Here is a 71752-nt window from a genome sequence, read left to right on the forward strand (position 1 = left end):
AAAGAAGCCAGAGTGGCTGCTGGTGAAAGATGATTACAGCTCATTTCAAGGCCACTTCCTGCATGCCAGTGATAGGACAGTAAACAAACGCCTCTTCGGAAGCACAGAAACGGGCAGGGACTAATGTGTGGAAGAGAAGGGTCACGGCAAGGTCTAACTCTGCCTGGCAAGAGGAAGCCCTTGTCATGTGACCCTGGGAATCTGGAGCCTTGTGTGCATGTGAGAGAGTGTGTGGAGGAGCTTGCTGTTCCAAGGATGTGCCTCGCATCCTTCCCACTATCCACCCCATAGATCAGCAAACTCTTTTTCTTTTCTCTCACCCCTCCCCTGGATTATTGTGCAATGGGATTGGACAGTTTCTTTGTCCCCCCTGAATCCCACCCCATAATGCTTTGGCATTCCTAAGGTCTTTGTAACGGTGGGACTCCAACCAAGGCTTGACATCCTGCCCTCCCCATGGCCAATTTATGTTGTGTGAAAGTTGACCACAAGGCCATCAAAAGCTGCCAGGCCTCTGTCATGCTGCCTTTCAGGCTTCTCCGTGTAATTTAAGAGGATGGGTTTCTCTCCCTTCTCACTTTGCAGATTGGTGGTGTTCTTTTCCCCCTACCCCACCCCTCAGGGAGATGGGGCCCAAGGCTTGTTTCAGTACCTGGCTTCATGCTCAGAATATGTGATATAGTCCTCAAGAATCGTGCATAAATGGTAGGCTCAGCACTAAAGCTCAGTTGGAAATGCAGTACTTTCACACAATCAAACCCTAGAGGCTGCAGAGGTGGATAAACTTACGGACAAAATACAGTGAAGGAAAAGGTAGTGACCACCAGTTATGATCATGGTGAGTAAACTTCATTCATATTGTACTAGAATGAACGTTGTAACTTTGACACATTAAAAAGAGAATTTTTTTTTTGTACTTCCAAAGAATAATAATCTGGTACTGATTATCCCTTCCCACATGCATGGCCCTAACATGGCCCCAACAGTAGTGCCCATCACATGGTACATTGCCCTGAATAGGTGGGAAGATGGGATGCCGGAAGGGGGGGGGCTGTGTGGTTGGAAAAAGATTCAAGTCTGTGTTCTGCTTTGACATGCAAGCTGGAATATTTGAATTCCAAGCTAGGCAAAATAGCAGCACCAGCGCACAGTGTAATGGGTCCTTTGGCTGATTGAGGCTTAGGTTTGAAGTCTTAATTGATGTTCGGCCATGACATCACTTTCAGGATAATGACATCACTTCCAGTGGGTCCCAACAAACTGTCATTCCAAAAAGTAGGTCCCGGTGCTAAACAGTTTGAGAACCACTGACGTAATTGATTCCACCTAGTTAGCAGGGGTTGCTAAAAACTGTATGAAAAACCAATGCATCCCACACCACATTCCTTGCCCTGCCCTTCCTTTCTTTCAAAGTGATCCACCGTTTTTGTTGTGTTTGCTTGTGCCTTAGGAAAGCAGAGTAAATCTTATAGTCTCCATTCATTTCCATAGGGCTTGCATAGGAGAAACGCCTGGTGGATTGTGTCCTAGATGCGTAAGAATAATCTGCTCTGATCTCTACATGTTACTTTTTGACCTAGTGTTCTGCTTCCATTTTGGAGATTTTACTAGCAGGAGTGGAGGGGGAAACAGTCTACAATGCTCAGTCACTCTTTCCTTTTCCCCATCAGTACTTGGACTCTTGAAATGAGGCTATTTCTTTTCTGTACATGAAAGTTGGAGGAGTGCTAACTGTACTGGTTTTTCTGCCAACCTCTGACTATGGCAGGCTTGCCTCTAAGAGATCTGCCAAGTGGATGGACTCCAGAGGCTCTTTGGTGTCCTCGTCCCCCTCAAAAGTCTTGTGTAAGAGACAATGATTTTTTTTTTTCCTGGCCATGGAAAACTTTTTTTGGCCCACTGGCTTTGTATAATGCCCTCTTGAGAAGGAATGAAAAAGCAGGGGATGGGAAGGAGAACAGGGCTTCTTAAAGACCCAGAGCAGCTTTTCAAAGCAGAGCAAAAATCCCCCTCCCTTTTTCAATGGAATATGAAACCAAAGCCCTCTCCACCTCAGCCAAAGAACAGAATTTACTTTGAAAAGAATAATGAGCAGTGACCTAAATGACCCTTCGTTAGAGGACCTTTTTAGAGCCAATATTCATCCTTGGTCTCAATGTAGCCATGTGGGGATTATGTCCGGTTGGCCTGGGAATGAGTTGGACCCACTAAGAGCCCTTCCACATGATCAGCCTGTTTGTTTGTGCAACAGATGCATGTAGTTTTCCAGCTTGTTGCATGCAGTCCGTCCGTCCCCTTAGTGTACCGTTTCTGCTGCAGGAGAAATTGTTTGTGTTTTCAAAGCATGGTAGTTTGTGCACCCAGGAAGCTAAGAGTACAGTAATACTTTCCCCTTACAAGATAATTCACTTTGTCACTGCATGGACCCATTTTTGCATTAAAATCTAGGGTGCCCTTTGTTTACAGCTTGTGATGAGCAGCAAGTAGCACAGGTCCCTCCCCTCTGCCATACTGTTTTGTGAACCTTTGGAGCAGGGGGTCGGCACCCTTTTCTAGAAAAGGAACTGGACATTAGGTGATGATGGCACCAGCCAAACTTCCAAGGTGGCAAACTCCCAGAAGCGACTACTTGGAGCTTGGTTTGGGAGACACAGTCTCTCACCCAATTTGCTGCGCACCAGACCACACCAATTTTCGTGGCACAGGGTCTCTGCAAGTCGGGGCAGGTGACTCTGCCATGCACTGACTGGTGTGCAGCAAATTGGGTGAAAGGCTTCACCTCCCAAGCTGAGGTGCGCTCGGACCAGAAGACTTTAGTTGGCCAGCCAGATCCAGCTCCATGGGCCGTAGTTTGCTGACTCCTAATTTAGGATTTCTAAAATCATTTTATAATGGTTTTTAGGCTGGTAATATGCAAGGATAATGCATCATTATACAAGAAAACTGAGGGAAGCTTCCCTCTTCCCCTGAGGGCTGGGGATAAGAATAGGCCCTCAGTTTGGCTGTACTTGTTGTAAGAGGTGACAGCCACTGGGTAGATGGGACCCGTTAGCCTGGGAAGGCAGCTCATCTGAGAGATGGAAAACTCTGATCCCAAACCTCCACTGCCTTGTGGCTACATCCAGTTATGGAAAAGGCTTCAGGAGTCAACCTCGAGGCAAAATCCGGAGCGGGAGTCCCTGAGGCAGTTCATGGCTGAACACAGTCACGTTCTGGCAACTCCTGCGACGTCACTGGAACCAACCGTATTGGCCTTTGCCTTTCCATTGGACCATTTCAGCGACGTGGAGAGGGGGGATTTGCTGCATGGGTAACAGTCTATCCTCCATACCTACTTTACCCAGGCTTCACGCACTGGAGTGGACACTCTGTTCCAGAACACTATTCAGAGCGCGATACCATAGTCTTCCGAGACTGAAGGATGCCAACAAGATACAAGAAAAGGTCTGTAGGATCAGGTTACAGGTCATTCTAGTCCTGCATTCTGTTTCCCACAGTGGCTCTACCAGCTACCTCAGGAAAGCCCACAAACTGGACTTATTTCTCTCCCACCATTGCTCCTTTGCAACTGATAAAAGTTCATTTTTTACTGAAAAAATGTAAAAAATGTTCATTTTTTTAAATATTTGTATCAGTTCTATCACTGATAGAAGGGCTATCCAATTAAATAAATCATAGTCTGTCTATGAGTTATATGTAGATCTAATCATTTTGCATATGAGAAAATTTGTTCTAAGTAGAAATGCATGCATCATTTTGTGTTTAGATGCATGATGCAGACGTTGGAGGTGTTGCAGGAAGCCTCTAAGAGGCATTCCTCTCTTCCCCCACCCAGGAGGGAACTTGTGATCTAAAATGCTGCTTGCCACCTGGTATTACAAGTACATATGTTTTAACATTTGCAAAACAATCTAAAAATAAAAATCTGCCTGGGGAGGACCTTTTTTTTTTTTTTTTAAATTAAACTAGCCCGGAATCCATTAAAATGGTGCAGGCTAATAGTGCACTTAGCTTTGTTCTTTATTGCTATGCCATGCCTACATGGAGGTGTGCACTGAGACACTAAAAGAAACTGAACATCAGAAAGGATCTGTAGCCAGTACTTCCCCTTGCAGGCTGTGTGACCCGGAAATGCCATTGCCATTTTTGTGATTCCTTTGTTTAGGCTTTTACAGGCAATGCTTTCGGAGGCTGTGCACTCTGGATTCAATTCAAAGGTGTGGCATTCTTTTCCCTTCCCACATCTGTATACGTCTATCATGTAGTTCTTATGAGGAAAGGCTACAGCGTTTGGTTCTCTTTAGTCTAGAAAAAAAGCACCTAAGGGGGAACATGATTGAAACATACAAAGGTATGCAGGGGATGGATAGAGGGATGTCCTTTTCCCTCTCGCACAACACCAGAACCTGGGGACATCCACTAAAATTCAGTGTTTTCAGAGAGTTGGACCAGACAAAAGAAAATATTTCTTTACCCAGCGTGTAATGAATCTGTGGAATTCCTTGCCACAGGATGTGGTGATGGCATCTGGTTAGATGCCTTTAAAAGGCGACTGGACAAATTTCTGGAGAAAAACTCCAGCACAGGTTACAAGCTGTGATGGGTATGTACAACGTCCTGATTTTAGAAGTAGGTACCTCAGGATGCCAGATGCAAGGGAGGGCACCAGAATGCAGGTCTTGTGTGCTCCCTGAGGCATCTGGTGGATCACTGTGAGATACAGGAAGCTGAATTAGATGGGCCTTTGGCCTGATCCAGCAGTGCTGTTGTTATGTTCATTCCTGAAATGCATTTGTGGAACACTTTTGTGACTGGACAGACAGGCTGCGAGAGTTTTTACCCTTGGAGTGACTTTTGGCCCCAGAAAAGATGTCAAAGCATTGCTGTGGTGTGAATACACACTACTGCTTGGACAGAAAATCTGTTTTGAGTCGATGGTGTTTTAATAGGTTCGCTTGGCAAGAGTCAGTGCATGAATGCTGGCAGGATACGAGGAGCAGAGTAGACTCCTCCGGGTATTGAGCCATCATGGAACAACAAGAATAACAACTGGTAGTATTACTACTATTATTGAATTACTGGGCTCTGAGGTTGTACAGACCTCATACGAAGAGCACGTCGAGTACAGACCCTGCAAACAGGCATGCTTTTAAAAAGAAATATCTGGAGGCACGCTTCTTTTAAAATCCCGGAGCAACAGTCCTAGGAAGCAATTCGTCCACAATGAGCTGGATGAGACAAGCCCTGTTATTGGCCAGGGTAAGGTGCTAGTAATGCATGCTGGGCTTAGAGGGAAGGCACAATCAAGTGGAAGGGAAGGCAAGATCTCCCAGCACCTAGTGCCACCCCCTTATCCAGAAGCGCACTGCCCTAAGATCACTCTAGCCCACAATCTTCCTTGCCTCTCCCCCACACTTCTGCTCTGTTTGCTTCTTCCTTTTTTAATCCAGACAGCAAGTGGGTAAAAAGGAATGAGAGAGGCAGGAAGGCAGCTGTAGATGCGCCTTTCCAGACTGAGAGCCAAATCCTTTCCAACTTCCTAGCATTGATGCAGCCATGCCAATGGGCTATGTATTGCATCCTGCGGTGGAGGCAGTCACAGAGGCCTCCTCAGTATAAGGGAATGTTTGTTTCGCACTGCAGTTGCGTCGGTGCTGGAAAGTTGAATAAGACTGGGCTGTGAGGCAGCAGCTGATCTCTTAGATGGGCTGTCAGTAGGTGCTATACAAGTCCCAGATGCTCAGGTTAAAACCACTGCTCAGCCTTCCTTGTGCTGACCTCCGAGGTTCGTCAAGCAAATATTCCTGCTGTCCCTTTCAAGCCAATAATCAGACACAAGGGCTAGAAATGTGCCTCTTGGTTATGAATGAAAGCTGTTAGTCTTAGGATATTGTTAAATGTAGCTATTGACCTTAGAAGTGGTTTGGCTTGATCTTCTCATGATGCTGGGTTCTGTAGTGAGTACTACGCTCCTGTGCTCGTTATAGCTAGAGACTTCCATAGTCGTGCCTATGAGGTGCTGCTTTCATACTTGTATGGATCTTAGTTCACTCGGATCACTGAATCTGACTACAGCCCAAGTTCTGGCAGAATAATTGGCCAAGTCCGTGAACCACAATTCCCAGAGCTGGGTGAATAATTGTGACTGCTAGTTATGTTTGTAGCATTGACATGACCTAGGAAGGCAAAAGCATTCTTGCATTTAAAACATGTGCCCTGTGGTGCTACCTGTATTGATGCCTTTTGCTGAACTTCCTCCCAGGTGGATTTCAGCCATGCCAGGCACTGACATGATGACAGTGAGCCCAGCAACCAACGTGAGCAGCAAGTCTGAAACCACTGCGTGCAAATCAGTTGGGAGGTAAATATTTTTAATGCATCCCTTAAAAACTGATTTCTGAATGTGGGGGGGGGGGCGCAGTGGCAGACCTGCCATTAAATCAAAGGGGCATATGCCCCTGGTGCAGAGCCTCGCACGCCTCTGGGACCACGCAGAAGCCTCTCTGAGACACCCAACGTGGTTGGAGACTGTGTTTTTGGTTTAGTGGAAGCACAGTTTAAAGCATCAGGGAAGTTCTAGGAGGCTTCCCTGACATGTCCTGGAGTTGCACGAGGCTCAGTGTGCTCCAAGTAAGGGGGGGCGGATTTTCGCATGGGGGGCAGTGTCATCCCACAGGGACACCATTGCGAACCTTTGCCCCAGGGCACGGCGCAGTGGAGGTCCGCCGCTGGTGTGTGTGTGTGTGTGTGTGTGTGTGTGTGTGTGTGTGTGTGTGTGTGTGTGTGTGTGTGTGTGTGTGTAAATGAAACCTTGGTAGTTCCTGACGATACTTCTTATTTCTTGATAGTTGTCCTTCCATTGTCTGGCTATCTAAATGAAAGTCATAAGGTTGATTGAGAGCTGATTGGAAGCTTTATATTGGAGAGCTGAAGGTGGTATGACAGGAACAGTGCACCCTGCAAGCAGCGTTCATTACACACAGTAAACTACCTTTTACTGAGTCGTACTGAGCAAGATGGACCAAGGCTATCATTGATACCAACCATCTATGGCTCTCCAAGGTTTCAGGCAGGGATATTTCTCTGCCTTACCTACCTGGAGATGCTGGGATTTAAAACTTGGACCTTCTACATGCAAAATGGATGTTACATCTCCTCCTTGTAAGGAAGACTTCTCTATTGTTATCCCTATCCACAGAGTTTTAAAATAAGTGAAAAATTTTACTTAAGTGAAAAATAAGCGAAAAATCCAGAGTTTTAAAATAAGTGAAAAAGTCTGAACAGAGTTGATAGTGGGGCAAAAAAAGCAAATGTATACACAGCTGGAAGTGATATCTCTACGTATGAATGTACAAAGTTCCTTTGTATTGAGAATGTACAAACTTGCTTTGTACTGAATATACCATTAGAACATCTAGCCCACATCTAGTTCTTCCCCCTCCATTGCAAAACCATAGGATTACAGAGGACCTGGTATGCTACCTAGTTTCAAGCCCCTGCTTTACAGGCAATTCATATTAGAGCATCCCCGAATGGCCTTTGCTTGAAGACCTTCAGTAAGAAAGATCTCACCTTCGGGGTCAAACTAGATGTATTGTAGGAAATACATGGCTGGATCATCCAGCATTGCCTTAAAGGAAGCTGCAGGGGTTGGGGACAACACTGGTAACTGATGGTGGAACAATGCTAGGCGGGGGTTACCCTCTGCTGTTTTTGGGAGTAAAGAAAGACCTTGTGGATCCAACCATGGATCTCTTGCAGCATGTCTGGTTTGGCCCTTAATAATCTGTTGTCTTTCCAGCCCAAGTTTCACTGAAATCCATGCAGTGAATGGCCAAGTAAATATGTGTGGCTGGCCAACCTTGCTTGAAGAAACTTTTAACCAAAGATTTAAAAGAAAAAAAATCTTAGTCATTAACTTCTATGAACTCAGAATTCTGTTAGTCACACCACCCATTATCATATCAAATGTTTAGTCATCTAGATTAATTCTGTGTCATTCCACAAATGCAAACCATCTGACTTTGAATATGTTTTATCCTGCCTTTCACTTAGGTAGGTGTGCAAGGCGACTACCAAAAAGGCATTCTAGAACTTAGTTAAAATGATTTTTTTTAAACTTGGTGCATAAAACAAAGCCATTAACACACATAAATTCATCATGGGAGAGCATTAGAATTAAGAGAGCAGCAGTAAAAACCAGAAATTATATATGAAGAATTATCTCCACAATTATGGTGGCAATTTTTGGAGCTCCAGCAATTGCAGAAACAGCTACAGCAGTAGTTCCAAATTTACTGTGGGCATGGCACCCTTCTTTCATGGTGGCCTCTTCTTCCTGACTCTCCCCAGGCACCACCATCTTGGATCTTGCAAGAATCGCACAATCCGAGATGGCAGGGCCTAGGAGAGCTGGGAAGAAGAGGCAGCCAGGGACATCCTGCAACGTCCTTGTGAGTTCACCATGATGTAAAAGTTTTGGAACCAGTGAGCTACAATCTGTGCCTATGTACAGTCTGTCTGATGCTTTCTCCCACACCCTTATATATGAGAGGGGGAAAAAAAACACTGCCCTTATGTCTCTACATGGAACTGAATGAAGGCAATGTACTGCTCTATAAATAATTTTTCTATCCAAATGATTTGAATTGCTCCCTCGATATCCAGAATAAATGCATGAACAATGCATATGGTCTGAGCAGTCCGTTGAACATCCTAATCATAGTGTCATTATTTGTATACTGCATTTACATTAATGTTTCTTTCAAGGCAGTTCACAGTTTAAAACACCAAAGCTGAAACATTACCAAAGAGAAGATAGCAGAGCTGCCCTTGGGCCACAAGTGGTCTCTTAAGAAGCTGATAGCTTGTGCTCCCTAACCTGCATTTCTTCTGCCTTTCCTTTAGAGCACCCAGATCTGAAGTAGCCCTCAGGAAAGTTTGTGAGAGGCTGGCTGAACTTGCATGGACTGTTCGTAGGCTCTAGAAAATTGATGGTATAGACTGCCTACATATGGAGATGGAGGGAGAATTGGATGGCTCTCAGATAAGTGAGGTATAGATAGGAAATAATTCTGTTGCGAAGATAAATGGATGTTGACTCTCTCAGAGAGAATATAGAATAAAGAGAAAGAAAGTGGTGAGCCTATAGAGGTTATAGGAAGTTTCTAGAAGTCTGTAATAATGCCTTTGGCTTGAGCATCTTCCTTAATCATTAGGTTTGTATTTTTAACTACTGAATAACAAGCCCATGACCAGCCTTAGGGCACAATCCTAACCCCTTATGTCAGTGCTTTCTAGCACTGGCATAGCATTGCCAATGGGACATGTGCTGCATCCTGCAGTTGGGTGTCACTCACGGAGGCCTCCTCAGAATAAGGGAATGTTTGCTTCCTTACCTCAGAGCTGCATTGCCCTTTTGTCAGTGCTGGAAAGCGCCGACAGAAGGGGTTAGGATTGCGCCCCTGGAATGTTAAATGCAATTGTACAGTTCTTGTAACTGTTTCTCTCCCCTCCCCCTTACTGCCTAGGATCCAGTTTGCAAGTCTAAATAATACAACCACAAAGACGGAATTTCGGTGCAGGCCTTCAGAAGGGAAGTGCTTGGAACGGGTTATCATCACACCCAAGCTATTACCTGAACCAGAGCCATCTTCTGTGGTAAAAAGCACTCTGAAAGCACTGGAAAACTTGATGTTGGATCCCAGATTGGACTGCTTTCAGCAGAATATGCTTGGTCCCAAGATGATCATTGGTGACCCATCTGTAGATCTTGGCATCCGGGAAAGCGGCAGGATCATAAGAAAGCAGATTGGAGGTGCTCAAAACCTGCGGACTTGTGGAAAAGCCAGTTTGAAAAATAAGCCTTTGAGTATCAAGGACAAGATTTCAGAATGGGAAGGGAAGAAGGAAAGTCTGTCTGCAGCGTCAGCCTGGAAGGAGGAAGAACAAGTCGTTAAAGAGGAGCTCAGTTCATTTTTAGGCATAGTGGAGAGGATGACCAGGGAAGGTGTAGTGACAAAGGAGGTGGAGAGCAAAAGACCTCTTAACCGGCAGCTGGAAAGTAAAGGAGCAAGTAAGGAGAATGAGAGGAGAATAGGAGTTCCCAAAAGTTCTGGGCAGTCCAGTGAGAGGAAGGTAGACTTGAAGGTAAGGGAAGAGAAACCAAATACCAATATTGGTAAAGACAGTGAGTTGAAGGACAGCAAGAAAGAGGGCCAGAAAGAGAACCTCTCGGTATTGAGTCAGGTCAAGAAGCTGGAGCAGGCCTTGAAGGGAGGTTCAGCTGAGCTACAGCCGCAATTGCCTGGTACTTATTATTCTCCACAGTGTCTGCAAGAGAAAGCAGGTGATGGGCAGAGCCCCTCTGAGGGCCAGGAAAGCGTCAACAAGCCAGAACTTGGCAAGCGTCTCTTTGGCTTGGAGTCTGAAGCCAGTGAGCCAATCTTTGGGACCTTGGAAGAGGTGAAAACTCCTTGTGTGAAAGGCAGATCTGGCAACGAGGAAAATGTCTACACAGAGCCAGGACTGCCAGAAAAGAAACCTTTCATCAATCCGCTCCCCAAGCCTCGGCGAACTTTCAAACACGAGGGCGAGGAGGGATGGGTTCCACCAGTTCGTAATAAAAGAAACTTGCCCCCTCTGCCCTCTATTCCTCCCCCTCCTCTCCCTTCTTCACCTCCTCCTTCTGCTGTCAGCCGAAGACTAAGAAATGGAAAACATAAGATGAATGCAGATCACAGGTATTTACCGTTTTGTTTTGCAACAGCTGGATGTGGAGTTTCCCATTACCTCCACCTCTGGTGCATGGTGATTTTGTAACTGTTGGCAGTACAGGATCTCATTACATTTCGGGGACTCTTACCAGAATTTTGGTTTGATTTTCAGGTGCTGCCGGAAGGTGAGTTCAGATGACCCATGGAGTGGGGAATGTGCTGGGGGTGGTGGTGGAGAGTTAATGTTTCAAGGGGAAAAAAACCAACTGGAAGAGAAAGAGTTAAACAGCTTCTTTCCCACATCCTTTCTGCACTACAAAACTCCCCCTCCCAAAGTAGCCTTCCAACAGAGGCAGTATACTAGTATGTGATCTCAATATAACATCTAGTTTGACCTTTGCTCTGAAAGGCTGAAGGCCACTGAGCAAGATTACTCTGGGAGTAAAGAGCTACTTAACCCATGGCTCTCCCACTGTGATCCTCCCCCCTGCGGTCTCCTTGTGGTTTGTGTGTGTCCTGGTTTTAAGGCATGAAGCAGAGTGAAAAACGCACAGTTTGCATCAAGTTGGCTTTGGTTAATGTTATATTCCAAACTGTCTTATTTATTTAGCTATCAGGGTACATGGTGCATGTCACTTTACAATGTCCAAGAGGACAGGTCCTTGCCCTGGGGAGCATGCAATCTATAATTCTACCCAGAAGACAACAGAAGAAGGGGCGGGGAGGCAAAATAAATGGGGAGGGTATGCATCTATCTCGGTGGTATATTTAATTACAATAAGGTATGGGGAGTAACAGCTACAATACAATAAGGAGTGGGGAGTAACAGTAACGGGTATCACAGAAAAAAATGAAGTTTGAATGGGGATTTGAAGGAATAGAGAAATAGCATCACAGAGGTATTCTGGGAGGTGATTCCAGGCATAAGAGACATCAAGGGCAAATGAGTGAAGGTGTTTGAAGGAGCAGGAGACCTTCAGGTAGCCGAGGGTGGTAGGAGTAGGAAAGGTCACAAGTAAACATCTCCTGGGATACAAAAGTAGAGATGCATGTCAGACCTTGTCATCCACAGACTTTTTCATCTGCGGATTTGACTCAACATGGTTTTTTCCCTGAAAAACCAGAAGTGCCTCTTAGATGCCACAAAAGGTGCCACAGCCTTTCTGAGATGTGGGGAGGCTCCATGCAACCTCCATGCGCCTCAGAAAACCCTCCAGACACAACTTGAGGACACCTCTGTTTGCATCCAGAGGGTATTGGTCAGGCCGACCGCAGATTTGATTATCCGCAGTTTTCAGCATCTGTGACGGTTCCAAGAATGGAACCCCCATGGGTGCCAAGATCCAACTTGGCAGTAAAGTAATAGAGCAGTAAAGCTATAGAGGGTTTATGGGATTAAAAAAATCAGTTTTTGCTAGTGGTTTAACAGGGGATAAATATATGAAGCGCTACAAACTTGTGAGCGATTGTTTGGCAGTGACTTCTCTGAACCCCGCACCTCACCCTCTCATCATTCTGTTTTTCCACTTGCTCTTTTTCCCAAATGCCACAGGAAGTCTTATGAGTTTGAAGACTTGTTGCAGTCCTCATCCGAGAATGGTCGTGTGGATTGGTATGCTCAGACCAAGCTGGCCCTAACACGCACTTTATCAGAGGAAAACGTCTATGAAGATATCCTAGGTAGGGCTCTGGGAGATAAGGATGGATAGTTGCCGACACCAAATGTTGTCTACATACCAGTTAAGTTAGAAATAGTATGATTTTAGTTTATTTGCTCCCCTGGATGTGAAAATGTGTTTCAGTGCCTTCTTGGAGCAGCCAGGAATCAGAGCAATTTTCTGATAGAAGTAGCTGCTTTGTGTGTGTGTGTGTGTGTGTGTGTGTGTGTGTGTGTGTGTGTGTGTGTGTGTGTGTGTGTTTTCTCTTGGTTCTCAAAAATCATCTAACCGGACTAGTCTCCAGAGAGGCTTAACCAGAAATAGGGGAGCATAATAGAATTTGAGGAAATTAACTACTCTCCCATGGTAGCCTGGTTCATACTTGGTATACCCTTTGGAATCAGCCTGTAGTTGGACGGTGGTTATGTATTAAAATTTCGATGCAGCTGCTGTGCAGCCCCGAAGTAAGGGAACAAATGTTCCCTTACCTTGAGGAGACCTCTGTGACTAACCCCTCATTGCAGGATGCAGCGTGCACCCTGTTGGCACTGGAAAGTTAGATAGAATTGGGCATATTGGAAACCAGTCACTGAAATATAACTCTGTGTTGGCTTGTGGCCATGCTGTATGAAAGCATTGTTCTTCAGTTTTTTTAAACCTGGGACCCACCTTCTGCACCTCTCTTCTCTCTCTTTAATGTTTTATTTTTTTCTCCTGTCCTTGCCTTCTCATCCAGCTCAACCAGGACACTTGCACTGACTTCTGACACTCAAGTAGGGTTGACATGTGATGGCTCTACTGGTGCTTCTCCTCAGCTTGTGGGAATTGCCTGATGCACAGAAACTTAAACAGATGGAGATTTACCTGGCACTGAGTGTAGGAGATGGGAAATAATTCACCTCCTTTGCAACATGTCAAACTACCAAGAGAGTCTAGGACGGTCCAACTTTTGGCAGCTGGGGGGCACATAATACTTGTGTAACCTCCGGCTGTGCCGACCCAGAAGTAATTGGCAGTGATGTGATGATGTTACCACCAATTACTTCCGCGTTCTGAGCCTGCCGAAGTTATTGGCAGGCTCAGAATGCAAGGAATGAAGGCAGAGGTGGATGTGGTGGGGCTTTTCAATCTCCCTGTCACCACACCATTTTGGCTTCTCCAAAGGAGAAGCTGAAACAGTGCAGGAGAGACACCAAATAGCTTGGGAAGCAGGAACAGGAGGGAGGGGACTGCAGCCGGGCTTTCAGGGTCACTGAAAAGGGCTTTGAGGGCCACATGTGGCCTGCGGGCCTTGTGTTGGACTGCCATGGTCTAGAAGCTGGCTGGCTGGGCTTTGGCATCTTCTAAGTCATTCAGGGTGTGTTTTTCAGACTTTGGCTTCCTATTCCAGATCCACCAGCAAAAGAGAATCCCTATGAAGATATTGAGACAAACAGCCGGTGCCTGGGGAAGAAATGTGTTCTGAACTTTCCAGCGTCGCCTTCATCTTCTGTTCCTGGCACACCCACAAAGGTATCCTGGTCCAACTAGCGTGACCGGAGCATCCCATGCCCCAAAGTTAGGTTTTGGCTGGTGTCATGGAGGTAGTGTGGTGGGAAAGTTGACGCTCTGCAGGGAATGAAATGACCGATCTGCTCTGTGATGTGGTTTCCCATCTTGGATTAACTCCACACTGGAGTTAATTTCCTGCCCGTTGAATTTGGTGATTTGATTTTTTTTTAATGACAAAATGTAAGCCTGCAGAAACCCAGAGCTTCTGGGATTGCCTGAGAATGATGCATAATTTCTGGCCAATGATGAATGCATCATTCCTGTGGGATCTTCTCCTTGCTGTGGGTTTTCATGGGTATCTCTTGGCAGCCCACAACCAAAAATCATGTGGGAACAGTACAAGACCATAGAACAGACAACTTTGCATGTGGTTGGGAAAGGATGGTGGCAGAGAGATGGACCTTCTAATCTGTTGATAAGTCTCTCTGTCTGCAACTGGCCTAAGATTGTCCTGAGACTCATATGAGAGGTCTCTAGGCTTGCTAGCTCCTGATTATAGGAACCAGATCTGGCCTGCATCCCTGCCCCCATTCCAACCGTCCTTTTTATTTATTTATTATTAACAGTATTTATATACCACTTTTCAACTAAAAGTTCACAAAGTGGTTTACAGAGAAAAATCAAATAACTAAATGGCTCCCTGTCCCAAAAGGGCTCACAATCTAAAAAGATGCAAAAGAATACCAGCAGACAGCCACCAGAACAGACACTGCTGGGGTGAGATGGGCCAGTTACTCTCCCCCTGCTAAAAAAAAAGGAGCACCCATTTAAAAAAGTGGTGCTTTGTTTTTGCTTTGATTGCAACCAGTTTTCTAATCCACTGCCCATCTTTTACTTAGTCATTATGGTGCTGTGATTTTTTTAAAATTAATATATTTAATTACTCAGTGCACTTCTATTCTGCATCTCCAAAAAAACTCAAAGTTACTCACCCCATATTTAAAATTAAGTCTCTTAGAACAATTAACTTATATTGGAATCACCGGCAGAATGATGTTCATGAGACACAATAAAAGGAATAACCAACAGTGGAGCAAAAAGAGGGGACAGATTGATTACTACAGAATGTACAAGCACAATTGCAGAGAGGCTGCCCTGGAACTGTTCAGTTCCCAGGAGAGCTTTTCGCTGTTACTGCAGCATCTTGCTCAGATACTTGTTAGGGAGGAGGAGCTTACTCTCAGGAAAGAGAGGATAGCATTGTAGCCTTAGGGCGCAATCCAAACCTTCGCTGGAACAGGCAAGCCAGGAGTCTTGTGCTGCATCCAACGTGGGCTTGCGGGCAGCAGCGGTTCAGCCAGAGGCAAGGGGAAACTCTTCCCCTTACCCCTGGGTAAGGGCCGCTGGCCCCATTGGCTCCAATCCAAGTGTTTTGATCAAATTTTGGTCATATTTCAAGATATGGGGGAGCCCAATTTTCATGCTGGCCGCCCTTTCAGCAGTGAAACCTCAGCATTGCTCAGTAGCTGAGAGCCCAAGGGCCAGATAAAAAGCGTCTGCAGGCTGCATCCAGTCCCCAGGCCTTACATTTGACACCCCTGCTCTGCTGCTTTTCTCCAGGTTGAGATGAAGCTGACACTTCCGCAGCATTTGTGTTTGAGGGGGGAAATAAAAAAATCTTCTAAGGCCAATACCCAGCATGCTTGACAACTCTTGTTTCATTTATTCTTACACCCACCCAGGTTGACCTTCCCAAGGTCACCCAGCAGGCTTCATGTCTGAGCTGTGATTGAACTTAAGTTGCCTGTGTCCAGACTTAGGCCTCTAACCACTTTAACACAATAGACTATGAACCATGCCAAACCACTGTGTTGCTACTGGATAGAGCCAGTCTCTAAATGACAGGGTTAGGGAATGCGGGCATCCAAAAATATGCAACTCCAGGGTGTTTAAACCCTTCTCTGGAGCAGCTAGTAGTGACCACCAGGCTGACAGACTGGACCATGTAACTTCTGGGTCTGATGTGGCACACACAGTAGCTCCTGTGTTTTCCAATCCAAGTGTTTGTGGTTGCTTGACTGATTAGTTCTGTTGGCTTGTTTTCTTATAAAGATCCCAACTCTGGATTGAGCAAGCAATAGAAGCAATAGAAGCTATTTCCGCCATGGGGGCAAGACCTCCCGGCAAACCACTGAGGGTTCTGTCATGATGCAGACAATAAATTGGGATCTCTCCCATTGTCATGCTAGGCCATCCTGTGAAAACTAGAACAGCTGCTGAAATTTATGAGGCCATTGGTAATCTGCCAGGAATTCTTGTAACTAACTTTTGTACGCTCTTGTCTTGCCTCGCTTGGAGTTAACTTTTACTACCAAGAAATTCAGTTTCCCCAGGATATCAGCTTCAACTCTACTCTCCCTTTTCTGTTCTGTCTCCCAGCTGCTCTCCAAACCCATCTTTTTTCGGCAGAATTCAGAACGGCGAAGTTTCAAGCTATTGGACATCCGGAAATCCAACCGGGATGGAACAGGTTCTCCTTCCAAAATCAGTCCCCCATCCACCCCTAGTAGCCCTGATGATACTTTCTTCTCATTGGGTGATTCTCAGAATGGAAAGAGGAAGAGAAAAATTCCCAAGGTAATGTTTCATGGAGACTTTTTTCTCGGAAGAATAAGGACAAAATGAAAACACTTTCACATTGTTGATCTTAAGAGTCTTGCTCAGGATGTAAATTATCTCAAAAGTGGGAGACCGCCTGGGAATACTGGTTTCTGTAGGCTTATACCATAGTCTTTCGAGACTGAAGGTTGCCAACCAATTGGACAAAACCTAGATGAGATTGTAAACCTGAAAAAGAAACTGATTGTTAATGAAGTTGGATTTAGAAAATCTTGTGGATTGTGGAGGCAAAGCTCATTGCATGTTTTTTCAAAGGAAAAAGGCGACTTTGAGTTCAACACTCCTTCTCTCAAGAATGTGGTTTATGAGTGGTGCACCCATATTAGAACTGCAGAAAGGAATGAAAGCCAAGGCCAGGATTCTGGGAGTGTGTCCTAGCAATCTCACTACTACATTGCTCCAAAGCAGGGCCTAGGAGAGAGGGGTAAAGGGGATAATTTGTACCTGGGCCCAGGCCAAAAAGGGGGGCCCAGGAGCCAAAGGAGGGGGCCCAGAAATTTTCTGGGATCTGACATTTTCGTATCTACTCAGAATTGTTGCACGTATGGGATGCTGGGGACATTACCATGACTGGAGATGCTGGGGACATTATAGATGCCACATGGGTGGGTAGACCTGGGCTCCAAAGACTTTTCCAGCTGTCTCTACCCTCCCCTCACCATGCTTTGCCCCTCCCTGCCCATGTTCCCATGCTCATGCTCACTGGTCGCCATCCTCCCCTGTTCTGTTTCACCCCGCCTTTGCAAAGGGGTCCAAAAGAAATTTTGTACCCCCTGATAAAATTCCTCTCGGAGGCCCTGCCCCGAAGTATTTAATGCTTGAAATTTAGGATATTCAAGGTGCATGTGTGGTGGCTTTACAGTCTTGACACCAGCAATTTCAAGTTGATATATCCAAGACCTACCATATTCTACATGGCAATATGATGGCATTGCAGGCACAGAATACAGGCTCTGCTGTCAACTTTGCATGCTGATGTGGCATCCAGTGAGTCTGAGCTTTCATGGAATGCTTGTTTTTTTAAGCACATGTTTTCAATCATTGTCATAATGGAGAAACACTTGGAGATGTGTGCATAGTCTTGAATACTTTGTTAAACTGCAGACATGTTTAAACATGTTAAATCACGTGGTCATTTTTCAAAGAACTACAGTCTAGCCCTCCTTGACCTGCAAGGATTACATGCCTGCAGTGACATGAGAAGTTACTGTTGTGAACCAGGCTATATGTGGCTGCAGTTGGAAGCTGTTCTACAATTGCAGCAGTTGGAAACTGTAGCTACAGTAGTGGAAATGATTGCCAGCTGCCTCCATACATTCCATCTTACATTTCTCCATGTGATCCCAAAACTGTGGCTGCCACTTGTAGGAACATCTGACTGTGTGAACTGACGTAATGATGTAGGTTTCCAGTAGGTAGAAAATGATTAGGTTAAAAAAAATAAATCAGCACTTCTCAGTGTCCTTTTCATCTCTCTCTCTCTTAAAGCATTTTAATATTCTCCATTCTTCAGAGGTTCAGACAACTTTTCCAATCCTGAAGGTTCAAAAATGGGTTTGCTATCATGTCATGAATAAACATGCCTTGGAGGCAGGCTGTGCAGCATGGCCTTTTCCAGTTTGAAGAGACACTTGGCCAACAGTCTGAGGCAAAGAAGGAAGGCCCATAGCCAGGGAGACAGACCAGGGACAGACTGCACTTGCTCCCAGTGTGGAAGGGATTGTCACTCCCAGATTGGCCTTTTCAGCCACACTAGACGCTGTGCCAGAACCACCTTTCAGAGTGCGATACCATAGTCTTTCAAGACTGAAGGTTGCCAATATACATGAATAAAGTTGCCTTTGGTCTAGGACTTTAAAAATAAATCAGAAGAAAAATAACTCCTAATTAACCGGACATTCAAAGTACCTGGGCAAATTAAATATTTTCAAGCATTAAAAAAAAATAGAGCAGTTTTTAAAAGATATCTAGAGTTCCTTAAAGAAGGAGGGGAAAAAACATGAAGGTGGAAAGACGGTCATCAAACGGAACAGATTGGGCAAGAAAAGGGAAAAGTGTCCATTCAGCATGTTTACCTTTCCTGGTTCTGTAGGGAAGGAAGGCACTAATTTTCCCCTTTCCCTTTGTGTTAAGCAGCTGGTGTTAAAAATCAATGCTATATATGAGGCTCGAAGAGGGAAGAAGCGAGTCAAGAGGTTGTCGCAATCTACAGAGAGCAGCTCGGGAAGAGGTAAAGAAACCTTGTTGGAGGCAGCATGTGGGTTCAGGGAATCTTGGACAGTTTTCGTGATCAGTGCTAGAGAGCTGAAAGGGACCTCCAAGGACAGAACTATCCACTGTAAGGACAGGAGACTGGTGCTGAAAAGAGAAAATAGGACCATATTCATTTCTTGGCCTTATCAAACTTGGGAGTCTGGTGAGAACTTGAAGAAACATTCCCTGGCAGCTTCTGACACCTCACCCTTTGGGTTAACTGTATGTGGGAGAGGGTGGGTGACTGACTTGCTACAAGCAAAGGGCAGAGGGCTTCTGCTGCTGGAATAACTACAGAGCTCCTGATCAGAGGCTGTTTTGATGTCTTCTAGCAAGAAAGTATTCTGACTTGCTCCAACCACCAGCCCCTGGTCTAATGAGTGAAACACTTTGCTTTCACCCATCTCCTTTCCATACATCTATAGGTTCTAGGAGGCTTCTGTTAGCCTCTCACCAAGGATGCCTTGTTTCCGGCAGCCACATTCCCTTCCACCATTGCTACTTCAAGAAATCTCTGCCATAATATTTTGACCTCATAATCAAGTTCCTTATGAAGTTATGGGATGGAGACAGGCCTCAGGAGACATTCTTGTGGTGCTTGGACCCAGTTCCCACTGCTGTAGCTCCACCTGCATATCTTCTTTTTCCTCTGAGCTCATAAAGGGACATCCCAGATATTTAGATTTAGCCTTTGATAATCCTGTATGCTCTTCCCTCCCCACCCTCCAAGCTCTCATTATTTATTACTGTATTGTCAGTTTTGACGTTGTTGCCCCATTAACTGGAATAACAGGAAGGGTAACCCTGACTCCTTCCTGCTTCACTTACCTTTCTTTCTCAGGGTTGTATGCCACTGCTGCTTCCTCGAATGGCTGCAGAGAGAATGCTAGTCTCCCAGCATTCCCTCTGCTGTCCATTGGAGGAGGAGGCTCTGGATGCTGAGAGGAGGTTGGGGAGGGCTTATCTCCCTTGGTATCCAGTGCCACCACTGCTTCCTCTAATAGCCACAGAGAGAATACTACCTCCTAGCATTCCCTCCACTGGCCATTAGAGGAGGAGGAGATTGCCGCAGCAGTGCTGGATGCAAAGAGAAGAGGGGTAAGCCTTCCCTTTCGCTCTCTCACACACTACTGGGTGAGAAAAGGATGGGGCTGGTTTGGACTCCATGGAGGTGGCAGGCTGGGGGAGGTGGCAAATTACTGTGAATTACCTTCCCACCTCACCAGCTCACTGCCTCCCCCAATCCTTTGCCTACGTGAAATTCTCAACTTGCATCATCGACAGACTGCTCTTGCAGGAGACGTATTGGTTTATACATACTCAGGGCTACTTGCCGTTCTTTGTGGTTCCTATCCTGACCTTATTCCATTGCTTATGGGAGAAAATTCTATCTGTAAGTTTGGTAAAAGACAAGGTTGTATGTACCGTCCCCATTAACACCTTACTTCTTATGGACAAGAATTCCCTTTTTATAAATTGCTTTGCGAGACATCCAAACTTTCTTGCCCTTAACTCTGACTTATAAAGGGGACTTCTGTTTTGGCTGCTGGAATTTAGGCATTCATGACCAGAAAAGTCTAAAAGAAGCCTATTATGAGTTGCAAAAGAAAGAGGCAGAGGCTCAGTGGTACAACACATGACTTGTGTGCAGAATGTACCAGATTCAGTCCCCAGCAACTTCGATCCAAATGCGTAGTCAAGGCTGAGAAATGTTTCCTGCCCCAACACCTCAGAGAACTGCTACCAGCTAGATCAGATAGTGCTGGCTACATTAATTGATGATCTGAATTGGTTTAGGGTAGCCTCATCTGTTCACATATAAAGTGGTGTTAGACCTAGAAGGTCCAGTGTGCCTATATTCTATATTATTGGTGAACAGGATTTCAAAATCTGAGCTTTACCTGCTTCTGAAGAGATTTATTTGTTTAATAAAATAATCTTTCTTCTCTGCTCCCCGCTCCTTCTCCCTCTCCTTTTAGTTACGGATGAGAACAGTGAATCAGACAGTGACACTGAGGAGAAACTGAAAGGTAAGAGGAAAAGCCCATGAGGAAGGCAAGGAAGAGTATGGCCAGTTCTAGAACCTTGCACTGACAGGGTCGGAAGACCAGTTTTCGCGCAACTCTTCTCCAACTCCAGCCCCTGCTGCAGACATCAGACTATCTTCTTCATCTGCATAGACAATGAGATATTGTCAAAATGAGTCATGTAGTCACTTGGCTTCCTGACAGAACAATTCACTGAGGAACTTTAGAATCCCAGCTTGGATGAAAATAAAGCTCTGCCTTAATATTTTGGGTTTGCGTTTTCATTTCTTTTAAGGTGGAAGGAAGGTGGTGTAGTGGAATACTGACAGTCAGTAGAGATGCTTACAGAATTGGGCGTTACCCGATTCTGCTTCAGATTTCCTGGTTCTCTAGACCCGAATTTGGCTGCCCGGAATGCAACTTTTTGTCCAGATTCTGGTTTTGGCAACAGTCCGTTTGATTCCCACTCTACAAACCAATGAATTGAATGTCTCAGCTGAATTCAGTAGGGAGATTTAAAGAGGTTACAGGTCTGAAAATACCTGATGGGAGGCAAATAGCAATCCCCTGCTATATAAATGCCCTTGGGACAAGGCTGCTGGAGATCCTCTTGTCCCAAGGGGCTTTAGCAAGAGGTTGCTGTTTGCCAGAACAGAACAGGTGCTTGGTGGGGGGCAATCTAGAGTTCCCTCTTGAACTCCACCAGAATGAAACCCATTAGCTGTAGGAATCCTGGAACAATTATGGGATGGCATTCCACTCCAGTGCTCATGTATATAGTGGGGATGCCACACTTTGTGGCAGTAGTTTTATTGTTTTAATATGCCTATCATGTTAATGTATATATTTTTATATACATTAAACAATATATTTATTGTTTAATAAACAATAAGAGCCAGGGTGGTGTAGTGGTTAGGGAGGTGAACTTAGACGTGGAAGATCCAGGTTCAGATCCCCCCCTGGGTGACCTTGGGTCAGTCACTGGCTCTCAGCCTTACCTAGATCACAGGGCTGTTACGAGGACAAAACGAGGGGAGCAGATGTATACACTGCCTTGAGCTCTTTGAAGGAAGGGTGGTATAAAAATGTGAAATATAAAATAAATAAATTATTAAAATGTGTTTTCCTTGTATTTAACAATTATCCACACAGCTAGGGCACAAGGACCAATGTTGCAAACTTCATGTCTGTATAATGTTGCAGACACTGTAGCATGCACTTTTAAAAGCCAGCTTCTTTGACATACTCCCTCAGTGTGCCATCTTGCTCTCCCTCCTTCTGGGGTACTGCTAGGAAGCTCATGATACCATGTCTTCTAATATTGCAGTTCATCTTGGGACATTATCATTTTGCTCTGCAGCTCCGTGGCATGATTTCGCAACATCTTGCTTCTGATCACAACATAAAATAATACCAATATGTTTTAAGTCATGGTGAACATGTTGTAAAAACACCCTGCAACATAGTGTGGGAACGGCATGTAAAACAGCACTGTACAACTGTTTGTCTCTGCTTAGCTCACAGCCAGCGCCTGGTCCATGTGAAGTCGCGCCTGAAACAAGCCCCAAGGTACCAGACCTTGGAGCGGGATCTGATCGAGTACCAAGAGAGGCAACTCTTTGAGTACTTTGTGGTGGTATCTTTGCACAAGAAGCAGGCCTGTGCTCCTTATGTCCCTGAGGTCACCCAGCAGTTTCCATTAAAGGTGGGGCATGTGATTGAATAGACTTTTCTACTTTGTTAGCTGAACAAAATGCAAGGGTGGGGAGGAGTGTCTTGCTTTGTTAGCAAGACAAAATGCAAGGGTGGGGAGGAGTGAGCTTGCTTCGGACATATGGAGATTTATTCTAGCACTCTGACTATTCAATGTTGTTGTTTTTGAAAATGTTTTAGCCATGATGGTATGCAAGGTAGCATGAAGTTCCGTTCCAAAGAGCTAGATACGTACCAGAATTGACTAGATGGGAGTAATCCATAAGATTATTGGACATGCCATGGGAGCGGCCAAAAGGAAAAAAAATTCTTAGTTCAGGAGGAAAATATAGAAGATCAGTTGAACTGGGCAGGCGGCTATGTTGATGTCTTCCAGGCAGACATTCAGCCTCTGTCATCACTTCTCAGCTTATCACAGGGAAAAATGCTCTAAGTCATTTCATTCCCACCTAACTAATCAGAAACATCCCCCTTTCTGTGTTTGTTTTTTTTCCCCTCTGCTAGCTTGAACGTTCCTTCAAATTTATGAGGGAGGCTGAAGACCAGTTGAAAGCCATTCCTCAGTTTTGCTTCCCAGATGCAAAAGACTGGACACCCGTCTGCCAATTTGCCAGGCAAGTAAAGCAATTCTTAACTAGTTAGTTAATCTCAGGCATACCTTGACTTTCATCCACTTGGCTTTTATCACTTCGCTCTTTCAATTCACATTTTGTCCACGTGCCGTGTGATTTCATCCAACGTTCCACAACATTCGTCAATGTTCTTATGTTTACTTTTATTTTTGTTTGTTTAGGTTTTGTAACTATTTGCATGTGCTATATAGTTATTGACATTTTTCACCAGCCAAAATAAATTTACAGGCTCAATCAGGCTATGCTTTGACATTCATCCATTTTTGACTTCCATTCTTGTGCTGGTCGCTAACCAGACAAAAGTGCAAGGTATTGCTGTAATGTACTTGCACCCCAAATAACACTTGATGGGGAATGGTAAAGTAATGGTAGAAACCACCTGGTAATGGAGGTTCTTCTCAAAGCAGACAAGACTAAAGATTTGCCTTGCCAAACGAGATCCAAAGTCCATCTGATTTAGTGCCCTGCATCAAATTGTGGCCAGCCTTTGGAAACCTTGGAGGTGGAGCCATGTTGGAGGTGGCTCTGCTATGTTCATTGTGTTACATTTCGACAGTCAGTGTGGTATAGTAGGTAGAGTAGGTAGAATTGGTGAGACCTGGGTTCAGAATCCCACATGAAACTGATTGGATGGGCTTGGGCCAATCTTCCTCTGCTTGGTTTATCTCACCAGATTGTTGTAAGGTTAAAATAGCAGGGCGTAGAGGGGACAGCTATATATAAGCTCCTGAAAGGAAAGTATAAATGTAATAAATTAAAAAGTAAAATATATGCAGACTTAAAAAAAAATGAGGGAAGTATTCAAGATGTGCTATTTCCCCCACTGCAAGTAGTAGTACAGTTCCAGGAATTCAGGAGACTGTGTGTATTTATATACCTATAAAGCTTTGTTGTGAGAGAGTTTATCCTGTATTTGTCTCTCTTTCCTTCAGTGAGACTTTCTCATTTGTCTTGACTAGTGAAGATGGCAGCCAAAGATTTGGATACTGCAGAAGGCTACTGGTAACTATTGGTGGTTTTTTCTAACACTGTGGTGTCCAAAGGAGGGAGATTCTATAAGCAGTTTCCTCATGCTTTATTTATTTATTTTTTTTAAAAGAAGACAATGCAACAAGCCAATGGTCAGACAGGATATCGGATACGTTGCAACAGCCAATATTTCCTGTTTTACATTCTCTTATGGTTTGTTTTCTCTACAGTAAGCACTGAGAGACCACCATTGTTCCAAAAGGGAAAACTGCCTGGCTCTTATGTCTTCCCATTGTCTTTTGTAATAATGGAACTCAGTTCATTTACATTGTTTGCTGGTGTTTTCTTATCCATTCTTCCTTTGATGGAAGCTTATGCTTATTTTGCAGTTGGGATGCGCACAGCCATTAATAACTTTTTAACCAACTTGTATTAATTTTCTTGACTGCATTTTTAAGGAATCCTAAGAGAAGTGCCATTGGATCAAATGAGAGTTCATGCTCAATAGAGTGAATTGCGATAGCTTTCCAAAACCTGTCTGAAATAAATGTCTGAAATCTGCTTCTGATTAGTTAAATCTCCAACATATGGAATTAGTTGTACCTTTTTACCCTTTAAAATAAATACACTTCCACATTATGAAATCATATATAAATTCCCATTTGAATTTCTCTAATAATTAGGTCACACAAGTAAAGTCACCATTCAGGTGCAATTTTCCATTGAAAATCTTCCTCATTTATCTTGTAACTGTGATCTATAGCCTGCAGTTTTGTCAAGGTCTTAAAATTTTAGATGGCAATTTTCTCTGAGGGGACTAAAGGAATAATTTTTATAATTTGTCAATGGATGGGATGGTCTTTCCATATCTTGTAAACAACTTCTAACTATTGGAAGATGGGGTGAGCAAAATCAGCAATTTTTTCACCCATTCATTAAACACAGAGTACTTTTTCCTGCCTCAGTTAAATTATTTGCCCTGGACCAGTGTTTTTTTCAACATTACAGCATGGCAGGTCTCACTGCTGTGGTGAGTACATGACATTGCCCCTCCTGGCCTGGCTAAATTGAAGTAGAGATGGCTGGGGCAGTTGTGCGCCAGTGGGCAGGAAGTGACCCTACAGCTGCCTGGACTTTCCAAAGAGGCACAGTTTAAGGAAGGAAGGTGCAGTCCCACTGGGGGGGTGGGCAAGTTTTCTGTTCCTGTGGAGAGCTCCTGTCTCTGGTGGTGGTGGTGATATTCACAAAAGTGGTGCCTGCAAAAGGAATTTTGTTTTATTCCACAAAAGGAATAAAAAGTCCTGCCCTGAAGACATTTATATCTCTGCCAAATATTAAAGTTACCATTTGCCCTTGCTGGTTGAAACAGCATTGCTAATTTAATGAAGATAAAGGGGAAACTGCTAGAACAAGTCCTAGTCTATATTTATTCTCCACTTTTAATTATAGCCATGAATTTCATTATAGTATTGTAAAGTAACTATTCCAATGCTGTAGCCAAACCCAAGCAGTCACTTCCTCCTTTGTGTCGCAGACTCTGTTTGAGAATCCAACTAAAAGTTTTAGAAAATTGGAATGATGTTTGTTTTCCCAAAGCATTTCAGTGCATATGTTTATGTTTTCAAGATTTTGTAAGGAGGACTAAGTTGGAGAACATGAATTTCTGTGCAGGATACTGGGTGGACTTTTCAACTTTACGCTTTTTTCTATTTAATTATGTATTTGTGTATTTCTTTGTTTGTCTCTCTTGAAAGCCCAATGGGAAAGGGAAGCGTCTTCCTGAAGTTTACTGCATCGTGAGCCGCCTGGGGTGCTTCAATCTCTTCTCTAAGGTGAAGGAGGAGAGTGTGATGAACAATGTGTGTGGATACAGGGGACACTGGGTAAAGGAGGAGATATACTAGGCCATCACTTAGGGGAGGTGGGGTGGGATAGTGGAATACCTACCCTTCTCTATTTGAATTTCTTAAACTTATTCTGCAGGACCACACCCGTTCCCCAGTTCCCAGTCCTAGTGCTCTTTGACATGCATGTATCATACATAACAAATGTCTTTGCTGTCAAACAAGGGTTACTGTCCTCCAGAGCTGGTCTGCTGATTCCTGCCTGGTCTTGCCCTCCCCCATCCCACACCAGTTGCCACTGCTTCCCATTTTTAAAAGGCAGGACCTGAGGAATGGGGAGAGAGAGCTGCATGAGAGAGAGAGAGAGAGCCGGAGAGAAAAGGAATAGGGTGTTGGCCTGTCTTAGTACCTGCCACCACTTGGAAAATGATCTAGGATGCCATCCTGCTACTCTCTTTCATTTGCCAGGCTCTGCCTTTTAAAAATGGGGAAGAGGCAGGGGGCAGTTCTTGGCCTAGTTCTCTTGGCTCATGTTGACAATCTTGTTGTAATTCTTTGAAAGTGTGTGACAAAAGTAATTGCATCCAAAACTTTTAAAATGCACACTACTTTTTTTTTTTTTTTTTTGCCATTTAATCTACCCAGGGGTGGGCTTTCCAATCTTGCTCTTCTACCTCAATCTAAAATCTGTTTTCCCTACTTTCCCCTTGAAGGCGAAGCTAGATGTGATACATGATTAGGATTTCCTGCAGTTAATAAATAAATAAAAGCAACTAGAGGGACTCAATCCTTCCCCCGTCCTGTTTTCCTAATTACAGTTGCCCCTCCAGAAGCTGCTCTTAGTCCCACAGAGAAAGCATCCCCCTTTTGATACCTCTAAGTTTTGTTTTGTTTTGTTTTTTTTCTTTTTCATGTAAGTGATTTTAATTGGGGAAAATTGAACCCATCTTGCCCAAGCATGCTAGAGAGCCCAGATGGTGTAGTGGTTCTGCTGTTGGAACTTAAACCTGGAAGATCCAGATTCAAATGCCAGCTGTGCCATGAAACGTCCTGGGTGACTTTGGGCGAGTTGCTGTCTCAGCCTAACCTACCTCACAGGGTTGTTGTGAGGACCACGTACATGACCCTGAGCTGCTTGGAAGAAGGGCAGTATAAAACTGAGAAAAATTCAAGATGGGAACCTTCCACTGGCATCAACTTTAAATATAAAAACCCTCAGGAGCTCTAATTGCAGATCTCCTGCATCGCCTGCTTTCTTACACCTTGATGGTGGTCTTGGAAACTGGGGAAAATTAAAATGAGGAAAAGAGGAGAGGGGGGAAACAAAAGTGTGAAACAGATTGTCTCGGCTTTTTTTCATCTGGGCTTTTTTTCTGGTTACTGTTTTTTGTAGACTATCCTCTGCCATTTTTGTGCCTCAATTTACCTGTATCTCTCCTCTTAGATTTTGGATGAAGTGGAGAAGCGACGTGGGATTTCCCCTGCCTTGGTGCAGCCTCTCATGCGGAGTGTCATGGAGGCTCCCTTTCCAGCTCTGGGACGAACCATCACCATCAAGAACTTTCTGCCTGGCTCTGGGACAGAAGTAAGAGGAAAACTGGGAACAAGGTGGACCAATGGAGTAAGGAAGTAGATGTAGCCCAATAGAGCAGATGTGATCCCTGAAGCACACATCTCTATGTGCAAGAGGTGTTTGGCCAAGGATCCTACTACAGTGCCAGTCTTGAGATAAAAACTGTATCCTGTCCCCGCTCATTCTTCCAGGTTATTGAGTTGCGTCGGCCCCTTGACTCGAGGCTGGAGCACGTTGACTTTGAGTCCCTGTTCTCCTCACTCAGCATCCGGCACTTAAGCAGAGTCTTTGCATCCCTGCTGCTGGAGAGGAGGGTGATACTCATTGCAGACAAGCTCAGGTACCAGTCTCTGCTTCTTATACCTTTGCTTCAGCAACTGTTACCCTGCACATGCCCGATCTCGTCTGATCTCAGAAGCTAAGCAGGGACAGGCCTGGTTAATACTTGGATGGGAGACCGCCTGGGAATACCAGGTGCTGTAGGCTTATACCATAGTCTTTTGAGACTGAAGGTTGCCAACTATTGGGGGGAGGGGGGTAATTAGCATCCAACCTGACTATCTCTATCTGGTGCTGATTCTCATTGCTCATTCTTATTGTCAATCTTCAAAGAAGACACACAATTCAGAGTAGCAGCCAGTTGTTTTTATGGCCATTTAGGGGGAAATGAAACTGACAAACAATAATGTTGCAGCTAAAATGACCTGCAACATTTGTGTCCCTATGGCTTCCTTCTGTTGGCTCTTGCCCTAGCTGGGTTCACATATTGGCATTTTCCATGTAAATTGAAGCTGTCACAATCACTGAAATGTGTGAATTGGCTTTAGGAGATTTCTGGTTCTGCCTCCCATTGTGACTGTTGTGTAACAACTTTTGACTGGCTCATACAGTCAGAGGTACCTATACAAAAATTAACATGTGACCCCCCCCCCCCAGCCCTCCACAGATACAGCAGCAGCTACCTGGAAAAGATTCTTGTGATCGCAGCCACTGAAAAATGTGCTGCTGTGATCACAGATGTGATCTGGGAAGCTGCTGCTCTTTCCAGGGGGTATACAGGTGTCACATTACGTTCTCAACACTAATACGACCCCAGGGACAATTGGTACGTATTGCATAATAGACTTTTTACCCTTAGATACAGCATGATTGAGTTCACTCTAGCTGTCTTCTGCAGAATTTGCACAATATGCTCACTTGGGTAATAGCACATGAGCACTCCAACTACAATATTTTTGTATTTGGGGAAATATTTTAATCCTTTGGAAGCTATGCACCATCCTACCGCATGCTTTCAGCAGTATGTATCCTCGATGTGTGTGCACATCTGGCCAGATCAGGGGGAGAAGAATTGGAGCCCCACCCCCCTGTTAACATACAGACAGCATTTTGCACCATTTATCACCAAAATGTCACCTAGTGGTGTATGGCGTAATGTCTAAAGCATGCTTGGGATGTGTATTCGGTGATTATGTGGAAAGGGCTTAGCTTACAGGGCTTTAACAAGCTTAAATTGTTTTTAAAAAGGATTAGAAAGATTCATAGAAGATAGATCTCTCAACAGCTATTAGCCATGATAGCTAATGGAGCTTTAAGTGCAGAAGTATCTGGTGTTCCCTTAACTGCCAGAGTCTGGGGATAAACAACTGGAGATGGTCATTCCCATCTTTCTGCTTGTGAACTTCAGAGGCATCTGACTGTTTGACCATTGATGGAGACAGAGCACTGGGACTTGACCGATCCCGATCTGATGTCGCCATGTAGTTCGTAATGTTCTTATCCGCTAGCTTTTCGTTTTTGTGATTTATAACAAAGCTCTTTCCGCCCACACCTTGCAAAAAGGGGCCCAGGTCTCTAAGACTTTCAGCAGCTGGTGCCTGGCAACTGGCCATCTCTTAAACACTTGAGGATTGACGAAGAGCGGAGTTCTCTCCCTCAGCCAGCCAAGGCAAAACTTAACAGATGAGTAATGATGCTTATGAGCTCGAGATGAGATCAGGTTTCCGCAGTGTATGATACCCTCCCTCAAACTGCCTGTTTTCACAATTCCCAGTAAGCCCTGCTACATCCAGGGAACTGAGGGGAGGGGAGGGAAAACTCTAGTTGCCGCTGCCATAATTGAAGCCAAAACTTCATTAATCCAGCAAGATTGTGAAGGTGGACAAAAACAGCAGCCAGGCCAGGCCTGAGAAGAAAAAGAGCAGAGGCAGACCGAGTCCATCTGTTGTGGATAGCCTGACCTGGAATTCTGAGAATCTTTGCTTTCAACATAAGAGAAGCAAAATCATTGTTCTAGTCCTCATGAATGCGGAGAAAAGTATTGATATGGAAGGACTCTTCTCTTCTCTGTTTAAAGCTCAGCAGTCCTGAGCAGTTTCCCTGGCTTGCCTATTTTCTTGTCACTCTTTTTCTTCTATTCCAGCCTCATATCTCCTTTTCATCTTTGTCTATTTTTTATTTCAGTGCATCTTTAAAAAAAAATTAACTGTACTGATTTTCCTTAATTCCTAGTGATGTGGATAAAATACAGCAGAAAGCAATGGAATAATGATGACATTCATGTGTGGGGGGCATGCTGAATTGTGGGCAGGAGTGTGCTTTGAAGCAAAACCTCCTACTTTTTTTTTAAATGGCTGTCAGATCATTGCTCAGACACCTCTAAGGAAGGCTGTTCTTCCTTATTCAGAGTAGTGCAGTGGCTAGAGAGAGGGACTATGACAGGGAAGACCTGAGTTCAAGTCTACAGACTGGCTGCCCTTAAGTAACACTCCCAGCCTAGCCTACCTCACAGGCTTTTTGAGAGGCTACAGTGAAAGGGGATCGTGTTTACTTCTCAGAGGAAGGATGAGATTAAAGTGTAATAACTAGTCCACAGATATGGTAGATGGTTTGGGTCAAGGCAGGAATAAGTGTTGCAGAACTTTAATGTGGAATTGTTGTTTATACCTGATGGATTCAGACCTGGATCCTGCTGTTGAGCTGTACTTGGTTCTTGTCTGGTCTGTGAGCTTCTGTGGAAAAGCATTTCCTATGTTCTCCTTTTAGATGCAAGAGTGAATGGAGTTACCAGCACCTATCTGAGACCTCCTGACCCCTGAAGTGGTGTGCCCACTTACCTGGTGTTATGCCTCTTCTTCTCCCGCTTCCTGAATTGGAAAAAGAAGGCCTGGATAGAACAGAAGAGGAAGTGTGGATGAGAGAGGGCTAGATTGTCTGTCATGGTTCTAGTCCCTTCCTCTTCTGTTTCATCTCCCCTCTTCCTTTTCCATTCGAGGGAGTGGGAGTCAAAGGAACACTGGAGTTGATTGGGCTGACAGAAATGGATGCCCCCTGCCAGTCTGCCTAAGAAAATCTGTTGGCCTCATGGTTACGCTGACTCTGATTAAAACATGGGGTTGTATCCTAATGTCATCTGCAAATGGAAGGGCACGTCTGTTTGTTGGGCAGATATTTTGCTGATTTCTTCCCCTTCCACCTACCTCCTTCCCTGTTCCAAAGGATCTGCCAGTCCTCTTTAGAGCAGATCTTCAGTCAGCACAGCTATTGAAGAAAGGGGAACTGGCAAAGATTCCCCCCACCCCCTTGTAAGAAGTGCTTTTCACTTGCACAGCCACTTGGGACACAACCCATTAAATGGAAACCAGTTCTGAGATTAGAATCTAAGTTTTCCTTAACTTTCTAATCTTCACTAGTGTTTTAGTAACTGAATGGGGTAGGGCAGTTGGGAGGGAGGGCCCTGAAGGCATGCAGATTGCTGGGTTTCATTTTGAATTTAGAGGAGGAACATGCTTGAGGGTGCTGTACTAGAAACACATCATGCTGCTGTGCAGATTATTTCAGTGGATTAAAAATGGGGACATGATGAAATGGGTTTGGCCTGGGAAGTGATGTCATTTTATACAGTAATTGGGACTGTGGTACACTGGATACACATAATTTTCCCCCAATTAATCAGGGAGCTGTGAACACCGGAGTCATTCCTACCAACTATGTATTTCCAAAAATCTATGCCTCACCTACCTATTTAAAAGGGAAATGCCAAGAATCACTTATTGCAACACCTTTAAAATTAACATCGAAATTGATAAACAAAGCCAAATCAGTTTAAATGTCATGTTTGACTATTGTTTGTCCAGGGATTAGGCTTATAAAGTGTTTAATATTCATTTGGAAAATATTCATTATGCTAACCCTTGCTAAGGGGACAAAGAGGCACCTTTTGGGGGAGGGGGAGGCAGTTATCCATATGCATACAAGTGATTTCCAGTGTCTAATTCAGTGATTTTCAACCTTTTTCATTTCATGGTGCACTGACAAGGCCACTAAAATTGTCAAGGCACACCATGCTGCCAGTGGAGGGCTCACATCCCTATTGGCCCTACTAATAAATGACCTTCGCCCAAATTCCACTGGCACACCTGTGAACCACTCGCGGCACACCAGTGTGCCACGGCACAGTAGTTGAAAATGGCTGGTCTAATTGTTAGTGTATCCTTTCGTCTTGCTTTTTTTTTTTTTTTACAAAAAGAGTGCAAGCCGTTTGGGGTAGGGAACCATTTCCCCCCTCATTTATTCATTTTTCTATCTAAACCGCTTTGTGGTTGAAAAGTAGAAAGTATTCTTTTGCTCTTGCAGGTTCCTGTTTTTTATTCTATTCTTATTCTGGGGTGGTTTTTTAATTTTTGGGGTTTTGAACAAGACAGGTTTGAGGTTGCTCAGGGGTTTGGAATGCTAGCAGCAACCCAGCAGAGGGTATTGAATGAGCGCAGTCAGGTGAAGGAAAAGGCAAGTGATGGATGGCATTTGTCCTGCTCTCTTCAGAGGTCTATCATGACCAGTGCACTGCTCACTGCGTGTGGAGTTTGTGCATCTGTGTGCATAAAAGGTGGACATGTGTGGGAGATGTTAATGTCCTTTTAATAGCTTCAGAAATCTGCAATAAGAGTCCAAGGAAAAGAGAGAGACAATCTCTTGCAAAAGCTGTGTGAATTGGCAAGTGTTCTTGAGCTGAGTCACTGTCAAATTTTTTTGACAGTGTACAAGTGAAATCCTCATGTCACTTTCCCCCTTCCTTTTTCATCCTCTTCTGTAAAGATCTGTCACTCCAAACCTTTCCAACAAAAAAAGGAAAGAATTCTTATTCTTCCTTCTCCCCCCATTACTGTGGCAACCAGGGTAAACATTACTTTTTGCCTCAGGAAAATGACTTCATGAAAAAAAAGCCAATCTAGTAAATTACTCTTTTTCTTAGATTTGCTCGGACCAAAACTTAAAACGCCAGAAGAAAGAGGTTCCAGCAATCCATGACAGAAATAGATTGAGGAAACCAGGGTGATTATAGAAAAATTAATAATAAAATATTTGTTTCTAAGTAAAAGTGTCAGATTGACAAATAGGCGGAGGAAGAAAACAGTCCTCCATACGCCTTACTCTGGAACTGTCCCAAGAAGTCAACTGAACTATTAAGGAGTGTTTTTAAAATGCCCCAGTATTTTTCTGCCATGAACTGATCTTCTGTTACCCTTATAGAACATTTTTTGGTATGTACTCAATATGATGGACTCCATAGTACCAGGGCTGCTACAGAGAAGCCCCACTTCATGACATTGGAAAGATTATTGGAAAGATCCTCCAGAAAGTGCTGGGATAGAGTAACAAACTCCTTGTCGACCACATCTTCCCAAACTGTGCTTGCGGAGATAGAGAGTCATGTGAAGGAGAGAACTGGCAGATAGAAGCAATGCTTAACTCTCTTCCTCTTCCCTGCTGTGTCTCCCTGAAAAATGCTCTTTTCCGTTTGGACTTTATTTCTTGTTGCTGAAGCTAGCTGGAGGAAAAAAAATTCCATTGCTTTTCCGTGGGGTTTCAAGAGTATTCAGTGAGGAAAGGGAAGGGTTAAATGTCCTAATATTACCCTCCTCCTTCATGTATTTCGAGGCAGACACATGGTTAACTCTTATTGTTTCCTACCACACTTTGTTCTGGTAGGGGTGAAGGAAGACAGGGAAGCTTCTATTGCCCAGGCAGGATGGCGAGATCTCCTCCAAGAAAGGAGGAGAAAGCCTAGCAGTTTTTGACCACTCTAAATTCTGCAGAAGTCTGTGCACCACTGCGAGCGGGATATGGGAGCTCTGCCCTGAGATTCCTAGATCCTGCAACTTTTCATGGCTGGAATGATCAACCATGAGGACTAGTGACTCCTCCTTTTTAGACGTTTATGGTTCTTGGGAAACCTCAGTTTTTGCTGCACAGCGTATATACTAAATAGGAAACAGTCCTGTTTTAATATAAAAGTCCACACTCAGCAAATATCCTTTCTCTTTCGCTTGTGTAACTGCAAAGGTTTTTGCCAGGCCTGGGGTATAATTTTTTTTTCCACCTTCTCCATCCATCCTGCTCTGTGTAAATTCCCTCATGGTGCTTAACTCAAGCCAGCTGCGAATGGTTTCCTGGCCATATGATTCCTTTAGGCTGCACAGTGTATATCTCACCCTTCCCCCTTCCATTCAAGGTCTGGCTCGTAAACCCAGTGACGTTATGCATATGGTTTAGTAACACGTGAGCCTCCCCAGATGCTGAAGGGCGCTTGCAATCCTACAGCTGATTAGTTGCCAGTGCCCTGCCAGCCTTCCAGAGTGGCTTTGTGGAATGGAAATAATGTTGCTGCATTCTTCTGTTGTTGCTAAAGCTCTCTGTCAAAGCCTTTCTTGAGAATCATTGCTGGAGAACTTTCTCCTTTTAAACGACTGGCTGTGTTTGAATGACAGCTGCATGCATCCTTCTATTCGGATCATTTGGTTGGGCCCAAAGAGAGGCAATACCAACAAATGATCAGATATGGGGATTGTGTAGTTTACTGTCACCGGTGGAAAAGAGAGTCCCTCAAGGAAAGGATTAAGCACTTCTTCCTGATGCTGTTGCTCTGTAGCCCCAAATGACAGAGTTCCAGTCTGTCATGAACCATGACATCTCATGAAACTCCAGTCATCTTGTCTAGTCTTGCCTTTGGCTTCTGTCTTTTTCTCCCCCCCCCCCATGCAAACTGGTTTCTGATCATTCTTCCCCCACTACTGTGTATTCAACAAGTTCATATTTCATTTTTTGAATTTGTTGTTTTAGGGTTGGTAGCCAGTGTGCTCATCAAGGAAGGCTGAGTGTTGCTTCTGGAGGTGTTCCAGAGATGGCTGGACCCTCCCCTAGGTTCCTGGAGCATGCAGAGAAGTTGACCCTCTGGAGTTTTGTGCTAGAGTTAGACACCCCCCCCATCATGGAAAGCAATGATCCCCTCCCCCCATTTTGATTGTGTGATCTTCCAACCCATTTTCTTTCAAGCTGTAGCAGGGGACTGTTTCTGTTACTGACTACTTACAAAAGGAAGTAACTCATGTGATGCAGTGCTTATCAACAAGTGGTATGACATGCCCGATCTCGTCTGATCTCGGAAGCTAAGCAGGGACAGGCCTGGTTAGTACTTGGATGGGAGACCGCCTGGGAATACCGGGTGCTGTAGGCTTATACCATAGTCTTTCGAGACTGAGGGTTGCCAACCAACCAACCATGACCAGTTCAAGAGTAGCAACTTGGAAACTGAGAGTCTCCATCAATCCCATGAATCCAGGAGTCCTTGGGAAATTAGATTTGTGCCTGTGCGATCCCTGTGATCAAATTTTTGGCAAATCTCTGGTATATGCTTGTAGTTATTAAAACAGATGACTATTAAGGCTTTTTGTACGTTACACTCGTGTCTTGCAACTGCCTTGCAAGCCGGGAGAAGAAAACTGCCTTGCAGCCGGGAGAAAAGAGTGGTTTGTATGTAAACTGTGCTTAAAATTATAAATGCATACATACCAAAAGAAGGCTCAGCTATACTTTGCTATATAGATTTGTAGCAAGAACAAAATTCTGAGGACAAAATTATTTTTCTGCAACCTCTTAGGCCATAAAGAAGACAGTAATTGAGACTCAGCGAGATTGCAAATGTGGGGAGGGAGAATCCGATTTAAAAGCTCTGGGACAAAAAACAAGCTGTAGAGCTCAGACCCCTCTCCCCTTGTTTTGGGGCTACTGCAAGCTCTGCTCATCTCCCACAGTACATGTTGGCAACCTTCAGTCTCGAAAGACTATGGTATCGCGCGCTCTGAATGGTGGTTCTGGAACAGCGTCTAGTGTGGCTGAAAAGGCCAATTCGGGAGTGACAATCCCTTCCTCACTGGGAGCATGTGCAGTCTGTCCCTGGTCTGTCTCCCTGGCTACGGGCCTTCCTTCTTTGCCTCTTAGCCTCAGACTGTTGGTCAAGTGTCTGAATATTCAGAGACATTTCCTACAGTTTTCCAGGTCTGCTTTTCACAGTGGCGTGTGGGTGACACTCAATTTCTCTCTAAATTGACACTCTCAGGTAGGTAGACACTTCTCCAGGTTAAAACCCGTTCAGGTCATTCACAGGTGCTTTTGTGGTAGGCACTAGAAGTCAGGGCCAGGTCTTTCCCTTGCAACAGATAATCTTCTGAACCTACCTTGGATGGCCGCTGAGAGAATTTCTGTGTTGTGTTTTACCTTTCAGCACCTTGTCGAAATGTTGCCATGCCATGGTGGCGCTCCTTTACCCCTTCATCTGGCAGCATACCTACATCCCTGTGCTTCCCCCTTCGATGATTGACATCGTGTGCTCGCCAACTCCCTTTTTGATTGGTCTACTCTCCAGTTCACTTTCCCGCCTCAAGGAACTGCCGGTGGAAGAGGTGAGGCCAGATTTCAGGGGGGGAAAGAGTGGCACAGTGGGCAAAATGTGGCAGAGCTGGGTTCAGGTCTCACATTATAGCACGTGATACTGCCCATGCAATTTCTCACCCCATTATTGGGGTGCTCTCAGCCTGTGTGGTTCCCACAACCAGTGCAGCCACCAAAGCCTCAAACTGGAGGGAAGGAAAATCTCTTTTTTGAAAAGAGGTTCTTGTTAGCATGAAGGTAAATATTACTTGGGCTAGTTTTAAATGCAACAATTGCTGTGCCCTGATTCTGCTAACTTGTCTAGACTAGCAAGAATTACTGCAAAGATTGGCCACCTGGGAGAGTGCATTGTGGGCAGTTGATTCAGCGCACCAATCGCCTACAGAGCACTATGTCTGGAACTCCTCCTGACAGGCCACGGTCTCTGTCTGCTGCAGACAGAGAGAGGGCGGAGAGAAGGCATGATGGGGAGGTGGGGGGCAGAGAGGGCGGGTGGGAGGCGTGCCAGGGGGAGAGAGGCGGGTCTGGTGGAGCTCTGCTACACGAACGCATTTACCTTACCGCCGACCTTTTGTCAGCGGTAAAGTGAGTAGCCCTATTGCGGGGCTGTTTCCCTTACCCAGGAGAAGGGGACGAAAGTCCCCTTCTCCCAAGGCGCCACCCATGGTAGCGTGCAGGGTGCAGGATACAGCAGCAGTCGTTTTCAACTCCGCTGCAACCACGCGACCCGGGCAGCTCAGGATTGGGCTGTTAGTTGTTTGTTCTTTTCCTGCTAAGAAGAATATTGTGCTTTCTCTAGTGGAAAATTCTCTGAGAGAAGGGGAAAGTGTGTGCAAGAGGCTGAGGAGAAACAGCTTCCTTATGCTTAAGTTGTCATTCTGTGGTTTGTGGTGAAAGTCATAAAACCCTCTGGGTGTTGGGTAGGGTTTCATATCTGTCTCTGGGATTGGGTGTCGATCTGTAACACATTCCCTCTAAAGTTCCTCTCTTCTCTTTGCATGTTTGTCGGAGACAAGGTCCTGGTAGTCGACCTTGTTAACAACCGGTTTCTCAGGCAGGTGAGAAGAACTTCTTTTCAGTCATATTTTTTTCATTCTGAAAGGATGGGGAGTTCTGCTCTCCCGACAGCCACGGTTCTGTACTGGGGAGGTTAAACCACAGCCCACGAGCCGCATGCAGTTCTTTGACATGTAATGTGTGGTTCTTGGAAATGTGTTGGCTGAGCTCTTTTTTTGCATCGCAATTAACAAAGAGGTAAATAAAAAAAATTTCCAAGCTTTATAATTATTTACCTGATATAAACTTGGAGTCCACTGGCTTAAAACGTAAGTTTAATGTACACGGTGTGCAAATTATATTTCAGAATTTAAGTGCTTCTTAAATATTGCAGCTCTCAAATATCTGAAGTTTATTGTATGTGGCTCTTAATGTTAAGCAAGTTTAGCCACCCCTGTTTTTATTGCTGGAAGCCCAGGAAAGATGGGATGGGAGCAGAGAATAAAGGTGAGATTGCTGAAAGTGCTTTGCTTCCCATGGTACATGCACTCTCTTCTTGTCCTACTCAGCTAAGGATTTTAGAAAGATTCCCTTGGTCGCACTCCCACCTTTGCATCTTTTAACAAGAAACCTAAACCAATCAAAGAAACGAGGGTGGTGGGGCTGCCAAGGCATGATGTACTTGTAGGTCCTGGCCCACCTGTTGAAGAGCAGTAGCTTAGGGCACCTGTGCCTCACACAAATCCCTTCCACACACCCAGTGTCCAAAAATGGGCACAATCCCCATTGTGTGTGATTTCAAAGGGCACCAGAGCACTCTTGGAGGCCAACCAAACATCTGCATCCCTTCTTGGCAATGTGCTCATCAGGGACCTCTTGGAAGGCAGCAGCATGTTTCTTTCCTTCTTCCTGACCCAGCAGTGCCATGTGGCCAGTGTGTACCTATCATCTGCTGCTTCAGGGTCCCTCTTAAATTCCTCCATGCGGTGGCTGTTGGCACGCAGCGAGCCATTCAGGTGTGGTGGCTCACCAACAGTTTTGGCAACGCTTGCCACGCTATCACAAACTGTCCTTTGTGCTTAGATGAAGACACCTCCGTGCAACGGCCGTAATGGCTAAGGTGGCCCTCAGCCAGAGCTAAAGGCAAATTCTTAAAACAAGCCCAGATGTTCTCACTGTCCAGCTGTCAAGTGCAAGGTTCAATCTCACATACATTTGTAAGCATATCTGCATTTTCCTTTTAGATGGAAGATGAAGATTCTATTTTACCTCGGAAGTTGCAAGGAGCCCTAGAACACATCCTGGAGCAGAGGAATGAGCTGGCACATGACAAGGATGAAGGCACCCTCAATGGGAAACAGGGTAAGGGGGGATAGGAGTTTTCACTTTCTTTTTCACCAGATTTATCTCCCATAATGCCTACTGATTCAGAGGACTGAGGGCCCAATCCTATCCAGTTTTCCAGTATTGGTGCAGTTGTACCAGTGGGGTGTGCACTGTATCCTGTGGTGGAGGGGCAGCCACTGGGGCCTTCTGAAGGTATTGGAACATGTGTTCCCTCACCACATGGCTGCATTGTGGCTACACCAGAGCTGAAAAGTTGGATGGGATTGGGCCCTGAGGCATTTCTCAGATATGGATTCCCTGAGAAGCCTACTCCTTGAGGCATCTGGTGGGCCACTGTGAGATACAGGAAGCTAGATTAGATGGGCCTTTGGCCTGATCCAGTTGGACACTTTTTATGTTCCTATGACTCACAGGTGGTGGAAAAAACTAACTGAGAATCTGCCAGGACCGTGACTTTTTCTTTTACAGGGAGTTCGCACCTCAAGGTGAGAACTCCTTGTTCTTCTGCACCTTGTAAGCCAGGACCTTCCCAACTGTGTGGGTTGAGCCCATAACCATTTTCCCATCCTGCAGCTGTGGATGCTAGACTTTTAGTTAAGCATTAAGTGGGAAAAGTCCTTTCCTTGTCACTCCTCACTCTAGTGCCTATCAATTCAGTTGAATGAACCTGAGTGTCAGTGCTACGAGAAAGGAAGAAATATAGTGTGTCTAAAAACACACACACACACACACACATTTTAATTAATTCATATATGCTTCATTGAAGAAAGCCTGCAGCGCTTGAACATCTAATAGCCCAATTCTGTCCTTCCCCCTGACACCGATATAGCTTCAACAAAAAAGCATGTGCTGCATCCCCGTGCGGGGGGGGGGTCTGGACAGTTTGGGAAGCTTTGAAGGAGGAATTATTTCTCTTTACCCCTCCATAAGTCTCCTGCTTGCCAATGAATCTCCTCAGACCTGCGCCAGCTCTTGAGAAGAAAGAAGAGGGGAGTTTCAAAACTGCCATTGCTGACTCTCCACTCCTTGCTCCTCCCCCTCCCTCCCTAGTTTTACCCCCAGTCTGCCCCCTCCCCACCTACCTTCAGTCCACATTACTACCATACCTGCTTTGGCAATGTGGTGGAATCCATCAGTGGAGCTGTGGCTTTGCCTCTTCTTGCAGCAGTGCTGGCAAAATGGCTGCCATCAGAAGATTGTATGCTCCATCAGTGGCCATTTTACAACAGTGGAAGTTACTTCCACTATGGTAAGAGGATCCACATGACAGCCTATGTATAGGATTGGGCTATAAGGGAAGCAATGGAATAGATTTGGAACCATCCCAGCACACACATGGGTGGATGTCTGCAGAACTTCTCAGTGAACAATGGTCTGAGGTGTATAGATGCCAATGGGGAACATTTAGTGTAATTAATTACCTAAATTAATTAACTGGGTCAAACAAATGCTTCTGTGTACATCATATGCAGTATGTGTGTGAATTATAGCATAATAAATTCGGCACTATAAAATTTTTATTTTTTTTAATTTTTCACTTTTTATACCTCCCTTCCTCCAAAGAGCTCAGGGTGGTGTACACAGCTGCTCTCCTGCTTTTGTCCTCACAACAACCCTGTGAGGTAGGTGAGGCTGAGAGAAAGTGACTGGCCCAAGGTCACCCAGGAAGCTTCATGGCTGAAGGGGCATTCAAACCTGGATCTTCCAGGTCTGTCCACCTCCCAAACCACTACACCACCCTGGCTCTCAATGTAAAATGTGTGTACATTTTCCTGAGACACCCTATATAACTATCCACTTTCCCCACACCATGTTTCCAGCCCTACAATTCCCTTCTTAAGGTGGGGCGTCTAGAGCTGTAAACAGGATTTCAAATATATTGAGTGCCTGTGGACAGGTGTCCACAATTAAATTTATTTTACTTTTTAATTGAATGTGTAAAGCACTTTGTCAAATAAATGTTCACATACAGATGGAGCAGCCGAGAAAACATGCCGTGCAGTAAGCTCTCTGAAGTGGTGACTGAGGCTCCTGGTTGTCTGAATCAGTGCTCGGTATCAGATTGGTGCTGACCAGAGTGGCACAAATTAGACAAGAGCAAGTTCTGGCATTAGAAAGGAGGAGTAGCGAAGCCATAGTCCAGCACTAACTTTTTTTCTCTGCTGCTTTCCCCTCCTTTGTCCCTCACTGTCTCCCCAGAGTCCAGTCCCTTGAATGAAGTGGTGTCGGAAGCCTTTGTCCGCTTCTTTGTGGAGATTGTGGGGCACTACTCGCTTTTCATGACACTCACGGAGAGGGAAGAAAGGACCCTGCAACGGGAGGCCTTCCGGAAGTCGGTCTCTTCGAAGAGCCTTCGGCGGTTCCTGGAGGTCTTCATGGAAACGCAGATGTTTGGGGGCTTCATTCAGGAACGAGAGTTACGCAAACAGGGAGCCAAAGGTGAGGATGAGAGACAGCTCTTACTAGGAGGAGACTAATAAAATTAAACTGGAGAATTAAACTGGACTTTAGTTGTAGGCTGAGTGATTGGCACTTCGTGAATTCTCCTTGACAACATCTTCCAGGTCTGTCACAGTAACTAAAGTCTGGATAGTAACTAATCTCTCTACTTGTGTTTTCTCACAGACTTATATTGTTTCTTTCCATTTTATCCTGTCCTCTGGGGGCTCAGGGCAGCATGTGTGGGGTTGGGCTGAAAGACACCCAGGGTCACTCAGTTGGGCTTCATGCTGAAGCAATCCAAGTCTGCCTGGTCCTAGTCTGGTTTTCAGCAGGTGGGTTTCAGCAGGTGGGTTTGGAATCCAAGTCTGCCATTGGTTTTCAGCAGGTGGGTTTGGGACTCATCAGGGGTTCATACCCTGGTAGCAGTGGTAACAGCATCTGTGTATTGCTCCTTGTGGAGCTCAGTTCACTGATCTTTGCAAAGCACTTTGATGTGATGACCAACGTGTGGTTAAAATCCAACTGGCTTGCTCTTTGGATGTGATCACATGAAGCTGCCTTTGCGTAAAATCAGACCACTGCACCATCCAGTCCAGAATAATCTTTTCTGACAGGAGCTTTTCAGGGTCCTGGGCAGAGAGAGGTCTTGGCTCTTCTGTGTGAGATGGATTTAACTGGAGTTACTGAAGGTGCTTGAACCTGGAACTTCTACACTCAGAGCATGTGCAGGAACACTGAACTCAGACCCCATTTTTCTTTTCCAGCTGAGGAAACTGGGGTCCTTTTACTGCTAGTTCCATTAGATTCATATCAGAGGTGGGATGCCTTCTCCCTGTACATCAAGCAATGTGACTGGTGACTCTCACATGCATGTACTACTGATGTGCATTGTCTTCATCGGCACTGTCCCCATCCCTCGCTGATGGTAGAATCTTGCTGGGAAGCCATATAAAATTCTGTTAATCTGTTACACTGCCAGCACCTGTGTTGAGCTATGAATTTCATAGTCAGACTTTCAACAGACAACACAGTGTGAGCTGGCTTTGAGATGCCTACCACAAGAGCAGAATAGGATGGGAATCGTACATTTGAGAGTCATTTTATCAACTTTCCCCAGACAGATTCTATAACTGAAAGAGATGTTCTGGAACTTTATTTTGGCTCTCTGAAACATAAATTCTGCTTATCTCGTTACTGCAATGGCCAATCTTTTTTCTTTCTTTTTTTCCTTTTCTCTTCCCATAGGTCTGTTTGAGGTACGTGCCCAGGAGTACTTGGAAACCCTCCCCAGTGGAGAGCAGAGTGGAGTCAATAAATTCTTGAAAGGGTTAGGTAAGAGATCCAAGCAGCTGCTGTTAATGTGATGGGTGACTGTGTTGATTTTTTTTTATGAGGGCTTCTGTATTCCATCAAGTGTTCCAAAGTATACTTGTGAAGAACACATCTGTGTCCTTATTGGTAATACAGCACTGTGTGCATGCATCACAATTATACAGGTTAACAAAAGAAAGACAAGTCTTTGCCCCAAGAAACTAATAGACTAAAGTTAGGCTATGAGGGGAGGGTGACAACCATGGAAGAGATATAATGGGAAAAGCAAAGGGAACTAGGGGCGAATGTGAGCAAATGCACTTAGGCATTAGTTGGCGATGATGGTTATGTGTATTAAGGTCCATCTTCTAACACAGGGGTGCCCAAACCCCGGCCCGGGGTCCACTTATGGCCCTCAGGGGCTCCCAATCTGGCCCGCAGGGTGCCCCCTGTCTCCAATGAGCCTCTGGCCCTCCAGAAACTTGTTGGAGTCTGTGCCAGCCCCACACAACTGCTCTCAGTGTGAGGATGACTGTTCAACCTCTCACCTGAGCTGTGGGACGAGGGCTCCCTCCACTACTTGCTGTTTCATGTCTGTGATGCAGCAGTGGCAGTGAAGGAAAGGCTGGCCTTGCTTTGTGCAAGGCCTTTTATAGGGCTTGAGCTACTTCAAAACCTTCATTCATATAAGTTCCATCTGTAATAAATTCATTTATGTAAATTTATTCAAATTTGAAATGTAAATTATTTTTTCCCCAGCCCCCGACACAGTGTCAGAGAGATGATGTGGCCCTCCTGCCAAAATGTTTGGACACCCCTGTTCTAACATAACATAATTGCAGCTTCTAACATCATAGTACTTTATAGGAATTGAAAAGCTGCATTAGTAGGACCTGCCCTTGTGGAACTTGCTTTGCAATGTCCAGGTGCTTTTGCCTCTGGTATTTGTTTCTTTTGCTGAAATATTGCAATTTTCAGCCGCCAAATACCCAGCTGTTGAGAATATGCAGTTGTTTTAAGCAGAACGTGTGCCACTGTTTCTGATATGTTTTGGGGTACCACAATTGCTAGTACTGTGGCTGCCTGGATGTCACAGACATCCTTTGATGAGTGCCTGTGTCACTGCTACAGTGTTTATGACGTGGCCTCCCACTGTGTCAAGTTTGCCAAATGGCAAGAATGTCTCCCTCCTTTTTTGTAGTCCTCTTTGCATTGCTCAACAAGAGTTCCTACTTCATTCTGCACTGGGGCACCCACTCTTGTGCTTTGACACAAAGGTCTGATGTGGCTTGTAGCAATTCTCGGAGATGGCCCAAGTTGCCTTACCATTTGAAGAAGACAATCCAAATGGTGGCAAAAATAATAAATGAAATGAAATTATTAAAACACCTACAATTTTCTAGCTACAGTACGTAGATTCAGAAGTGAAGCAGGCTCGCAGGACAGGAGGCAAGATGCAAAAGGAGTGGGGAGGGAAGAGAAAAATAAGCTAGGTGACAATCTGGTGTCCTTTAATGGCATCAGTTTAGGAGTTGGTAGCTCTCCTCAGTTTAGGATAAGAAGCTCCCAATCCAGGTCTCTTAAGTGTTCAAGTTTACAGGAGCAGATAGATGAGACACCTGCAGGCAAAAGATGTTTGGTCAAGAGCAGGGGTCTCCAAACATTTTGGCCAGAGGGCCGAATCAAATATCTGGCACGGTGTTGAGGGCTGGAAAAAAAATTTAAATATAAAATTTATATAAACAAATTAGAGATGGAACTTAGATGAATAAATGAATGAATGGGCTCATTCATTCAAACTCTCTGGCCCTTAGAACACCGTCCAGATGCAACCAGAGCACAGTTCCAGTCATGTTCGGCCAAGTGGGCTAGAGGCTTTCACGGGACAAGAGGCTGACTGGGGGCCAGATTGAGGCTGGCCACGGGCCACATCTGACCCCCGGGCCAGGGTTTGAAGACCCATGGTCAAGAAGACCAGGGGGTCGTTTAGAAGATTGAACCCCTTGGTGGAGAAACTGACCATTTCAAAATATTCTGTATTTATGCATTGCTAGTGGGCTTTCTCTTGATCGCAGTGACACTTTTACTCTGTGCAGTGTGTGTCAGAAAGTGCTGTGGCCCTGTAGGTGTGTGTTTCTGCTTGGATGGATAAGTAAACCTTCATCCTAGGAGAACAGTGTTGGTATAGAAAAGCACCATGCTGAACTCATGTGCTCCACTCGTGATTAATTGAAGGCTTTTTCGTTTTTATCTTGACGTAGTGTTAACTGAGCCACTTCACACTCTTTCAAGCATGGTAAATATTGCTGAATTATTAATGCCCAGAGTCTTTTCACTTGTGTCGACTTAGTATTTATTCCATGTGGTGAACAGTATGTTAATCCGCATCCCGGAAATGATATTCCAGAATGTATCTTAAGGTAGACTTTTTGCATAACTACTGGATGATGAAGAAAGAAAACCAAGGCTGGGGGTGGCTTGTCTGAAAATCTGATCTTACTTAAAATCTTCCTCTTTTTCCCCCCCTGTAAACATGTCTGCTTGCTCTCCTTCTCTCCCTCTCCCCTTCCACGCACCCCTTCGATCCCTTGCAGGTAACAGAATGAAATTTCTCCATAAGAAATAAGAACTCGGAGCATCCTTCGTTGTGGGTAGAAGGAATATTTTTTTACAGTTCAGCAGACAGAAAATGGACCAACTCTTTAACCTGCTCCCAACCCGTTCCCATTGAGCCTGCTCCAAAGGAGAGGAAAGCCAAAGGCAGGATGTTCAGGAGTTCAGCTTGTTATGACCTTAAGGGGAACAAAGATGCTTCCAAGACAGGTCTTGGGGCTTCCACAAACATGCACTGGACAAAGCACTCTGGGAGCTCTCCACCGGCGCTTTGCCGACGTCGCGCTCGTTTTTACTTCTTTCCTATTACATGTTTTAAACTGTTGTTCCTTATTTATATGGGGGTTAGGAAGAATATTAGCCAGTGACACTTGCCCATGCTCCTGTCTTCAGTGGCAGCCGGGGCATGCTGGATAGAGGCTGCATTAACCTGGACTGTAGATGTTGTGATACTGAGGTGGCTGTGAAAGAAGGGATACCGAGAGCCCTGTGGTTGGGCGATATGAAGGCACTTGGGGCATAGGGAGGTGGGTAGGAAAGCAGAGGGGGTGTAAATACAGGGAAGAGTGTGGTGGGGGCAGGGAGGCCACTGAAGCTGCTGAGAATTTGCTCCCCAGCCAAAAAAAACATTATGTGGAGATTTCTGCCCCTCTCAGACCTCAGAGGACAGGTGCATCCCCTTCCTCGAACTAAGCTAAGAGCCTGATGTGATGTAATTAAAAGTGAGCAATATAAAAAGAAAATGTGTGTTTCGTCTTTGTTGTAAGTTACCAGTTAGTGGTTTGTATATTTTGTCAGGAAGCTCAGGCACAGTTTAAGGTTCAAGGAATGTCCAGGAAAATGAGGAACTAGTTGAGGAAGCAGAGGTGATGCTTCTCAGGTCTTCATGTTTTCTCCCAAGCCAGTTTCCTGTTTTATGTTCTCTCAAAAATGCCAGTGAGAGTGATTTTTGTGTGTGATTTAAAAAAAATTTTTTTTTGTAGATCATCTCATCTTACTTGTTTTACAGATACTAAACTGAGGGCTGGTTCACACACACATGTACAGTACTTGTTTTCTGTAACGGGTTGACTGGCAGCTACATGACGCTGAAAAATATAATGTTTGAGGTGATATGAAAACTATATTTGGAATGTTAAATCTGCAATGGTTCATTCACACATGAGTTGTCATTTGACAATGCAGCCCTCAAGATCTGAGCATGCATTTATGATCCAGCCTGGCACTCTCCCAGTTTCATCCTTGCATGTTCTGTCTCTCTCATGAACAGCCCCTGAGTCTGTCCTGCTGGACATGGGAAGCTATCTTGAAAGCTTCAGGCTGGAGCTACCGTATTTATCGGCGTATAACACGCACTTTTTCCCCCTGAAAATAGGGGGCAAATGATGTATGCGTGTTATACGCCGATGTCTCTTTAAGGGATCCCGTTCCCAATAGTGCCTAGCGGCGGCGCAGCATCGTGACGTGATGTCAGCGCTGCGCCCGCCGCATATTATCACAGCCGCTGGCAGCTGATGAATATGGTAAGTGGAGACCCTTTCTTTGGGGAGGGGAGGGGGAGGGATTGAGGTGAGGTGAGGTGGGGGCAAAGAAATACTGACGTTCGGGAAATGCCTCACTACTTATGATTGGCGTTGTACAGAATGCAAATTCACACCCCCCTGATACTACGGTACCTTACTCTTTTTTTTTAATTTAAAAAAGTTCTGAGCTACCCTTATTTTTTTCCTGAAATTTCCCTCTTAAAATGAAGATGCGTGTTATACGCCTGTGCGTGTTATACGCCAATAAATACGGTAGGTGTTATGGTCTCAAAGGCTCTGAGTCTTGTGTTGGTCAAATAATGTGACTGTGAATGCATCTGCAAAGGAAAAAAAATTGCAAACCTCCCAAGTCAGTCATTTTCCTTTCTATAGAAGAACTGCAACTATTTGAAGGAGAGAGGTTCCTTAACGTCATTGTCCCAAATTGACACAAGAACCCCTTTGGGTTGGTGTCAGTTTCTAGGCTAGGCTACCCTAACCTAGGCTAGGGTTTTGTTTCAGCCTTCTAAAGTACATCTTGACTGAACCAGACTGTTGAATTCTCATCTTGAACCTTCTCTTTTTGCCTCACAGCCCCACCTGGTATAACACTGTGGGCACAATCATAACTTGCGCTGGAACAGGCAAGCCAGGAGGCTGCACTGTGTCCAGCGCAGAATTGTGGCCAGAAGCGGCTCAACCAGAGGTAAGGGGAAACATTTCCCCTTACCTCTGGGTAAGGGCTGCTGGCCCAGTGGGTCTCCTCAGACTTGTGCCACCTCTTGAGGTAGCACAGGTCTGAGGAGAGCGGAGTGGTTTGAAGGCACGTTTGCAACCCTCCTCGGTTGGCCCAAGGGACCGGCAAGTTAGGATTGCGCCCTGTGTGAATGACTGGTGCTTGGGATGGAAGTTGGGCCAGGGGAAGGAGAAGAATCAGTTGAGAAACCCTGTGTGTTTTGCAAGCATCTTGCTTTCTGAAAGCTTTTAAAACCTGCTTAGGTCCAAATGGAGACTGTACCTTTTGTTTTTTCCTTTGCCTGCTTTTATAAGGCCCAGTCAAGAGTGAATGCTATCCGATGAACCAGGGAATCTCTCGGTCTTGCAACCCTCCGCTATCATAAGACCAGAACTGATTTATTCCAGAGCAGAACAGGACCCTGGTGCAACAGTAGCCACAGGTCTCAAGTGACTGCAGGAAATAGGGCCACTGTCTCCCCATCTGTCGTCTTGTTCAGCCCCAATACGACTATGGTGAGGAGCCCTGCTGAACATCCTGTACAGGATGAAGCGTTGCAACACCACGAATCCAGACACCACTTTATTCCTTTAGTCCTTTATTCAGAAGCTGAAACACTTAGATAATGAGGGTAAATGTAATTTTGCAATGTAACCTTGTCAAGCAGCACTTTTCAGTTTCAATGAGTTTTATTTCCCCCACCAACTCACTAAAACCTTAAACAAGATCCAGCAACAATCTTTCCATCAGGAGTCGGGGTTTCTAAGGCTGACTGGAGCCAATTGAGTTTCATCGGTTCTGGATGCTCTGAGAGAAGCCACCTGGAGTGGGGAAAAAGTGAACACATAAGCCACAAGGGGAATATTCCTTGGCAGAGCACCAAACTCCTTTGCATTCTTCCCGCAAGCATCAAGAGCTTCTCTCTAACTTGGTAGTCAAAGCAACTAAAATTATATAACATGCTGCTACTTGAATGAGACAAGCCAAAAGGGGAAGCCTAGGTTTGGAAAGAAACTAGATGTTTCTATTAAAAGAATCTGATTCTAGGTGCCAGGGCACTTGTATCTTCATTGAGCATTATGACAAGTTTTGTACCTTAACACTTGGCTACTTCTACAGTAGGTGCCTTACCCTGGTCAATTTTTGTAGTTGACTGATTTCCTAAGTTGAGTAACTTGTCACCATCATGTTGTCCCACAGTCAAGAGCTGTCCCCAACACATTAAATGTGACCCAGCTTTCCTAATGACTTTGACTCTTGTCTCTCATGACCAAAGGCTAATACACCACCATTGATGAGAATTGCCTCCTTCCTGTGGGTGGTGTGTGTTGAATGCCCAAGAGCCCCAGTTTTTGTGACAGTGGTAGCATTTTATCCAAGTGGCAGGAATAAAGATGGCCTCACCCATATGGAGCAGCAGGTTCAAACAAATGGCAGGTGCCCATGAACTTGGCGGGCAGCTCCATATGTTCCTGATGTATTCACATAGGGGCATTTTGTGTGAATGTGCTCCTCATGTGCATACAGTAAATTGGGGGAAAGACTAGGGTTAAAGTTTTCTGATACACTAGTTTTTGTGGGAGCATACCAAAAATTGATGACTGACATGCACAGAGAGACACCTATACATCATATACACTCACTTCCTAAAGTGGTACAGTCCAGAATTCTACCACCTTACACCCCTTATGCCCACCTTCTACCACCTTCTGTCACCTTTGTGTTGAAGTTCCTTCCTGTACTACTATTATAAGATAACCTAGTCCACCTGCGAGGATAACCATGCTGCAGTTTCCCACCCTGCTAGCGCTGAGCCATTTTCCAGGAGCAGCAATGATGATGTGGGCAGGAGCTGCATTATGGATGCCTCCTTTGTGGTTCAACATGTGCATGTTAATCAAGCAGCACAGGGAAAAGGCCCCGGACAGAGACCTTCCATGCTGTGGTGGGCACATAAGCAGGAGGCCACCTCCCGACTTCATTGTAGATCTTTTCTTACCCATCTAGAATAGAGATGGATGGGTTTTGCACAGTGCCTGGTACATGGGTAAAGAGGCACTTTTTAAGTGGTGGTGGTACACCTGTGGACCATTCACGGCACACCAATGTGCCACGGCATAGTGATTGAAAATCACCATGTTAACTATTGTAGTTAAACAGACGGCTTCTCATCCTTGTTCTCAAACACACGTACACTCTTTAGATCAGAATAAATTCCCATTTCATTCATTCCTATTACGGTACAAGTATCAGTGTCTAGTCTAAAAGGTTTATGTGTTGAAGCTAAACATCAAAGGGGAATGGGAAGATTATGTGAGCATTTTGTCATTACTTCTCTTCTGAAGGCTTTATTTTGTCTCTGTAGTGCCCCCTGCTGATTTTACAAGGTACTTGGCTCAAAAGATAGGGTTGGATTGCAACTACCGCTGATGGCTGAGACTTAGCCATTCACATTGTAGTGATAAACTGAATCCGGGCTGAACCACTTCAGACCGCAGCAGGGATTTTGCATGACCAAATTTTCTCTCTCTCTCTCTCTCTCTCTCTCACACACACACACACACACACACACACACTTGCTGCATGTTGAAAATGAGATGTCAGGCTACTAAAACATTTCTTTCCTTCCAACATTTAGTTTATAAGCAGAAAATCTCTTTCCAGTGCAGCTTCTGGGTTTAGCTTGCACCAAAGGAGCACCGAAAGTGGTGGCCAAATTCTATCCTTATTTGATGCTTTTGCCTGTACCATTGCCACCCTCTCCAACTCCTCACCGCCTCTGCCCACCACAAGTTTGGAACTGGCCAGGCAGGGAGGATCCTGTAAATTTGGCTCCCAAGAACCTTTGTACCTGGCTAGCAAAGATGTTGAGGAGGAGGTGGTGAAGAGGCAGCCATTCTCTTCCTGATCACAAGAACAGGCTCATAGCACCCACCCCAACCTCCACCACCGCACTTTTTGGCAGCAGCACTGGGAGGAAGGGGTGGTAACCTCCCCCCACCCCCCTTCTTCCTCACTCTACAAAGTGAGTGAGGAAAAGGTGGGCACTGGCTGGGTGGAGTAAGTTGTGAGCAGAGAAGAAGGTGCAATGCATCCCCTGTGAGTTCACAACCTCTCCCAGCCTGCTTTCCAGAGTGGGGATTTCAATTTGTCTCATGGGTGGGCTGCCCTGGGAGGGCTATTCAATCATGGGAGCTCCCCCCTGCCCCACAGCTTGAAGAATCATGGCCAGACTCACGAGTTTACCACCTCAGTGAGAATTAGATCTGTATCTGGAAGGTCACACGCACAGCATTTGTGTGCATGCAGCAAAAGCATCCCACATTCATCTGCACATGAGAGGATCGGAGTTGCATGGTACCTGTTTGCCTGGAAACTGCTTTGAAGTCGCACTTCCCCCTCGGCAGCTTGCAGGTGTAGAGGCCTAGGCAGCCACTGCAGTCGGAGGGTTTTCTGCAGGCCTTCAGGTGAATCCCAGGGCAGGAATGCTGCAAAGGGAATAAAATTTCTCCAGATTCCACTCCCCGTTTTGCCCATGTTCTACTGCCTGCTTTTCCACATCTGGCTTTTATTGTCCTCTAGGGCTTCTGCAATTTTTGAGATGTGGGATATCATCATTATTTACTTCTTGCTTTTTTCAGTGGGCACCCTCCATGTTCCATGGGTTCTGGGGGCCACTGAGCATGCTCACCCCACCATGGGTGCAGAGGGCCCTTGTCTCTTTCAGTGTCTACTTCTGCATACTTAGGGGGAGTCCTCTGCCTGGCAGGCCTCCTCAGACCTTCAGATGCTCGAGGAGGCTGCACAGCCTCCCTGGACCTCAGAAGACCTACAAAATACACCCCCTGACAACCCCCAGCATGGCAGCTGGGGCAATTAACCCCCCAGTCCCACTTAGTTATGCCACTGACCAAGCTAGGTGTTGGGGGTGGGAGGCATTGTTAGGTCCCTTTCTGCCACCACCGTTGCAGGCATGATGCCCAAGGATTCATGCGTATGCATTTATATGCTCTTCATGCAAACTGATGCCTATCAAGTGATGCACAAACACTGGCTCACTCATGTATCAGATTGTGGTTTCTACATAGGCAAGGGACTACTAAAGCCCATTTCAGGCAAGAAGTGTTACAGGGGCAAAGTGTAAACAGTGGGCATCAAAGGACTGCTAACTGCAAGCAGTCTTTAAAAGTAAGAACTATGATTCACAACAATAGTAGATAATGCGATCTGCCTGGCTGAATGCAGTTTGACTTACTTTCAAGTAAATATGCATAGGATTGTATTGTTAGTGAGTTAACACATGTTAGTGGGATCGGAGCAAGGTTTCCTAGTAGAGCCTGAATGGGTGCTCAGACCTGAGGACAAATGCCAGAGGTACAGTAGGTGACTGTTCTTATAGATTGTTCTATAAAGCTTATAGATGGTATAAGTTAAACAATGATATCTCTTCATGTCAATAATGGCTAAGCTACTGTATTTAGCATAAGTAGAGCAACAGAAGCAGGACACAGGTAGCAGGAATTTTTGGTACTCCTGGCCAAAAAAACGAAGGGTTTGGATCTCTAGATCTATACTCTCATTTGTTCTTCAGTTCAGAAGGAAAATCACCCAAGTGTGTAGGGTCTGCATTTGTACAGTAATCAATTTGCATAAGCGTGACACACATTTGTGCATTGAATTTGATTTGTGCCATATTTCCCCCCAAAGTTGATTGCTGCTTGGATTTCCCATGGTTAAAACTCATCACTATATGATACTGTTGGAGATTCCAGGCCTGGGAAGAGGCTGGAGTGACAGCATAAGAGAGTTTACTCACTGTGTCTGTATTAAACTTCCCGTGGCCCTTCAAGTAGTCCTGAAGGCCTTGGCTCTTGCTCTTTGATGGAGACAGTGGGAGAGTCTGCCTCTTGCTGTCAGCCTTCGTACTGGTTCCCAGTTGAGATGTGCTTCTTGCTTTGCTGTGGGTGCCACTACCAGCTCTGGCTTCTCCTGTTGCCTTCCGCAACCTGGCAGAAGGCTCTCTTCTTTCTGCCTCTCCATTTGCTTCATGGGATGTGTCGAGGGGTTTCCTGGCTCGAGTAGAACCAGCTGAGTCCCCTTCAGTAACCAGCCCCTTCCCAGCCAACTTCCCATCAGCTTGAGCCAGGAGAGAAACCTGCAGTGAAAGCACAGCAAGTGCAACCATGGTGGAAGCTCTCATTCTTTGGCCTTACTTTTCTCTCCTGGCTATCTGGGGAAAGGGATGCAGTTGTCTTGGAGCTTGCCAGATGAGTTAACATGCATGTATCTGGTTGCTCTTTCTCCTGGCATGAACGGTTGGAGCCCTTTTATGCATCTGACTCCCAGTTTACCCCCACCCCTTTTTTCTTTTCATGATACTGAAATTCTAGCTTATACCTGCTGTTTGGAAAATTTCCTCCTCTTTCTCTCCCCCCCCCTCTAGGAACACCCAACTTCTTTGTGAAGATAAATGTGTGCTCTTTCTTAGACAAGTGTGTACCTAATGCCATCTTTCCCCATCATTGTGATAATGGAACATTTTTTTTTTCATAAAGCTAAGCAGGTGCTTCAAGGCACTGAGCTCAGCAAGTAGATGTGTCAAGAAAAAGGCATTCTTGGATCAAGAGAAGTGGAGGATACAGTGAAGAAAGGGGCTTACTGTTATCTCAGCAGCATCTTTTACATTCCTTTTGCTTAATTGATCGTTCATATTCATCAGCATCTGTTGTTCAACTATTACAACCCAACTGCTGCTGGGCCTGATTACGTAGGCCCGCAAAATTGAGGATCAGAAAAACTTTTTCCAAAATTTATGATGATTTGATATGAATTTGGGATGCTGTTTCCAAAAATGGCATCAGTTTTGCCCTCTTGCGTCTAGTTTCAAAGATATGGCAGGGAAGCTACTTGAACCATTTACTAATGCCAATGCAATATCTATGAAACTATATGTGAAAGGGCAAAATTGATGCCATTTTTGGAAAGAGCACACCAAATACACCCAGGAATAGGTCTACCTTTTAAAGTAGGTGTTGGCCTGTGTTATGAGACTGATGAGTTCCCTAATTACAGAGAAAAGAATCTTTCCTGCACACCATCTCCAGATTACAGGCTCACCAACTCTACATTCTGTTTGGCTGTTTTCATGAGCCACTCCCAGGTGGCTACTGTAGCACACAGCTAAAACCAGCGAAATGTCCAAGGAACAGGCAACCACAGTTGTTTGCTTTATTGACAAATAGTTGTCAGACACAGGTTAGAAACTGCACAAGTACATGAAAAGCAGCTGCAGTTTTCCTTCGGCTAGAATTGGCTGCCACTTGCATTGCCTCGAAGATCTTCCCAATATTTATTATTTACAGTGCCACCCACTTACATTGTGCTTAAACATATCTTAAAGAGAAGGCCCTGCCCACAGGGAACTTACAATCTAAAATATGCCTGATGACCTACTCCATTTCACTGTTTTACAGTAGTATGACAAGAAATAGAATCTTACATTAAGAAGCTCATTACTACAAGAAAGGAAGAAAGGAAGAAATCAGCCACTGCTATCTTGTTCCAACAGGAGTAGCCTTGCAATCAAAGGCATATTTATTCAGAAGAAGCTTCTACTATGTTCAGTGGAGCCAATGGTGTCGCAAAGGAGGTGCAGAGTGTGTGGGCCACACCAGGTGATGCACACAGGAGGGTGACACCACTAGCCAAAATTTTTAAAATCTTGGTGTTTTCAAACAACACCACCATGTTATATGTTATTTGATGTATAAGTTCATGTGGAATGCAATGAAACAAAGTGTGTTGAAATATCTCTATTCTATCAAACGTTATAATAAAAAAACCAGTGAGGATGGAACAAATGGTGCATCATCACGCCCACCATTGGGGCATTGCCCCAGCCACTGTGTGAAAGGAGGTCCATCATGGGGGTGATGACTGGCTGTTCTCCCACACCAAGTGATGCAACCCTAGTGATGCCACTGAGTGCAGCTTACTCCTAGCTAAGTGTCCATAGGATGGCAGCCTTAGGGTGCAATCCTAACCCCTTATGTCTTTCCAGCACTGACATAAGGACAATGCAGCTCTGAGGTCAGGGAACAAATATTCCCTTACTTTGAGGAGGCCTTTGCGACTGCCCCCCAATTACAGGATGCAGCACATGACCCATTGGCACCGCTATGCCAGTGCTGGAAAGTACTGACATAAGGGGTTAGGATTGCGCCCTTAGTCGTAACTAACTCTATCAGAATTGTATACTTTAGGCAAATAGGCAATACCTGATTCAAACTTCAAAACCAGATTTGTAAAGCTCAGTAAAATATACAGTAGTTGTATAACAGATGGTACTACTACCCTGAATCATTCATTGCCTCTTCCCCATGGCTAGTAGAAGCAGAGCTTATGCAAATGTGAGAAATATATGCAAATAAGTTTGATTGGCATTATTTATATGGGTTGCAGAACTCTTCTTGGTGCAGAATGTGGGCTTAAGGCATATGCTATGCAGAGAGGAAGAGACAGGAGGTCAAGGTGTAGCAATTCAAATGCCTCCTGTTTGCTGGCCAAAGTCACATAATTCATCTGGTTTTAAGTTCAAAACAAGGCCCATGTTGGAGAAAGGAGAGGTGCACTTGGAAAGGGGAGAGAAGAATCCCTAAAACAGGCCTAATGCAACGGCAACATCCAGGTCTTAGGCTCCAGCCAGTTCCAATTCCTGACCTGTGCCCTGCTCACACTGGCCACACTGATCTCTGGAGAAATAGGCTCGTAGGAACGGAGAGAGAGGTTGGCAGACAAGAGGCCCATCCGCACACAGTCATCTGTGTCTTCCCCAGCAAGCACCCCAGCCATGATTCCTGCCATTAAGCTGAAGAGAGAAGAAGCCGCTTCAGATATTATAGAATTCCAGACCCTTCTGCAGGCCAAATTTCCAAATTGATAACTCCTTTTTGTTAAAATATTCCACAGCGGTTTACAAAATAATTACAGAATTGTTTCACAAAAGCAAAGGGGTGAATAACGGTAGCATAAAACCAATCCTGGCTACAGTTGAAAGTCATCACCATCTTTTGTTTTGTTTTTAGACTTCAGCCTCTGCCTGAAGACAGTCAAAGAGGGAGCCTTTCTAAACCCTGAGGAAAGGATTTCCAGTACCATCACTAAAAAAGCCCAGTAGCTCTGGTAGCCACCAACCAGACTCTTGTCAGTGGAAGTTTTATATGGGTGTCACCAGGGCCGGCCCATCCATGAGGCTGACTGAAGCAGTCGCCTCAGGCAACAGATTGATGAGGGGCACCCATCTCTGTCCACCTATTTGCTCCCACTGCTCTTCCTTCTCCTTCATGGATTCGAAAAGAGAGAGACGGAGAGGAACGTGGTGGGGAAGGAAGTGCTGAGCAAGAACGTTGGAGAGTGGGAGAAGCAGAGGCTGGCATATCAATGGGAAAGGGGCAGCATTTGGCCTGCCTCCTCGGATGTCAGGGGATCTTCCCTGTCCCCGAGTTTCCCCATTGTGGTTTCCCCCAAACTGGTTTCCTGGGGAGTGCAGTTAAAACTTTGGGGGAAAACACGACACTAGTATAAAAGTGGTGCTCACAGAGCAATTCTCAGCATTCCCCAACGAGGGACCAACTGTGGCATAGCTATGCCCTCACTGAGGGCCCAATCCTATCCAATTTTCCAGTGCTGGTGCTTCTGTGCCAATGGGGTATGCACTACTTCCTGTGATGGGGAGGCAGTCCCAGAGGCTTTGTTCCCTTACCTCAGGGCTGCATTGAGGTTGCACCAGTGCTGGAAAGTTGGATAGGATTGGGCCCTGAAACAGTTAAGTGGCTCAAACCCCTCCTCTCAGGAGATAACTAGTTACCGGAGCCATGGAACTCCCAATGAAAACAGCATCCCTGGATTGAGTTCTCTCCTACACATCCGTAAGGCACAATAACACTGATCCCATGTCATGACACCATCATTGTGCTGTGCATTTCCCCATCCCTGCTTCACATCATTTGCCACTAGCAGGGACATGTGCGCTTTCAGGGTATAACATGGTAAGGGCTGCTTGTACCTTAGACTAGAAGGGAACTTGATGCAGGGATCATATGCTTTGTTAACTAAAGGGGAAAGATAATTACTGTAGGTAAAATATCACAATATTTTGAAACACAAGGAGGAAACCTCAAGGGGTGTCCCATCAAGGGGTATGCCATAGCTAAGGCATGTATAATATCCCACATGCTAACACATATCTATACCAAACAAAAACATGTTCAGAGTTATTCTGTCTCCCTGCCTGCTTTCCAGGGCATCGGTCTGCATTTTGAGACATGTCTACACAGGTTAAAATCAGTTTCAGAGCTGTTCAGTTTGCATGGCTGCTGGCAAGGAACTCTGGGAACTGTAGCGCAAAAAAAGGGAAATGGGTTCCCTAACAGAACACCTTTACAAAGCTGTATTGCCCTTTGGCAGAAGCTATGACAATTAAAACCAGAAGTTTAGATGTGGACTGTAGATGTAGTCCTGCAGCTGGCTAAAGTGCCACAAGTCACTGCTTGTGCCACCATAGGCTGCTCGTCAATGAAAAATCTCTTCACATTCAAAGGTGTTGAAGTTTCCAATTTATCCAGGTGCCGGAATAGCTCTGCTCTCAAGGATGCCTGCTTGCGCTCCAAAGAAGGCCTGGGTGCATATCAGTTGCATCTCCAGGCATGAGGAGCAAAGATTTCAATGTCTTACTGAGCCTTAATTGCATCCACTTCCTTTTCTTTGTCACAATAGCTCAGCAAATGACAGCTTACAATAACCTTCCCCTATCTCTCATCACCTCCAGATAAATATTTGGGATAATTATTCCTTAGCAATGCTGTGTGCATGCAGGCACTGTTATGTTGTCACAGCAACCAGGGTGGCAAGGACCAAACAGAGGAAGGCGGAGGATCCCACAGCTATGGTGGCAACCTCCTGGGGCCATTAGTACGATACCTGTCACCTGCTCCAGAGACATTCACTATCTCCTCTGTGGGGATGGGGATGGCTGGGTAGTGAGTGGCACACAGGCCATCGGCTGCAGCCTGTGGAGTGAGACAGGACAGACAATGCAAGAAACTGAGTCCATTGAAGAAGTGCATGACAAGTTCCTGTTCCCTTAGAAACTTCCAGGTAAGAATTGCAGACAAAAGGTCCCCAACAGTGTTCACAGACTCCACTGAAATTAGTACAGTCTGAGCAAGAGGCTAATGGCCCATTCATTACAATGGGGTCCATGCAATAGCAACGTGCAAGGGATTGGACTCATTCTAGGACACAAACTACTAAGCTGTGGCCCCAGCAATCCAGTTAGAAACCTCTAGGCTGGAAACAAGAGAACTGATTTCTAGTTGGGGAAAGGACATATCCCAAATCAGCTTTGCAAATTTCATCCTTGCAAATGGGCATCCACAGAATCAAACAGATCCTGTGACTATGAGCATCCAAATTTTGATACTTGTACTTCTGAATATTTTCCAGTTCTAGGGGGGGCCTCACGTTCTGGTGAGGTTTAAAACATTCTGTTTCTCTTTAAAATATGTGTCTTGGCATCTGAGGTGAGTACATTTTACCAAATCAGTGACAAACAAAAATGCCAAGAATTTTGAGGATCACATTTTCTGGTTCTCAGAAAGGGAATTCGTGTAGTACTTGGAGGAGGTTAATAATTATTTTTCCAATATTCTTGCACATCTACCTCCTTGAAAGTTCCAGGATGAAGACAGACTCTCCCGCCCACATTCCGGCCGCACACCAGGACTCCGTGTTGACCAAGGGTGATCACTGCACAGTGCAACTGTCTCAGTAAGGGGCAGACAAGGGTCATGGCAGTCTTGACAATGTCTTCCAGCTTGGATGGTAGATCTTTGGAGATCAAGGGATGAAAACCATCACATAGCAACAAAGTCATAATTAAGCATTTGATCTGCAGTTTCTCATATCACTGAGTCACATGGGTGATTAGAAGAGGTATGAAGTTATTAAACCCAGAATTTTCATTCCAGGGGAGATTAGGAGTGGGAAGTAAAAATTGCAGAAGTAGCTCCATCTCTGGATGTGCCACTGGGGCAGAGCAGTTGGGCAAGGTAGTGACAAAATAAGAATTGCTATAGTTGGTTGAATGAGACATTGCTCTTCATTAGATGAGGGAGTTGTTTGACAATTGTCTTACAAATGCCTACACATCATCCCCCATGGTGGACATTGGCATAGCTCCTGTCTACAAATCTCATTGTCCTTCCATTCCCCATCATTACCAAAAATGAAAATCTCTTTACAATATGTCTTGGCATCTGAGGTGAATACATGTTACCAAATCAGTAACAAACAAGAACTTCTGCATCTTGCACTATCATCCAGTAGCATTCCTGGGGGAGCAAGGGGGGCAAATGTCCCAGGGCGCCATGCCTCTGGGAGCAGCTTCACCTTCCTTGTCCTGCTGCCATGCTATCTGGGGGCCTTTGGAGGGCCGGGGAGGTGGCATGCAGCCTTCCCAGCTCTCTGAAGGCCCCCAGATGATGGGGGTGGCACCCTGAAGGGGAGGTGGTACACTGCGGTCCTGGCCCTGGGCAGCACAGAAGTCAGGATTGCCGGTGCTCTGATCTCTGAATTTGGGAAGCCAACCCAAAGCTCATTCTGAGTATTTTTCATGAAACAGTTTGCAAAATGGTCATTATGCTGTGGTCAGGAATATCATCACTCTGCACAAATTTGGAGGACTGTGACTTCCACTCATGTCCTGCTTTTCTGTCTTTACAGGTCAACCCCACAGAACAAACATTCCAGGCTAGTTCTGAAAGTATGTAAAACAAGGAGCCATATAAAGCTTGCTATGAGAAAGGTAAGGCTGCAATATAAGGAGGGGGTATAGCTTAGTAGTAGAGCACATGCTTTGCATGCATAAAGTCCTATGTTCCAACGGCTGTGTTGGGTCAAAGGGACCTAAGTGGCAGAGTAGAGAAAAGACCTTGGAGAGCTCTGCCTAATCAGAATAGTCAATGCTGGCCAACATCTGACTCGTATAAAGTTCAATAAATTCATAAGTAAAAACACTTTTACTTCCTCACCACCACTGTCAACATTTTTTCACCTGCTGGCACAGGGAGTCCCAAGGTCTGAACGACTGCTCTTAGTTCCTGTAGATTGGGAGAGATACAGGCCAGAGCTCTCCAGCTGTCTGAAAAGAATGGCTTGGAGGCCTTGTCCACATCTGTCGGTTCATAGAACACTTCAAAAGAGCATTGTGTAAGGTTAACAAAGAACAGGACCCTATCCAACTTTCCTATCCAACAAATCAATGGAACTGACAACTAAATGGAATGCTGATCCAGAATAAATGAGTTGACATTAAGACTGTGCTACATGCTAAGGGTGGGGGGCATTGGACAGCCTGCGGAAAGTAGGTAAGTAAAATATTTTTTACTTAGGCTGCCTGACCACCACAGACCTATGCCAGCTATGCAGCTGGTTCAAGGATAGCCAGGGGGCAGGGAAGACAGAAAAATGGGTGATCAGATCCTACATACCATGGACAACTATTGCTGGATCCACCCCTCCCTCCCAACACATCCTGTTACTCCCTCTCCTTGTCAATGGCCCACTTCTGCCACAAACTCACTGGTGCCTATGGAGCCATTTGCAGCAGTAGTCCAGCAGTCCATGACAGCAGCCTGGCTTTTGAGAAGCCATAAAGAACATTCATTTCGGCAGCACAAGGCCCTAATAGGACTGGGGTTCTAATCTTCACATTCGCCTAAATTATAGGTTTAATTTGAAGATCTCGGCTAAATGCAGTGTTAATATACAGTAATACTTTATAGATGGCATACACAGACACACATATAATATAAAAGATAAATGAGGGCAGTGAGGTATTTGTTTTTCCCTGCTGCTAGGAAAATGGCAGCAAACTAGCCCAGATGATGTGAGATGATGTTGGAGCAGCAACTGTCACCCTGCACGTGCCCAGTCTCATCTGATCTCAGAAACTAAGCAGGGTCAGGCCTGGTTAGTACTTGGATGGGAGACCGCCGGGGAATACCAGGTGCTGTAGGCTTATACCATCATCTTTCGAGCCTGAAGGTTGCCAACCAACCAGATGATATTGGGTACAGTGACTCATGGGCAGCCCAATCTAAATGTACTGCTGTGCCAGTGCAGGACCCCTGTGCCATAAAGCGCAATTGCACTGACTTGGAAGCAGGCTGCACTGGCATGATGGTGTGCACCAGCCTTCCAGCGCCAGCTCAGATCCCTGCGCAGGCTGGCACAGGTGAGTGTTGCAATGGATAGTGCAGGGGGTGGGAGACGGTGGCAGGAGGGCATTCTGGGGTGGGGAAGGGATGTTTCTGGGTGGGGGAGGTTGAATGGGGGGGATCGAGCCCGGGAGGAGGGTGGGATCGTCAGCAGCAGTGCACGCCATATCCTAACTCCCACTCCTGGGCCTAAGAGCCCTACATGGGCTGTCCAAATTTGCTCCAGCTAAATAGCTGACACAAATCCGAGCAACCCCATAGGGTAGGCTGCGTTGTTACACTGGGTAAGAGGAAAATATCTCCTTACCGCAAAGTGACCTCCAGCAGTTTCCTAATCTGCATAGGATACAGCGCAGGTCACTGGGGTCTGGCAGTACTGGCGCAGGTTTCAATTGCATTTTAAGTGAATACAGAAATTACTTAGCATCTGGAATCAGGCTGTGCTTCGTGATGGTATCACAGTGCCTCCTCTTACCTGCTAGGTGATGTTCCTGAGCAATCTGACAGATGTACTGAATGGTAGAAACTGGCACATTCCCATCAATGCACACCAGTGGGGCCAAGCATAGGTGCTCCTTGAACTTGGAGACCTGGAGGACAAGCAAAAGATAAACTGGCAATGGGAAAATCTAGCTGATGCGATGACCAAGATGTAGCTCTCTTTCAATGAAGGTGAGTAATTCCATGGCCAGGTGGCATGTGCCACTTGGTTGTTCTGTCACCCGCTCCTACCAAGATAAGCGAATGTCCCCTCTGCAACTTAGAGCAGTACAAAACTTGGTGTGGAGAGGAAGCTTGCTGTGGGTCTGTGTGTCCATTTTCAGTTTTTACCTCTTTGGTTGCTTAAATTTGCAAGAATAGTTAACGTGATCATGCCATTTCTGGGGTTGAAAACATAAATGCGCCATTTTTCTACCCACAAAATGGTAGCAGCCCCTCAAGAATATCTGCTGCCACTTTCCATGATCTGGAAACCTAAATTGTGCACAAATGAGCAAGCTCCAGATGGAGCCCAACATCTTCCTTCCACTGCTGGCCCATGGCACAGTTTTGCTCCCTGCCCCATCAGCCTCTTTGTATCGTGCATTGGAAACATCATAGCGCACCATCTATCAACAGGTAAAAGCTGATGGAAATTCTGAGGCTTTTTTGTTGTTGTGTTATTCAGCTGGGATCCTAGGGAATAGTTCAAGTGATGGTTTAGTCCTCTTTTCCCTGCCTTTGTGAATAAAATGGGGAGGGGGTAGGAAAAGGGTGGAGAAAGTAGGAGCAATGATCGCTTTTTTCCTTCCAGGAATGAATCTTCAGCCTTTTGAGGGTCTTGATGCTGTCAATTCTTGAATTGTGCATGTGCTTTCTTAACAAAACACAATCAGCTGTTGGGTTGCAACTCTTGATTTTTCAATGGTCCTCTTAATGGAGGAAAGGGTGGGGCTGCACCTGATTCAGGCCTAATCACCTCTTCCATTAGTGTCCCAGGATATGCCTCAACCACCAAGCAGTCTGTGTTTATCTGCAGTTTCTACAGCTCAGCACGTACTAGGAACACAGAGCGTCTGTAAAAAGCTGTGGGTGGAGGCTGCCAGGCTCCAAAAGTGGCTTTCAGCACTCCATCACAGCCTCATTAACTTCTGAAGAAGGTGGCTCAAAAGCGGTGCCTACAAACACAGATTACCTCAGCCTGGCTAGGAAGATAATGGTGAGGTTCCAGGTGGAGTATCACTGGTGACTCTCCAATAAGACAGCTAAGTATAAAATAAGATAGCCTTTTTTGCATGGCTATTCCTTGGAGGAAGGGAGAGTACAAATATAAACACAATCCATTGATATATCTAGCTGTGGCCCAAATCCGAACCCACTTTCCAGCACTGGCACAGTGGTGCCAGTGGGGCACATACTGCATCCTGCAGTTGGATGGCAGTCACGGAGGCCTCCTCAAGTAAGGGAATGTTTGCTCCCTTACCTCAGAACTGCATTGCCCTTATGCCGGTGCTGGAAAGTGGGTTAGGGTTGCGCCCTGTGTTCGCTGAATCTTGGGAAGGCCCTGGGCACATCACTGACAGCACAATCCTATGTATATCTACTTGGAAGTAGACACCAAATGCCTACTCAGGATGGCCAGATGGTCTAGAGTCGGGGTTGGCAACATTTTTGGCATCATGTTGTTGAATTTCCAGGTTGTTGAGCTCCCAGAATTGGCTGTGTGAAGCTCGGCTTGGGAGGTGAAGCCTCCTGCCCATTCACTCAACAGGTAATGGTAGAGCCACATGTCCAGGCTTGCAGACTACCCGTGTAACACACAAGTCCCCAGCACAGTGGCACAGGGTCTCTCCAAGCCTGGGCATGCCGCTCTGCTGTTCCCTATCCAGCATGTGGCAAATTGGATGGGAGGCTTCATCTCTCAAACTGATCTTCACATGGGCCTGATGACCTTGGGTAGTGGCCCAGATCCAGCCTGCAGGCCGTAGGTTGCTGACCCCTCATTTAGAGTTTACTCTGCTAAGAAAAGTGGAAGGTGGCACAAGGGAGGCAGCCTGAATTGCCTGAGAAGAAACATAGAGAGTGGTTTCTTCCAACACCAAGACCACTAAGAAAGTGGCCTTCCAATATCATGAAACTGATTTGTTTCTGGGACCTAACTGTATACACACATGTATCCTACACCAAGTCAGACCACTGGTCCATCTAACTGAGTATTGTCTACAGCAGGGGTGCCTAAACCCCAGCCCTGGGGCCACTTGCAGCCCTTGAGGACTCCCAATGTGGCCCACAGGGAGCCCCCAGTCTCTAACGAGACTCTGGCCCTCCGGAGACTTGCTGGAGCCTGTGGTGGTGCAACTCAACTGCTCTCAGTGTGAGGGCGACTGTTTGACCTCTCGTGTGAGCTGTGGGACAAGGGCTCCCTCCACTGCTTGCTGTTTCATGTCTGTGATGCAGCAGTGGCAGCAAAAGAATGGCCGACCTTGCTTTGTGCAAGGACTTTTATAGGCCATGAGCTATTGCAAGTCCTTCATTCATTCCTATAAGTTCCATCTCTAATGTATTCATTTATGTAAATTTCTTCAAATTTGAAATGTAAATTAACTTTTTTTTCCTGGCCCCTGACACAGTGTTAGAGAGATGGCCCTCCTGCCAAAAAATTTGGATACCCCTGGTCTACAGTGACTGGCGGTGGTTGCCCAGGGTGCCAGGCAGGTCTCTCTCAAGACCAGTGATTTGCAACCTTTTTCATCTCATGGCACACTGGCAAGGCACTAAAATGGTCAAGGCACACCATTGGTTTTTTGGCAATTGACAAGGCATACTGTGCTGTCTATGGAGGATGCACATCCCCCAATGGCCCTACTAATAAATGACCCTTTCCCAAATTCCCACGGCACACCTGGGAACCATTCGTGGCACACCACGAATGAAATGGCTGCTCAAGACTGTAGAAACTTAACCTGGAATTGAAAATGGTTGCTCAAGACTATAGAAATTGAACCTGGAATCTTCTCCAGGCAAAGCAGGCACCCTACCATTGAGCTATAGCCTTTCGCTGACAACCCTGAATCCAAGACTGAAAAACAAATTTAAAAAATTGAATATTTGTTGTCGCACAACATCCATTTTTCTTTTCCAAAAGTTCACAAAATACTTTCATCTGGCTACAAAAAAAATCAAAGCATTTTCTCTGCCTCTTATGGGCAATTGCTACAACATGAGTTCTTCCCAGAACAAAGAGATCCTGGATTTGCCCTTGCTTTCTCCTCTAAGTACCCCAGACACTGGGAAGTTATTCCTTTCCCCTAAGAAAGGGGCAGCATAAGAAAGAAGAGACATTTGGGTTTCAAGCTGCACAAATTGTTCTTCTTACGTATTGCTCTGTAATCTGCTGGTGGATGTCCATGTCTCCCAAGCCGAGGACAAGCTCTCCGTGCCCTGTGATGACGACACAGTAAGTGGCTGTGTTGCGTCCTTCCAGCTGCAAGACTCCTGCCATGTTCTCAAATAAAAGACACATTTTGTGAAATACTTTTTTCTTGTCTGCAAGTACCCTCCAGCTCATTCACACAGTGAACACCTAGTGGACATGCATCCTCAGCTTGTAAAGAATCCAGCCTCTGGTTCAGTTGTGTTGGCAACCTTCAGTCTCGAAAGACTATGGTATTGCACTCTGAATGGTGGTTTTGGAACAGCGTCTAGTGTTCTAAACTGGTTCAGTAACGCCTCGATTTGGGTTGTGATGCAACAGGCAGTAACATCCACATCAGCTGCATGCAAGGAAAAGATCTTCTGTATCATGCTCATGTGTTAGTTTGAATTACCACCGGAATGAATGGGAGCTCTACAAGAGCAAGCTAGAAAGTTTTCTTGTTTGTCATATTGCAGACTTTAACATCTATCTTACAGAAGAAGGTAGTGTGTCAGCACAACAAGATCAAGGCCACAAGATCAGACAATTCTCCGTTAAAAATACACACCCTGCAGAGTAGTTAACAGACACATCTTTGAGTTACCATGTGCTTGCAGTAACGGAGGACGGACTCAGAATGGTCATCCTTTCCCAGGACTGAGATGAAGAGAGGGGGTATTCCAAGACGACTTAAGCAATCTGAAAGCAAGAGGAAAATGGAACAAAGCTGGGAATGGGGCCATGACTCAGTGGCACAGCATCTGCTCCATGTGCAGAATGCCCCAGGTTCAATACCTGGCATCTCCAGACATGGCTGGGAAAAGATGCCTCTGTTAAAACCACGAGATCCATCACTAGTCTGCACAGGTAATGCTGAGCTGGATGGACCAATGGTGTGGATCCATCAAAGGCAGCTTTATATACTCATGCAACATACCAAAAATGTAGAAATATGTATCTGAAGTTGGCACAAAGAGGCACGAGTTGCCTGATTGGAAAACATTGGAGTCAAGGGAAAAACTCCCACTATTTATGCAGGAACTTCAGGAACATAGCCTCCTTTGGGGCAGTGCAAGAGAGGTCATCCGGGTCTACATGTGCTTACTTATGCCATTTATCGATCAGGCAGCTACATTTGCCTAATGCTCCTTACTGAGGCTTACACTACACATGACAGTGGCAGATCCATTTGTTTAAACCAAGGAAGGTCCAATCACATATTATGTCAGAGATCCAATATTTAGAGAAAATGGAGGCATGGATGAGGGGAGTGCTCTTCTCCCAGCTGGGTTTACTGTCAGTATCAGACCCAAGGAGAAGAAATGCTGCTCTGGGGAGGGTAGATACTTGCCAAGGGAGAGTTTAGTATCTCCTATCTGTAAATCAGAGGGCACCTTGCTTCATGCATGATTGGGGTAGATTTCAGTTTCAGTTAATGGGTCTGGCTCCATCATGTGTCATTTAGACCTGAAGCATTCACGTTTCCGATTGTAGCAAGTTTCTGATTATAAAAGCCGTGTGACTACCCAACAGTGGATGAAGGCTGAATAATAGCAGAAAAACACCACCAACCAGTGGCATAGCTAATGATCCTGTAGCCTGGTGCCAAGCTCAAAATGTTGCCCCGGAAGTGATGTCACAACAGGAATGTCATGCCTGGGCTTTTAAAAAAGAGAAGATTTGGAGGAACTCACCTCCCCCCCCATCAGATCGCCACCCACTTGCTCTGCTGGCTCCCCTCAGTGGCATAGCTAAGTCATCTATCTGCTACCTAGGGTCAAAGAAGACTTGTAGCCCTCCCCAGACAAAATCAAATTTAATTAAGTAAATAAATAAATAGTATGCTCCTTATTGGTCAGAGACACTGTGCTGGGGTGAAGAGGGAATGGTTATTCTCCCCCTACTAAATATAAGAGGAGCACCACTTGAAAAAAGTTAGCCTTTTTACCCAGTTAGCAAGGGTTACTGTATTACGATACATGGAAATGAGAGCCAACTCATATTAACACTTCATTGGTTTCATGCTGAATCATGATAACATGACATCGCAACATGTCAATAACATAGTAACATGTCATTGTCTCTCAGAACAATCAATTTCATAGGTCAGTTTTGAGTTAAGAAATCCACTTTTTGTTCCATTAGGCAGTTGCGTTTTTATTTTATGGTTAATTGGCCATAGCGTTTGGTGGAATACAGATATTCCAATGCAGACTATTTCATTACATTCAGCATAAAATTACCTTTCCAATGATATATAACATGATGGTATTATTCATACATACCAAGATTTTCACAAATTTGGTCACTAGTGCTTGTTGCCCCCCTAAAGCTTGATGCCTGGTGCAACTGCTACCCCCTGCACCCCCTTAGCTATGCCACTGCCACCAACTCTACTGGCAAAAGCACAGTGGAGCTGGTATGTTTTAAAAGCCCACATTTTAAAACTGGAAGGGAGGGAGTATTACAAACCTCCTGTGGGAGAGAGTGCCAAAGTGCAAGAGCCATCACCAAGAAGGCCCTGTCCCTGAGTGCTCACCAACCAAGTCTCCACCAGTGACATCACACGGAGCAAAACCTTTTTGGAAGCGCTTTGAAAGGTAGCTTCATATAGCTATCATAACTTATAGCTTACAGATTCCAGCTAGTCTAAAAACTAATGATGTGTTGACCCACAGAGAACAAAGTTAGAAAGAATTACCTGCCAGGTTTCTCCCCACGCCACCAAATGTTTGTCTCACTGTTGACGGGTTTGTCTGACCACCCTTCTGCAAGTGCAGAGGACAAGTTAGGAGGAGGAGCCCAAAACGAAATACATCTTGATAACCTTACTTTCTCTTCATTCATTTTGATTCAATCATTTATATTCTGTTTTTAATCCCAAAGGCAGCAAAGTGGCACACAAAAATATAAAGAAATAATAAAAATTCAAATGTGTTTATGATAAAAAAAAAGCAATCTAGTAAAAAGCCAGGAGTTTTTCACATTAAAATATGAGCAGCAGGCATAAAATCATTTTACGTGGTACAGTATACCACCTTCCAAAATGAGTTTCACCATCTCTTCAAGAAAGGGATGAAGGGAGCCTACTTGACTTCTCTGGGAAGAGTTCCATATCTGTTTCAGCCACCAATGGAAAGGCCCTGTCCCTGGTATCCACCAACCGCCTGCCCAGATTGCAAAATAACATTATTGCTGTGCAATCTCCACCAGCTACAGTTAGCCACCCAAGTTATCTTGGCCATTTGACCTCTAGAAATAAGTGAGACAACAGGAGTTCTCAAACACTGACACAAAACACTACCAGAAGAATATGGTAGTCTGAGATTCCTAGAGTGTAACTTTGTCCCCATCCACATCTACAAAACCTACATTGATTCTGGGCTGGTTTAGCAACAATGGCTTCCTTTTGGGTACTATTGGTTTGTAAAAGTCTTCAGATAAAGCACATTCATGCAGTGGTTGACAAGAGGTTCTAGACAAACACAAAGCAGTAGCAAAACCTCTGATAATGCAGCTTCCAATAACATGGTTTTGTTATGGCACTCTTTGTCATAAGTGTAAGTTTTACAGTATTATAAGGAAGGAAAAGTTAAAATCCATAAAGCCGTTCAAATGTTTGGCCCAGAAAAGTGGAGCTGCCGGCACTGTGCTTTCAGCCAATGAAGCTGCGTAGTCTGGCTAGCACGGTGTCAATGAGAGTGGTGTGTTCTAGCTAGCATAGGGTCAATTGCTTGCTACCAGGAAAGACTTGATGATTAAATAAAACTAAGGATAATGCAATCTAAGTATTGCTACGTAAAGTTACCACAATCGTTGTGTCTCTCGCCTTGGCGAGGAAATCAACATTGATGCCACCAATCACCACCTGAAAGAAGGTAGGGGGAAAAAACAGACATTGAAGAATGTGACTGAAACAATATGCACAGCTCTCAGACTTTCCAAGCACTTTCATTAGCAGGGATAGTCTGAACATGAAGTTTTTGCCACAGGGGCTGGGCCATCAGGGGATGCACAGCAACTGGCTGCTCAGTAACTCCCACAATCCACTGCCCACGGTTGGATGGCCAGCCAGAGAGATTACGCATTACATTTGCCTGCAATCCATATAGCTGGCCCAGTGGTAGACCCAGGCTTGAGTACCTGTAAATGGCAGCATGTAGAGTGCAAATAGGAGGGGAAGAAAAGCCAGTAAGAGACAATTCTGGAACATTAAGCGGGCAACATCCCTTCAGTGGGATGGGGAGAAGTCATATATCTGGAACCCTATTCAAGTTAACCCAACCTAAGCAGAAGACACAGGACCCCATGCCCACACTGTTCCTTTAGTCCCAAGCAAGTTTACCAAGCCCCTTGTGGGTGACCAAAGATGGCAGGGAGACTAGGTTCGGCTAGTCTAACAAAGTGGAGCACTCACTGGTCTTGGCTTGGCAGGTGTCTTGTCCTCTGGAGGCAAGACATTTCTTCTTCCCTGGGCTTGTTGGATCTTGTTCAAGGCCACAGCTATGCGGCTGCCCACCTTGGCATTGTTCTTGATCAAGGCAATATCTAGTTGAGGTTTGGTGAAAGAAAAAATAAAACTCCCAGGAACCAAAAGAAGCCAGTGCACCACCACCTTCTGCTGGGGCTGCCGCTAGACAACAGTGTCCATCCCTGCTCAGCCATGAAGCTCATTGGGTATCTCTGGGTATCTTCTTCAGGTCCCCACAAGAACTGAAGAAGAATCCTAAAGAATCAGTAGCCCAAAGGCCTCCCTAGACCAGCATGCGATTTCCCTAAGTGGTCAACCAGATGCTTTTGGGAAGGCCACAAGCAAGAATCTTCCACTGTTGCTTCCCAGCAGGAATCCAAAAGTATTGCATTCTTCCTTCCTCCAATGAGCTTGGAGCAATGTCTAAGATTGCAATGCTATACACTCTTTCCTGGGTGTAAACCCCATTGAACACATTGGGACATGAGTAGGCTTGTGCTCTACGCCTTACAACAATCCTGTGAAGTCCCGTACATGAAGATGATTCAGACAGGGGTCAATTCACATATGATTACATGCATGCATCAATCATACGTATCTTTTAAGTGCATTGGAGATAAACGATGGTCCTCAGCTCCCCACTGTGTGTGCACGTGTTCGTAAAGGCAACATGTATTTACTGTCACATAACATGTCAGAGGCCCTGAGATTCACAACTGAGAAAAGAGCTGAACATGGATCCCTCCATAGCATACCCTCTAGCTATTGCACCAGACTAGCTCCCAAAATTCTCCTCATAACACTGTACTCAAAACCCAGGTACCTCTGGAGCCAACAGGAGTAAAGAAATCCAGAGTCTCTGTGTACCACTTGAGAAGAATCTGGCTTTATCCTCTGCTAGAAAAGAATGGATCCAAGGCTGCAATTCTATACACTTTCTTGGGAGTAAGCCCCACTGGACTCAGTGTAACTACTTCTGAGTAGATATGCATAGGATTGGGCAGTAAATCTTTCTGTTTTAAAAACAAACAAACAAAAACAAAACTGGGAAAAGTTTGGGATAGTGGTCTTTGGACCTGCAATTGACTTTTTGGGAAAAAATAATATTTCTTGGAAAAGATACTGATGTTCAGTGAATTTCCACCAGATAACTCATTCACTCTCTGCAGCAAGAATGGTGTCAGCTTTTTTCCTGTGATTCCCTTTTCCCTACAAAGGAAACAACACCAGCAGCCCTGGATGAGAACAGCTAATCCAGTTACAGAATTATACATTTAAAAGTAAAATGCATAGTTAAAAAAGTAAAGATCACACATCTTTGCTCACAATGATTTAAAAAAAAAAAATCACCATGAACCTAATGGTCCATTCTCAACACAGAATGCTCCAAGGATGTGTCACATTAATGACATGACTGAAGGGTTGTCCAGTTTTACATAATCTGAAAAGTTAGCACAACCGTGGAAGTACATATACTGCGTTTTGTTGAGATTTATTGGACAATCTTCCCTCCCCCCTCTGAATACAAGGGAAACATGTTTGGAGTGCTAATAGCAAAACTTGACTGTACAGAACTGGCTGGCTGCAAATGGGTCATGTCACCAACCTTCCTGTCCTTTCCTCCCCAAAATAGTTTTTAAAATGAATTATGACTTAAAAAAAAAAAACGAACAGAATATATATTTCAGTAAATAAATGTGCACTACAAAAGATGACTTAAGGTTGCGATTTTACAAACACACTTACCTGGGAGTAAGCCCCATTGAATACAGTGGGATTTAGTTCCGGGTAAACATGCATAGGATTGTTCTGTAACTCTCTAGAAGCATGTGGCCTGTCTGTCTGGCATATGGATTGAGAAGGCAAGGGGAAATCAGGCACAAGCTGAAGCTGGAAAGAAAACTGGAGCAAGTTCCAATTTGCATGTACATTTGCATTTAGGCATGCAGTCTAAACTGAGTGGCAGATGTGGCTTCACTGCCCAGCACACAGACACACTGCAGTGAGCTTGATTACACATCTTTTCAAAGGGACAGAGTTTAGTTGCACACTGAGTGCACAGAATTCCACTGTAAGACACCCATAAAATGATCAGGGTGAGCCTGATGTAACCATTCAGAAAATGTTGCAGCTGTCTGGACAAGCTGGGGAGACAAAGGCCTGGAAGAAGCTGCCTAAACTGCCTAATCATCAGACCATTTGTCCATCTAGCTCAGGATTGTCTACACTGACTATCAGTGGTTTACCAGGATCTCAGGAGATCATCTTTCTCAGCCCTACCTGGAGATGCCATGGATTAAAACTGGGTCCTCTGTGTACAAAACAGGCGTTCCATAAGAACATAAGAACATAAGAACAGCCCCACTGGATCAGGCCATAGGCCCATCTAGTCCAGCTTCCTGTATCTCACAGCGGCCCACCAAATGCCCCAGGGAGCACACCAGATAACAAGAGACCTCATCCTGGTGCTCTCCCCTACATCTGGTATTCTGACTTAACCCATTCCTAAAATGGGTTCCAGCCCTGAGATATGGCCCCAGGGGCCACAATAATCCAGAAATATTGGTTACTAATGAGAATTACTTAATTGAGCTCTGATAATAATATCCTAAGAGGGACAGAGAGATAGAGAGTATTTTTAAATAATGGCTTTTTAAATAATATGTTTTTTAAATAATGGCTAGCAACAATATAGCACATATCCTACATGCATAAAGCATGCTGCATACAATATCTCAAAACATTGTAAGGCTGTGGTTCTCAAATTTTTAGCACCAGGACCCACTTTTTAGAATAAGAATCTGTCAGGATCCACCGGAAGTGATGTCATGACTGGAAGTGACATCATCAAACAGAAACT

General features: G+C 45.1%; 1 protein-coding gene and 1 pseudogene across 1 annotated transcript; both read left to right on the top strand.

Annotated features, from left to right (window-relative positions):
- Positions 1–6269: 6269 nt before the first annotated feature.
- On the top strand, positions 6270–45711 carry DENND2A (DENN domain containing 2A). Its single transcript, XM_066633232.1, has 19 exons — positions 6270–6361; positions 9531–10742; positions 12268–12395; positions 13764–13885; positions 16304–16501; positions 18680–18773; positions 20776–20826; positions 22341–22528; positions 23041–23150; positions 24101–24170; positions 25892–25969; positions 27426–27566; positions 27746–27894; positions 36115–36292; positions 37298–37339; positions 38522–38639; positions 40824–41063; positions 42312–42398; positions 44972–45711. The coding sequence occupies exons 1-19, from the start codon at positions 6276–6278 to the stop codon at positions 45001–45003; spliced, it is 3324 nt and encodes a 1107-aa protein (XP_066489329.1). The 5' UTR covers positions 6270–6275; the 3' UTR covers positions 45004–45711.
- On the top strand, positions 27921–28040 carry LOC136658129 (5S ribosomal RNA; annotated as a pseudogene).
- Positions 45712–71752: the final 26041 nt, after the last annotated feature.

The sequence above is a fragment of the Tiliqua scincoides genome, chromosome 7, assembly GCF_035046505.1.
Source record: "Tiliqua scincoides isolate rTilSci1 chromosome 7, rTilSci1.hap2, whole genome shotgun sequence".
Taxonomy (NCBI): domain Eukaryota; kingdom Metazoa; phylum Chordata; class Lepidosauria; order Squamata; family Scincidae; genus Tiliqua; species Tiliqua scincoides.

What these genes read in the sequence shown, in the direction of transcription:
- DENND2A (XM_066633232.1), top strand. Translation starts at nt 6,276, where the DNA reads ATGCCAGGCACTGACATGATGACAGTGAGCCCAGCAACCAACGTGAGC. An exon ending in GGAAGAGAAAAATTCCCAAG is followed by an intron (nt 16,502 to 18,679) that starts GTAATGTTTCAT and finishes TGTGTTAAGCAG; the next exon opens with CTGGTGTTAAAAATCAATGC. An exon ending in CTCATTGCAGACAAGCTCAG is followed by an intron (nt 27,895 to 36,114) that starts GTACCAGTCTCT and finishes TTTACCTTTCAG; the next exon opens with CACCTTGTCGAAATGTTGCC.